This window comes from Durio zibethinus, chromosome 18 (genome assembly GCF_047325235.1).
Source record: "Durio zibethinus cultivar Kanyao isolate XHJ-2024 chromosome 18, ASM4732523v1, whole genome shotgun sequence".
Taxonomy (NCBI): domain Eukaryota; kingdom Viridiplantae; phylum Streptophyta; class Magnoliopsida; order Malvales; family Malvaceae; genus Durio; species Durio zibethinus.
Window position 1 is genome coordinate 3364079 of NC_143179.1, and position 63777 is coordinate 3427855.

Sequence of the window (63777 nt, forward strand, 5' to 3'; positions counted from 1 at the left end):
GCTTTAACCAATAACACTACTTTATTTTTGGTAGATTTATTGTTAAGGAGATTTATTGAAGGCGTTTTTGACAAAAACGACTTAAACAATCCTCTTTAATTTTTTAAGAAAATTATTGAAGGTATTTTTGACAGAAAATACCTTTAATAATCGTCTCTATTTTTTATAAAGAGATTATTTAAGGCATTTTTTACAAAAAAAAATGCCTTCAATAATCAAAAAAATGGAAAGGGATTATTTAATGTGTTTTTAGTCAGAAACACCTTGAATAATCTCTAAAAAAAATGAAAGAGATTATTGAAGGTGTTTTTAACAAAAAATACCTTGAATAATAAAAAAAAATCGAAGGAGATTATTCAAGGCATTTTTTGCTAAAAACACCTTGAATAACCCCATTCAATTTTTGATAATAGAATATTCAAGGGATTTTTTAACCAAAAACATCTTGAATAATCCCAAAAAAAAAGGAAAGAGATTATTGAATATTTTTTTTTATAGAAAATACCTTGAATAATTAAAAAAAATGGAGAGGATTATTCGAGACATTTTTAGCTAGAAATGCCTTGAATAACCTCATTTAATTTTTTGTAAGGGATTATTCAAGTTATTTTTTGACCAAAAATGCCTTGAATAATCTAAAAAAAAATGAAATGAGATTATTGAAGGCATTTTTTGCTAGGAATGCCTTGAATAACCCTATTCAATTTTTGTAAGGGATTATTCAAGATATTTTTGGTAAAAAACGTCTTGAATAATCTCCAAAAAAAATTGGAAGAGATTATTGAATGTATTTTTGGCCAAAATGCTTAAATAATCTAAAAAAAAAAATTAGAGGGATTATTTAAGGTATTTTTAGCAAAAAATACTTTCAATAATCATACTTTCCCACCATTAAATTTTTCTTAAATTTTAAAGTCACGAAACCCCATTTTTTCTTTTATTTTCTCTACTCATTTCTTCCATTTCTACTCATTTTGGGTCACTTTTTTCTCATTTTCTACCTAAGTTTCAATTATTTTATGGTCAATTTTCATTTTCTTTCTTTTTGTTTTTGCAAATTTCAAGTTAGCTTTCTTGCATTTTGGATCAAATCCCTAAACTTTTTGTCTGATTTGTTGGGTCAAATCCCTAAACTTTCTATCTAATTTGTTACATTTATGTCGCCATTTAAGCTCAATTTCAATATTAGCAATTTTTAGTGTTTGGCTGTTCTTTTTCTTTATTTATCAATTTATTTTGTTATTATAATTCTGAGTTTGATTTTATTTGGTTGGTGAGAAAAATTCAAGATAAAACAGAAATTGAACGTTGAATTTAGTTATAAACACAAATGAAATTTTATGTTTAGTTTTTTTTAACATAATTTTTTTAAATTACTAAAAATGGTTACTTGTTAATATGAATTTATTGATTCATTCAAGATATCCTTGGGAAACCATTATGAAATAGTCTATTATGTTTTTTTTTCATCTCATCTTGGCATTTGTTTTGTTTGTTTTTTCATATCATGGTGTTTAATGAAATTACTTAATCTTGCTTGAAATGATTCATTGTGTATGAAAATCGCTAACAATAGAAGATGGTAGTGACTAAGGTGGAAAAAATCTTTCATCAAATAGTAGTGTTTCAAATCTATACAGTCATTATTTCATACATTTTTAAATTTTTGGTTAGTGTACTAAAATGATTTGAATGTTATTACATATATTAAACTTTGTGTTCCATCAATATTTGAATAAATTATGTATTTATAATATTTAGTTTATGAATTAAGTTCATTTTTATTTCTTTTAATATTTTTTATTTAATGATACTAATCAATATTAAAAGAAAATTTAAAAAAAATAAAATTTTTAATTTAACAACGTTTGTACTTAAAAACGCATTTCAATGCCAAAATTTAGTGACGTTATGTTAAATTTAGTAATATTTTTTATTATAAATGCCTTTAAATTTAACAATATTTTATGATAAAAATATCACCAAATTAGCTACGTTTTTCTAAAAATGTCACTATTTTCCTTGACGTAATAATAGGCGGCATTCTTAGTAGCATTTTTGGTAAATGACGTTAATTCTTTAATGATGTTTATAAATGCTCTTAAATGTGAAAAAAAAAAATCATTGAAAGCCTAATCCCTTATAGTGATGGAATGCATTCATGCATTGCATTATAAATTATCAACATATTGAATATTTAGTTATAATTTATGGATCATTCGTGATATTAATCTTTAAAAATATTATTTTGATAAAAATTATTATAAATTTAATTATAATTTAAAAATTAAAAAATATAAAATTATTTAATTTTACACTAATATAAATGAATCATTTCTCTATTTATATTACAATTTTACTAATATATTAAATAAAAACCAAAAAACTCATTTTTTAGACTACCAGCTTAATAAAAGTAAAAATAACAATAAAAATAACTCAAAAAAAAATTGGCGATGAGATCGATGAATCCAATTTACATTTGTCAACATTTGCGACGATAGTCGAAAGAGGAGACAAAAAAAGTTTATTTCATTTAATACCAAAGTAAAGTGCTCTTGTTTTGTATGTGATTCGAGTTTCCAAATCTTTTTTTAATAAAAAACAATTATTTTGACTATTGACTATATATGTGCAAGTAAACAGAGCTGTGGCAGAGAGGCTTAAAAGCATCTTCCCAGAAAGGAAAGATATTTTAAATTACCGTCGGCAAGAGTTTCGTGGACGCTTTACCGGCGAGGCGTTTGGGAGTAACTTTCAAGGATGCAAAATCATCGTTACCGAAAAGTTGCCACGGTGAAGAATGATGATAACAAACTCGAGCGAGTTGACTCAGCTGAAGAAGATAAGAAGAAGAAGCAGAGGTTTAAGAGGAAATTGGTGAAGTACGAAGAGTTACCGAATTATTTGAAAGACAACGAGTTCATTTTGGATCATTACCGATGCGAATGGTCAGTGAAGGACATTTTCTTAAGCGTGTTGTCATGGCACAACGAAACGCTAAATATCTGGACGTAAGTGTCTCGATCGTAATTTCACAATATTTCTTTCTCTGTCTCTTTTTTTATTATATATTTATTTTTTTAGGCATTTGGGAGGGTTTTTAATATTCTTTGGATTAACGGTGATGAGTTCCATGGAGGAGTTGGGATGTGGAGCTTGGATCAGCGGCTTTTCCAGGTAAGGACCAGCTTGTCATTTTGAGTTTTTTTCTGGGTTTCAAGTCTAACAGTTCTTGCTTTCAGAGCTCAAATATTGGGACCATTGAAGATGATGATGATGAAGAATGATGTTAACGCATCCGATCGTATCTTTCCTGTAAGTTCATTTTTTTTTCCTATCATTAATTTTAAAATTTCTTAAAATGGTATTTTTTTTTCCTCTTTTTTGGAATGTGATAAAGAAAGGAAAGAAAATGAACTGAAATAAATTGTGGGGACGTCACGTGACACGGCAGTTTTTGTTTGATATATGGTTAGGTAGGTGGGTTACACGATTCCACATCATATCTTGGTTCTGAAATCCTAGTGGGAGCCACACCATGTGATTTTTTTTTATGTTTTATTTTATTATATCCATGATAATATTTTAACTTTGAAAAATATTATCCAAGATATTTACAGACACATTTTAATTAGAGAGCGTAACGTGTCGCATAAGGGGTTTACGTTCGCCTTTCGATATGATTTTTTAATTTTTTTCTCTCTTTCATCCTGACACAACATAATATAACTCGCACGTGATCCAAATCTATTTGAAATTTATTTAATAATTTTAACTAATATAATATTTATAAAAATATTATTTTTAATTATATATAATATTTTGTTATAGTAATTTTTAAAACAAATATATTAAATAGTAATTTTATTAATATTATATTATATATAAATTAAAAATTAAAAATACATTAAAACAAATCATTTATCTCCAATCTTACTTGGATTTTTTTTAAAAAATTGTTTACTTTTCATTCAATACGATTTAAAAAATTTGATTTTTATTGAATTAGCATATCGAATATAAATTATTTTATTATTTTAATTGTTATAAAATATATTTAAATTTAATAAAATATTTTTAAAAAATATAATTATTTCTTTTAATATTTGAGATTATAAAAATTTAATAATTTATTATGAAAATTAAAAATTTAACACCTTTTCAATTTAACGCCAAAATATAATTTAACTTTTAACAAATGTATATAAATTCCCACAGCATACTTTGACAAAGTATTGAGAAACGTAAATTAGCAATTCATGGCATTCCAAAATATAATTTGATTGCTTCAAGACACGAGAGTTTCAACACCTCACGAATTACTATGCATATCTGTACATATATAATATGAAATCCCCCTGCCATGCACAGGGTCTATATGTTTAATTTGAGTATTTTTAAATTAATCTTATGATAATAAATTTTAAATATAATAATATATTAACGGTATGATAGATTTATTTATGAAAAGTATTATGTATTAAACAAAAACTTGTTATTATATTATATTATTTTAGTAACAAAAATCATTATCGAAAGTTGTTCACATTTATTAAAAGGTTACGTGTGAGTTTATTATATTAGCAACATAATATGAGACAAATATAAGATTTAAAATCATGTTCTCTTGTGACTGTGTTTGTTTGGGATTCAATGATTCTCCTAAGGATGCAAAACTGGGGTAAACGTGCTCGTTTAGATGCTGAGCTTGCAAATTGTGGTGATGGTCTTTTTATAATGCTGCTGATGTTTACTCACATTTTCCCCGTGTTAGTGATATCAATTAGGAAGGTAAATAATATATTAGTACTTATAAAATATATGGTTTCAATTCGAATAAAATTTAAATTCAGTTTGATTATTATCGAGTCAAGTTCGAACAGTTTAATTTATCGATTGAGTTAAATTCGAGTATTTTTATATCTAGCTTGAATTGTTTGCGAATCTAATTGAATTTTTATATTTTAATTATTTTAATTGATAAAATATCTCGAACTCGAGTTCGAGTTATAGTTTCAGCACAAATAATAAAATTTATTTTTACATGTTAATCGAGCCTAATCAAACGAACTCAAATAATTTGAATTTTATCTCGAGTCGAGTTTGAGCTAAAAAAATAAAACTTGATCGAATTTGAGTCGAGTTTCGAGCATTGAATTTTGAGATGAGTTCAAACTCGAGTTTAATACTATATCAGTTCGAATTTGATTGATTATACCTCTAATATTAATATTGATAATATTATTCTTTTATTTAATGACGAGATTTTTAGGTTTTGTCTAAAACTTTTTTTTTTCAGCTGGTCCAAAATATCATATAATATTGACTAAATTAAAAAAAATCATACAATATAATACAACTTTTAAATAAACAATATTTTTTAAAATTTATTTATAATGGAAATTTGTCTCAGTAGTTTATTAGCTGTGTTACTTCTTTCTTTTTTTTTTAATTTTTCTTTCATGTCATTTAAAATCTTCGAAACAGTGCAAGTATATAGATGACACAGTTTATTTTTTCCTCCTTTAATGAGATTATATTTGTACTATCAAATAATAACTACTTATAAAATCAAGTACAACATATCAATCACTTATAAATTGGATCAAACTCATATATAATATATATTATAAAAATAGTTTATGAAAAAAATTATAGTTACTTAGTATGATGACAATAAAGTGAAAAAAAGGAAATTTCAATAAAAATAAGTAACAATTCATAATTAACAATAAGGCTAAAAATGTGATTAATAAAATATCAACAAAATACAAGCTAAAAACTTTTAAACTCAAAAATTAAAAAATTATTAAAATTCTCATGTTGAATAGAATGTAAAAGTAAAGATGGAATTTTTTTATCATTTTCTTAACAAATTTTAGTTAGGTTAAAATAAAAAATTTATATATATTAATATATAGATTGTTAAATTGCAAAAATTGGGTGGGGTCAATTGAACCCATTCAAATGATATATTAATATTTATAAGTTATTCGGATTTGATTCGAATAAAATTCGAATTTGACTCTATTATTATCGAGTCGAGTTCGAGTAATTTAACTTAGCGATCGAGTCGAATTTGAGTATTCTTATATCCGGTTTGATTTGTTTACGAGTTTAATCAAACTTTTATATTTTAATATATTTTAATTGATAACATATCTTGAACTCGAATTGAAGATTGAATACAAATAATCAAATTTTTATCAAATATAAGAATCGAGCTTATTTTTAAATATTAATCAAATCTAATCGAGCGAGTTCGAGTAGTTTAATTTTTATTTCGAGTAAAATTTATGCTAAAAAAATAAAATTAAATCGAGTTCGAATTAATTTTTGAACATCGAATTTAAAATTAAGTTATAACTCAAATTTAATATGATATTGATTAAAACTCGATCATTTATATTTCTTAATACAGGGTGATCATGCCACTGACCAACTACATTGGTTAATTATTGTCCGTCACTTATTTTTTTTTATACTTAAAAATGTGAAAATTTTGAAAGTTGTTAGCTTGACCATCACTTATTTATTACAATAAAAGACAAAAAGAAAAATCCACATCATGCATTTAAACTAGTTTGTTATGAGTTTAGAGAGAGACATGAAAGGGTAGTAGTTGTAAGTAACATTTAAGACCCTGGGTAGTGTCTGAAAATGACAAATGTTAAATATTACTACTTAAATGCAATTTTTTTTAATTGTTCACTAAATCAACTTTAATTTCTCAGTCTTAAATATAATGCCCAATAATCTTAAATTTAACAATTTCATGAAAAATTATTGCATGCTAATGATGATTTTTAAAAAAAAAAATTATATATATTTATTTATTTTTATGCACATGTATGTAATTTATGTAGATATATTATGTGTATATAATTTTTTTTCATAACATTTAACATCTACATTCACGAGCGGTAATTATTTATTAATCATCCTAATCCTAAATAAAGCAAACGTGATCGAAGAATGCCTTACTAGTTATTAGTACCTTATTATTATTATTATTTTTTTTTTATATAGAAACGTGTCCTGATTACATTCAATTTTTTTTTCTTTTATATTTAAGGTTTCGGGTCTCGATATTTATCTTTGTCTTCCATCTATGTTTCAAACACGATTTTTTGACGAAAAATCAAGAGTCCATAACTTAATTTGGTTATCATGACGAACTAGAGGTTAATTAATAATTACAACATTTTTATAAAGGTTATATAAAATTTACCACATTTTTATTAATCTTTGGGTATCATGAAAAAAAAAAAAAAAGTCTTGAGGAAGTTTGTAACTATGTCATGCTATGATGGGATTTTTATTATTCACCGAAATTATTTTATCATTCATATATATTTTATACTTAGATTATCAAAAATTAAACTTTGATTACTTGAATTAAAAAATTAATATTTAATATTTTACCAACAAAACACAAAGTTGTTGGCATTATCATCCATATATAGTTGATATGAATTGTTTCACGATGCCTGATGGGAACCGGCTGCAATTTGGGTGTAAGTTGGTTTGGGATTTTTGTAAAGTAAGCTTGTAGCAAAGTTGGAACAAAAATTATGTTGCTCTTAGGCAGTGTTTAGTGCATAAGATAATTGATGGAATAAGATAATAATTATTTTATTTATATTTGGTTTATATATAAAGAAATAATAGGATTGCAAAGATTATTAATTATTTTTTTAGCATAGGATAATTCAATAATCTCAAAAGAGAGAAGATTATTTTAATTTATGGATTGAATTTACATATCTTATTATATATTTAAAAATTACATCAATAATTTAAATTATATAAATCTTAAAGAAAGATAATTTTAACTAATAAATAAAATTATCCTATCTTAATCATTGTACACATAAAACTTAAAATAGAATAATATTATTTAATTTAATTTAATTTATAATAATATTTTATTTTATTTTATCATAATTTTATATATCAAAAATACCTTAACGTAGTTAAATGGGCATGTCTGGTAATATAGCATGGAATTAGATCTTTCTAATGCACCCACAAGTTTAAAAAAGTACTTTCATTGGCTTCTTGTGTATCTCTGATTTACTAGAATGAAATGATCCTAATTTTCAACCAAAAAGAAAAAAAAAATGGAGAATCTTTGAACTTTGAAGAATGATGAATACCTCTTGGTCGCTTATTTGCTTTGATTTAGTTATCTATTGACAATCTTGGTACTATCACACTGCAAAAGAACTATCTTGTACTAGAAACCATTAACCATACAAGGAAGAGAATAAAGGAACTTTTTGTAGACGGGTTGAAGAAGGATGATTTTGATGCCTGACTCTTGAATTCATAACCTTCTCTTTTGAATTTTCTCTTGTCAATATTTTGTAAGTCACGAGCTCAAAAGGGCTTGAAGCATTTTGGCTAGATGGTTAAGTGCTGCTGGGCCTTTGGTACTCACTGGTCAATTGATGGATTCTTCCATAATTCCATTTGTGTCTGAATATTGCACGCTTGATACACCAAATAACCTGGGCGAATTTGTTTGAAGCATCATGCCTTGGTAAATTTGTTATGTCTTCAACCATTTAAATGACAGTCCAAAAAGATGTGATATTTCTGTGAACAGATAAAATTTTGCATTAAATACTGAAATTTTAATATTTTCTTCACCCTGCTGTGCCATTTCATGCTTATGATTTTGATGGTTACTTGTAGGATTCGCACTTCGGGCACATTCCTCAGCCTTCTCTACATGACTTGCAGAAAGAAGGCTATAACTCTATTCCAAAATGGCCCTGGTTTTTTTATTTGTCAGGTGCTATGGGATGCATGGTTTGCAGCTCCGTCGCACACCTCTTTGCTTGCCACTCCAAACGCTTTAACGTCGTCTTCTGGTGCATAGACTATGCCGGCATCTCCCTAATGATAGTCTGCTCCTGCTTTGTCACCATCTATTATTCCTTCTTCTGCCACCCATATTCACAGCTCTTTTATCTCACATCCATAACAGTGCTTGGAATCCTTGCCATCATCATTATGCTGGTACCTGCTCTCTCAGCACCCCACTTCCGACACTTTCGAGCTGGCTTGTTCCTTACAATGGGTGTCTCAGGGGTGATCGCAGCAGCACATGCAGTCGCCCTGCACTGGGGCCATCCGCATATATTTCTATCCCTTGGATATGATCTTGCTACGGTCTTTCTTTGTATTGCAGGAGCTGTAGTTTATGCTAGCAGAATACCAGAGAGGTGGAACCCTGGTGCATTTGATATTGCCGGGCACAGCCATCAGATTTTTCATGTAATTGTTGTTCTCGCATCACTTGCTCATACTGTTGCCACACTAGTAATTATGGATTTTCGCCAGGAATCAGCAACCTGCGTGTAGCAGGGATTCTACACTTAGGTGGACAACAATGTTAGTAATAAGGGAAATTTCTTTGTTGTTTCTCCTATTGTTGTGCCTAAGTTGTATCACTTCCAAGAACATCATTTTCTTCCGAAAGTGAGCGAAGTTCACGTTGTTGAATTGGTGAAATTCATAAATATATTTGATCGTTCATCATACTGATTTTCTAGATTTGGTTAGTTTCAAGACTTGCATCTTCAGGAACTTGTAGTTGCTGACAAATTTTCACTTAGCATCTTCGGATATAGTCTTCCTTTCTAAATCTTGGTTGAACCTAAGATGAAGTTTTCAAAGAACAAATGAAATGGCTTCGAGGAATACGACAATGCCACTTTTCTCAAGACTTATTTTGTATATGCAAAAGGGAAATGTGGCATTGTCTCCGAGATACAATAAATCATATATTTGATTTACCTTACTCTAGAAAAATCAGACTACTAAAATTTCCTTTGCGAGAAGAAAATATCTTGTTTTGACAAGGTTTCTTGCTACAAAACAATGCTAAGAAACAAGCCATCATTTTGAATGAATGGGAGAAAAAGAGAGAGTTTTACGAGTTTTAATATATTTTGAATTAACATTCGTAATTTTTATTCATAGAAATTTAATCTTAAAATTGTTTTTTTAAAATTATATTTGATGCATATGATGATAAATAGAATGCTATTCATTCTATATTATATTTAGTTTATATATAAAAAAATGGATAAGATTGTAAAGATGATTATCATCCTCTTAGTATAGGATAATTAAATTCTGTCAAAGTGAAAAAAAATATTTTTAATTTATAAGATTAAATTTACATAAAAATTATATCAATAATTTAAATTGTATAAATTTTAAAGAAGTATAATTTTAATAAATAAATAAATTATCTTATTTTAATTTTTATATATATCAAACACAAGATAATATAATATCATTTAATCTAATGCTAATCGTAATATCATCTAATTTTATCTTATCATAATCTTATCATTAAACATACATTGATCGTATTATTTCAATCAAAGATCACTTCTTTTAATCATAAAAATATATTTGTTAATCATTAAAGTTACATTAATTCATTTGCGTGATTACTCTTTTTATTCTAATAAAAATCATATTTTACGTTTAAGAAAATAATAAATTTTCAACTAAAACAATCGACTATTCTTAGAAGACAGTCCTTCTGTATTTTTTATTTTTAGAACGTTCCACAAAGCAAGACAGTTGACTGGGATCTTAGGGCAATCAACTTCTTTCAATTCCAAAATACTCGTAACTTAAAACAATCGTTAGAACAGTTTATTCCAGCCATAGCAGTCGGTTGCTTAGCCTAATTGACTATTCCTTTGTTAAGTTTTGTATCGAGACCTTGGTATCTTTTTTAAATGCATAAGAGTCGACTTCTTTAATATAATCGGTCAACTGCTCCTTAGACAAGAACATGACAATCGATTGGAATCAATCCTATTGACCTAAAACGTTATCTTAAGCTATTAAGTAATTTAATAGATTTCTCTTTTGATTAAGTTTTTACTTAATTATATTATTTTCATATTTTGAAAATATTTCAAAACAGCTCCACTTAAATCTTTATTATTTGTTATGGATTAGGCTCACTTGAACACATACAATTGTCCCACGTGGGTCCCAAGTAACTTCCTTGTAGGAGAATAGTTTTCCAGCTGCTTGCGCACTGATTGGAGTTGCTACTGGAGTAGGCTTGGCAACTTGATCAGTTGAAGTTGGGCTAGCTGGGGCTGATTTTGGGTTTACCTGTTTCTCCACTGCACCAGCTGGTGCTTTTTCGGTTACTTAGCTTTGGACTAAAGCTTGAACTTTTAATGAACTTTTTTGAAGCAGGGGGACTATGTTTGGCTGAAGCAGTAGGCTCCTTGAGGTTTGTTCTCGCAGATGTGAAATTATTGGGCTTTCCATGATATCTTGAGGATTGGGACACATTCATAAAGTTTGTATTCAGTTTGGCTAGACTTGGCCTCCTTGAAGCAGAAGATTTACGAGTTGCAGGTGAACGACCTCTAGGTACAGTCCATCCTTCATCTGTGGTGTCATCCTGTTCTTGGCCAACATTTTTAATCACCATTGGCTGATCTGGTATATGTGAATCAGGTTTTTCATTTGCGGATTCCATGAATTGAGCTTCAGATTTGTTTTCTTTATCACTTGAATTCTCCATAACAGGATATGTTGGTGATGAAATCCCATCATTCTGATATTCATCTGAGACCGTCTCCCAGTTTTGGCTAGCTTTGCCATTAATCTGCTTGTTGAAGGCAAAAATTCAGCTTAGATATGTTGTCAATGAAGATGATAAGCAACCAAAAGGACAGCTAGGGATTAGTTAGGTGACTAACCTTTGCGCGGGCTTTCATTTGGGCATCTCTTGCTTTCATATCTGCGTCTGGGGTTATATAATCCAAAAGGTCTGATGCGCTGATGCAAAATGGGAAACTATTGTAAATAATTCTTACCAACACCTCACACTAAAAGAGAAGAGAAAAGGCGGGTAGAACAGGGTGACTTCACAATTAAATTTATCTCAAATATAGCCTTGGGAATAAATCATATTATCTCAGGAAGTTCATTCATTCCCAAAAGGTTAGTGACAACTAAAGATTAGGCAAACTTTTGAGTGTATAGTTCAAAATTTTGAATTGCCTTGAATTGGACAACGAATGATAAAGTATCTATTGAACAACAAAGATGATATTCAACTGTATATATTCTGCTTGTAGATTATACCTTAAATGGCCTTTGCTGGAGATGGAGGCATCAGGCTTTGGAGTACCATTACGAGCAGCTTCTTGCTGCTCTAGAGCCTTAGACTCAAAGTACTCAAGCCACGCATCTGCATCCTACAAAAGACGTAGTACATAGAACTGAGGACCAATAATCACTAATACAATGAGATTTAATCATAAAAATAACAAACACATCAAACCACCTGTGTACGTAGGTCCTCAGACCCTAGTTTTGCCTGCAATATTTGTAGTGTAGTTTGTTCATGCTGAACACTGAGTAAGCTTCCATCAGAGAGAGAGCAATAGCAATGGCATGGTAACTGGCAGCAGTCTGTAGAAGCCAGAAATACATTAAACATGAACCTTAGCATTTCCAAGTCTACTTTGAGTTGAATTTAGATTGAGATTTTTTGTGGTCAATTAATAGAAAGGAGCTCAAATTAATCATAAAAATCGAATTTTAGATTTCAGTTCCTTCAGTGAATACAATAATCATTCAGTCTTAGCAACTGATTAGTACATCTAATTAAATGATGAACAGAGATTACTTTACCCAGTTGTTAATAAGATTGTTTACCTGTATGTGATCAGCTCCAAGTAGTCTTTGGTTGCATTTGAGAGCCTCATGGAGATATCTAAGAGCAACATGAACATTTCCCAATCCTTCTTCCATCATTGCTACATTAATATAGGTGGCTGCCATATTTGGATGAGATGGCCCACAGGTTAAATGCAAAAGATACAATGCACGATTGATGTACCTAGAGTGAGCAAAACACAAGATTAAGCATGAACTCTAACACAGTATTCATTCAATCATGTTTCTTAAGAATGAAAGTCATCCTACAAAATAATAAAACTTTTGCTTCTCAAGAACCATGTTTCACTGCCCATGCGTACAGCATCAAGTTTAAGTTTTTGGCTAATCAAAGTCAAGTTTTCCTACTAATCTCTACCAACAACACTCCTTCGGACACAAATACCATCACCGGAAAGGCTAATCCTCTTATTTTATTTTTATGAGGTATAAGTTCTATGATCACCATAAACATTGACATTTATGAAGTTTGCAGTTATATAAAAATTGATATTTATGAACTTCATTACATTAACACCTAAACTCTTCAGGACAAAGATAATGTTCTGAGAGAGTCTAAGCCCAATTACATCTCACTTTTTAGTGGGATATAAAATTTGATAAAACATATCATGGTCCAAATGCTTCATGCCGAGGTTATACTAAAAAATCACCTAGTTAACAATTGAGCATGGCCAGTGCGATCAGATTGCAGTTGATAACAATTATCTTACTCAAAGCAGAAATTCTTGATGCTATTGACCAAGTTGTAAGTTTGAACATTTTACCATTATAAGAATTCCAAAGCACTAAACAGAAAAGGAAAAACAGCTATCAGCTTTTAACATAGTCATAACCTAAAAACAACCTATCATGTGGAGAAGTATATGGAAAAAATTCTGCAGTATTGAGATACCATATGGATGTGTATTTTCTTTACAGTAAGTACATAAGCGTAACTCATGGTTTTACACCTCTTGATCAATAGCATGCATTCTTTTGGCATAGAAATCACAAAGTGGATTATCTCACCAGGAAAAGTTCCTTTCTCTTTCCACTAAGGTAGGACTAATTTTAAATCTCAAAGGTATAAACAAAGGGAGCTAAACCAAACAATTTATTTTATTAGAAAGATATAAAAGCATACTTCAAGGCTAATTCTGTATGTTGAAGGCGATAATAGAAGACAGCTAGGTCTCCATAACTTTTCATCGTATCTAGATGATCAAGCCCAAGCTCTTTCATTTATATCCAATGCTTTCTGCTGATAAATGGTTGCCTAAATAATTAACAACGGATCAGTATATTGCAAAACACTGAAAGAATTATTAATGCTGGATAGAGATGACACAGAAGCATGTGCTAGTGTCACGGGTCGAGACTTAAGCTCCGAACCCGCGCGGCTCCGGGACCCGGGAATTCACCCTTCCGGCGTCCCAGATCAGCCTACCTGCCACGGTTCACACCCTTGTGAGGTATTGTCCGCTCTGGCCCCCCTGGCCTCACGGTTTTGTCCTACAAAAGGCGCCTCACAAGGCGGAGATGGTGTGAACCCCTTTATACCCCAGTGACCCTCCTATTATGTTCGATGTGGGATTCAGGACTCCCCCTTAGGTCCGTGACATTCTCCCGCACCCAACCTCGTGACGCCCTCGTCACGGGGCCGGCCACCCTGCCTACCTCCCTCGAGGCGCTCGGCGTGGATCGAACGGTTTAAGGCTGGCTTTGATACCACTTGTCACGGGTCGAGACTTAAGCTCCGAACCCGCACGGCTCCTGGACCCGGGCATTCACCCTTCCGGCGTCCCAGATCAGCCTTCCACCACGATTCACCCCCTTGTGAGGTATTGTCCGCTCTGGCCCCCCTGACCTCACGGTTTTGTCCTACAAAAGGTGCCTCACAAGACGGAAGTGGTGTGAACCTTTTTATACCTCAGGGACCCTCCTATTATGTTCGATGTGGGATTCAGGACTCTTCCTTAGGTCCGTGACATTCTCCCGCACCCAACCTCGTGACGCCCTCGTCACGGAGGCTGGCCACCCTACCTACCTCCCTCGAGGTGCTTGGCGTGGATCGAACGGTTTAGGGCTGGCTCTGATACCACTTGTCACGGGTCGAGACTGAAGCTCCGAACCCGCGCGGCTCCGGGACCCGGGAATTCACCCTTCCGGCATCCCAGATCAACCTACCTGCCACGGTTCACATCCTTGTGAGGTATTGTTCGCTCTGGCCCCCCTGGCCTCACGGTTTTGTCCTACAAAAGGCGCCTCACAAGGCGGAGATGGTGTGAACCCCTTTATACCCCAGTGACCCTCCTACTAGGTTCGATGTGGGATTCATGACTCTTCCTTAGGTCCGTGACATTCGCTGATCTGGGACGCCGGAAGGGTGAATGCCCGGGTCCTGGAGCCGCGCGGGTTCGGAGCTTAAGTCTCGACCCGTGACAAGTGGTATCAGAGCCAGCCCTAAACCGTTCGATCCACGCCAAGCACCTCGAGGAAGGTAAGCAGGGTGGCCAGCCTCCGTGACGAGGGCATCACGAGGTTGGGTGCGGGAGAATGTCATGGACCTAAGGGGGAGTCCTGAATCCCACATCGAACATAATAGGAGGGTCACTGGGGTATAAAGGGGTTCACACCATCTCCGCCTTGTGAGGTGCCTTTTGTAGGACAAAACCGTGAGGCCAAGGGAGCCAGAGCGGACAATACCTCACAAGGGTGTGAACCGTGGTGGTCAGGCTGATCCGGGACGCCGTAAGGGTGAATGCCCGGGTCCCGGAGCCGCGCGGGTTGGGAGCTTAAGTCTCGACCCGTGACAAGTGATATCAGAGTCAGCCCTAAACCGTTCGATCCACGCCAAGCACCTCGAGGGAGGTAGGCAGGGTGGCCAGCCTCCGTGACGAGGGCGTCACGAGGTTGGGTGCGGGAGAATGTCACGGACCTAAGGAAGAGTCCTGAATCCCACATCGAACATAATAGGAGGGTCCCTGGGGTATAAAAAGGTTCACACCACTTCCGTCTTGTGAGGCGCCTTTTGTAAGACAAAACCGTGAGGTCAGGGGGGCCAGAGCGGACAATACCTTACAAGGGTGTGAACCGTGGTGGAAGGCTGATCTGGGACGCCGGAAGGGTGAATGCCCGGGTCCCGGAGCCGCGCGGGTTCGGAGCTTAAGTCTCGACCCGTGACAAGTGGTATCAGAGCCAGTCCTAAACCGTTCGATCCACGCCAAGCACCTCGAGGAAGGTAGGCAGGGTGACCGGCCTCCGTGACGAGGACGTCACGAGGTTGGGTGCGGGAGAATGTCACGGACCTAAGGAAGAGTCCTGAATCCCACATCGAACATAATAGGAGGGTCACTGGGGTATAAAGGGGTTCACACCATCTCCGCCTTGTGAGGCGCCTTTTGTAGGACAAAACCGTGAGGCCAGGGGGGCCAGAGCGGACAATACCTCATAAGAGTGTGAACCGTGGCAGGTAGGCTGATCTGGGACGCCGGAAGGGTGAATTCCCGGGTCCCGGAGCCGTGCGGGTTCGGAGCTTGAGTCTCGACCCGTGACAAGTGGTATCAGAGCCAGCCCTAAACCGTTCGATCCACGCCAAGCACCTCGAGGGAGGTGCCTTTTGTAGGACAAAACCGTGAGGCCAGGGGGCCAGAGCGGACAATACCTCACAAGGGTGTGAACCGTGATGGAAGGCTGATCTGGGACGCCGGAAGGATGAATGCCCGGGTCCCGTAGCCGCGCGGGTTCGGAGCTTAAGTCTCGACCCGTGACAAGTGGTATCAGAGCCAGCCCTATACCGTTCGATCCACGCCGAGCACCTCAAGTGAGGCAGGCAGGGTGGTCAACCTCCGTGACGAGGGTGTCACGAGGTTGGGTGCGGGAGAATGTCACGGACCTAAGGGGGAGTCCTGAATCCCACATCGAACATAATAGGAAGGTCACTGGGGTATAAAAGGGTTAACACCATCTCCGCCTTGTGAGGTGCCTTTTGTAGGACAAAACCGTGAGGTCAGGGGGGCCAGAGCGGACAATACCTCACAAGGGTGTGAACCGTGACGGAAGGCTGATCTGGGACGCCGGAAGGATGAATGCCCAGGTCCCGGAGCCGCGCGGGTTCGGAGCTTAAGTCTCGACCCGTGACAAGTGGTATCAGAGCCAGCTCTAAACCGTTCAATCCACGCCAAGCACCTCGAGGAAGGTAGGCAGGGTGGCCAGCCTCCGTGACGAGGGCGTCACGAGGTTGGGTGCGGGAGAATGTCACGGACCTAAGGGGGAGTCCTGAATCCCACATCGAACATAATAGGAGGGTCACTGGGGTATAAAGGGGTTCACACCATCTCCGCCTTGTGAGGCGCCTTTTGTAGGACAAAACCGTGAGGCCAGGGGGGGCCAGAGCGGACAATACCTCACAAGGGTGTGAACCGTGGCAGGTAGGCTGATCTGGGACGCCGGAAGGGTGAATTCCCGGGTCCTGGAGCCGCGCGGGTTCGGAGCTTGAGTCTCGACCCGTGACACTAGCACGCACAAATCCTTGATTCAATACTTAAAAAAACAAATAAAGTAAATTTAAAAAAGAAAACACCAAAGGTACCAAAGAGACAAAAAATCCCAAAAATTAAAAGATGATTTTTACTTTATTTTGTTTTATATCTTTTCATCCATAGGTTTCAATAGGGTTCAAAATTCTGAGTCATTTAGGAAGTAATAATGCAATAAATTTGTTCACGTAATGCATGCATAGAAATGTTCACATAATTTAAAGCAAATACCTGACTGAAGTCTCCAGTATGGTAAAGCACAACAGCCAGAAGACTGTATGCTCCAGCAGTCATCCGATGGCAAGGACCACAGACTGACACAAGTTTTGAAAGTGCCCTCAAAATTAAAGTAAAAATAGTGATTCAGATGTCACTTATGTTACTGAAGAATAAAACCATTTACAACAGCATATACAGTGATTCTTTCTCATACCTTAGTGCCATAACTGACTGCATCCTCCAGTTTACCTTTATCCAGGGAAGTCTTAGATGATTCCAATAGCGTACATCCATCTGCTGATGAACATGCAACATGCTGCGATGAAGAAACAATGTCACCAAAGTCCAAAGCAAATCATAATTGTAAGACAATTCACTGCCAGTTTTAAATTTCACTCAGTGGTTTGTTTACCTTGTATACAGGGACCATGCTTATGACATCTGACTTCCTAAAAGGAGATGGAGTATCCACGTCATAATCCCTAGGAACAAACTGAGTCCGACCTGAGAAATTATCATCTCATTTAGAAAATGGGGATGTAGAATCCTCATACCATATCAAGATGATTATAACTTGTGGGACAGTCCATGAAGAATGGCCAACTTTCTCAAATCCTGGCTGCTTTCTGGTTTCCACTGCCACCCAAATCTTTAAAAGGAAAGTTTCCACCCATCTCCATTTTAATTTATCGTCATTAGTGATATCTATGTCACTATTCTCAATTGATGGTGTTCCCAACAATATATTTAAACATGCTGCTATTGATGCAGCCAAGTCACCAGCAGTATCAACTGCTGATATGACAGCATGTAACACGTGTTTGTAGGCTAGAACAACCATTTCATGTATACAGAGTGATTGCACATGAGGCAGTTTGTCAGCAAGCTCAACCTAAAACAATAGGAAGGAGGAAAAGATGGGGAGGAAGAGACCAAGAGGAGGGGTTGTCAAATTTTCATCAGTCTTTTATGGTAGTCATTAATATGTAACAATATAGAAAGCCAAGCTCCCTGTCTTCTCTCCAACTTAAATGAGATTAGATACTCTTCAAAAAGATTTTTCATGCCAAGATATTTGGACAAAATAACACTCAAGACTATAATATCTAGTCAATTCTGCCCCCACTCAAACAAAACTGTTTTTTGTTCATAGTACAAAAGTGACATTAAAGGAAAAAGAATAATGTGATTAAAGAGTGCACGATATATATCCCATGTATATACTATTGCTAGAGGCATTTCGTAGAGTCTGAGAATGTCTTTTAAATGTATTCATTGCCACAACTGGGTTGACAAAAATTACCAATGAAAAGCGAAAACAATTCAAAATTTGACAACATTCAGTAGAAAATTTTATTATTGACATAGTAATAGCTTTGGTCCTTTTAGTGGATATGTTCAACAACTCCAAAAAGGTTAAAACAATTGTGACTCTATCTGTTTCCCTCTTTTTTTTTTTTTTTTTGGGTCTTTTTAGGGTGGATTAATTTAGTTTAAAAGCAATTCAGATTCACTGTTCAAAAGAAATTATATTTTCTTTAAACATATTTTACATGGTGGCCTGATTTTTCTTCAATAATCTGTTCTCTTGATTATCACAATATATAATTTTTTATCATCAAAATATAGAATGACAGAAGAAAAATAATACCCTTACATTAGCTTTAATTATTTTATGGATAATATGAAACTGTTAATATTATTTATTTATTTTTTTTGCTTCTTTATGAAACAGATCATCATTACTGCTTGCTACAGGCACAAAAGTACCTATTACTTGGCTGGACTAGAAGTAATTGGAAAGTTGGATTATAAATATATATACATATATATATATATAAAGGAAAAAAATATTGAGATGAATTATTTACCACACGCCCCAGGGAACACATTTGCAAACCCCTTGCATGCATAAAATCTGTCAAGGTCCTTCCATCAACAGGCGAAAGTTCAAGGGAGTCAAAATCTGCCACCTAAAAGATTAGAATTCACACCAACCAGATATATTAAGCCCAAAATATCTCAGAGAAAAAAGAAACATTTATTGTTAAGGGACTAACCAATTTCGGAAGAGCAGTATCAGCATAGTATTCATGTGCCATTTCAATCAACTCATCAGGCGACTGACATAAGGAAAAATCCTAGAAATATTAATAACTTAAAAACAAAAAAGACCTACAAGCAACAATGTTTTTCTCTCCTTTGAGACAGAGAGAACTGGCTAATAAATAAGAATGTTACAGGTTTAGGGAAAGGGAATACGTAAATAAGTTCAAAGAGCCCATGGATGGATCAAATTTTAGCACAGTCATTCTTCTGGGAAAGTAGCAAGTAACCTTAAGGCAAAGGCCAGTTTCTGATTCTTTTAGTCGCAAATATGCTGCTTCAGGAAGAAGTTTCTTCCACATCATTTCCATTTCCCTGCCTTGCTTCTCCAGTTCCTTCTGATTACTGACTTCTGATTTCTTGTTCATATCAAGGTTGTTACCAGGTGAAACCTCCTTACTCAGTTCAGTTTTACCACCTTTGATATCTGTTTTCTTTTTAATCTCCTTTAGCAATGCACCTTGCTTTCCGAGACCCTCCACAGCAAGATCAGGCTTAACATCTTCATTTTTCTTAGACTTGGTTTTCCCAGAGGCCTGATTTTGAAGATGTTCACCCAGCTTGCTCCGAGCTCCCATCTGATAGACCTGGAGTTACTAGAGGGTTGATTCTGTAGCTTCTGCAAGCTATCCTCCAACACTTTCCTCACTGGAGCCCTAGCAGAACGCAAGTTCTCAAAATCTACAGTCTGTGATCGCTGAGCTGACGCAGGTGTGGTAGACTTGTGTAATAGCATCCTTAAGCTGAAAGGTATTTGTAACTGTGGAAAAACTAAAAAATAAAATTGTGTGAAAAACTAAAAGTAAAACTAAATGTATATTGAAAAACTAGTCATTAAGAATTATATAAGAACCTTAGGTTTATAAACAACTAAATAGGGGTTAAACTAGGAAACTAAATCTTCCTAAAAACTAATCCTATAATTTAGGGATTGTCTATCCTAATTTTTTTTGTCCTTAATTATAAGGATACAAATACTTAATTCTAGAGATGCAAATATAAATACATAAATTACAAGATTACAAGCAGCTGTAAATAAATGTTTTCCCACACTCCCCCTTAAGCTGGTGAATAGGTGTTTTCTATTCCCAGCTTAGAAATAATTTTTTGAAATGTTGCACCGTTGAGACTTTTAGTCAACACATCTGCAAGTTGCCATTGGTTGATACATAAGATGTACAAATCAACCCACTGTCTAGTTTCTCCTTTATGAAATGCCAGTCTACTTCAATGTGTTTTGTTCTGTCATGTTGCACAAGATTGTGTGCAATGCTTATTGCATACTTGTTATCACAGTAGAGTCTCATTGGTCCACCTCACTTGATCTTCAAATCTTCTAAGATAATCTTTACCCATAGTAGTTCACAAATTCTTTGAGCCATTGCTCTAAACTCTGTTTCAGCACTTGATCTTGCCACCACATTCTGTTTTTTACTCCTCCAAGTCACAAGATTACCACCTAAGAAAGTGCAGTAACCTGAGGTGGATCTTCTATTAGTTATTGAACCTGCATAATCAACATCTGTATATGCTTCTAGAACTAGCCTTGAATTTCTTTTGAATAAGATACCTCTCCCAGGATTGGCCTTCAAATAGTGCAATATACGGTAGACAACCTGTAGGTGCATTTCTTTAGGATTATGCATAAATTGACTTACCACACTCACAGCATATGCTATATCAGGTCTAGTATGTGAAAGATAAATGAATCTTCCAACTAATCTTTGGTACATCTCTTTATCTACAGCAGTATCTTCATTAGCTTCTTCAATTTTATGATTAGGATCTATAGGGGTATTTGCAGGTTTACATGTGAGCTTCCCAGTTTCTTTCAGAAGATCCATCACATATTTCTGTTGTGAGATGAAAATACCATGCCATGAGTGAGCTACTTCAATTCCTAGGAAGTACTTCAATCTTCCTAGCTCTTTTATCTCAAATTCTCTAGCCAAACACTGTTTTAGAGATTCTCTCTCTTTTTCATCATCTTCAGTTACAATTATATCATCAACATACACTAATAGAACTGTGACTCTCCCTGAATCAGAGCGCTTGATAAATAATGTGTGATCTCCTTGACTCTGTTTATATCCCATTGCTAGCATCGCTTTGGCAAATCTCCCGAACCAAGCCTTAGGAGACTATTTAAGGCCATATAAAGCCTTTTTCAGCTTGCATACTTTGTTTGCTTCTAGATGACCTTCAAATCCCGGTGGAACCTTTATATATATTTCTTCTTCCAAATCACCATGTAGAAAAGCATTCTTTACATCAAATTGTTGAAGTTGCCAATTGTAATTTGCAGCCGATGATAACAAAATTCTAACTGTATTCATCTTGGCAACTAGAGCAAAAGTTTCCTGATAATCCACTCCATAGGTTTGAGTGTAGCCCTTAGCCACTAACCTGGCTTTATACCTTTCAATAGTACCATCCGCCTTTTATTTTACAGTGAAAACCTATTTACACCCCACTGGATATTTTCCTTTAGGCAACTCTACCAGTTCCCATGTCTTATTTTTCTCTAAGGCCTCCATTTTTATTTTCATCGCTTGCCTCCATTTCTCATTGAATAATGCCTTGGATAATGTAGTTGGAATAGAAATAGTGTTTAGGCTCACAAGAAAAATTTTGTAGGATGATGAGAATTTTTCAAATGACACAAAAATTAGAGATTGGATATAGTGGATGCTTAGTACATTCTCTGGTTCCTTTCCTAATGGCAATAGGTAAATCATAATCACTAGTTATAGTTTTAGGAGATTCATGCTCATTTTGAGAAACAGAGTCAAAAACTGTAGTTACCTCATTTCCAGAGTTAGGATCAAGTTCTTGGACTGGCACTGGTTCAGGATCTGGAACTTTCCTTCTTAAGTATACCTGTAATTCCTTCATAGAATCAAGAACAATATTATCCTTTGTCACATTTTCTGTATTCGGAATGGGTTCAAACTCAAATTCAATGTTTGACTTGGGCTCAGCAGAAACAGGTTTCAACTCAGAAGAATTAATGGGTGAAAATGTTGAAGAAGGGGACAAATCAAGCAAAAAAAAGTCTTTATCCTTATCTTCCATGAATGAAGTCTCTCCCTGAAGATAAGGTTGAGTAAAAAATGATCTATTTTCTCTAAAAGTGACATCTGCAAAAACACAAAATTTTGTGGTAGGAGGATGATAGCATTTATACCCTCTTTGAGTTGATGAATACCCTACAAAGATACACTTAATCGCTCTTGGATCCAACTTTCCCTTGTTATGACTGTGAACATGAACAAATGATGTACAACCAAATATCCTAGGTGTGAGGTTGTTTGTGGTATTCAGGTTGGGATAGAATTGTGACAGTAGTTCCATAGGAGTTTTGAATCCCAAAACCCTTGAAGGTAACCTATTTATAATATGTGTGGTAGTGAGAACAGCTTTCTCCCAGTAAGATTTGGGTATATTTGCTTGAAAAAGGAAGACTCAGGTTATGGCTAGTAAATGGTTGTTTTTCCTCTCTGCCACTCCATTCTGTTATGGAGTATTAACACAAGATGACTCATGGATAATCCCCTCTTTTTGGAAATAGGTGGATAGACTTTGGTTGAAATAGTCTCTTACATTATCAGACCTAAATCTCCTTATTCTCACTCCAAATTTATTTTGGATCATGTTTTGGAAACTTAAAAACATACTATTCACATCTGATTTGGATTTAAGTAAAAAAAACCCAAGAGACCCTGGTACAATCATCTATAAATGAAACAAATCATCTTGCACCAGAAATATTAGGAATTGTAGAGAGACCTCAAATGTCACTATGAATCAAGTAAAAGGGAATAGAACTTTTTTTGTTACTAATTGAAAAAGACACATGTCTGTGCTTTGCAAGTTCACAAACATCACCATGAAAATCTTCGACGTTTAATCCTTTAAACAAAGAAGGAAACATGTTTCTCAAAGTTCCAAAAAAAAGGACATCCAAGATGAAAATGATAAAGCCAGATTTGGTCTTTATTGGAAGATTTTTCAGAAAGAAATGACAAAGGTATACTATTCTTGATATTACTTGTGTTATTTGATGTCTCAAGATAGTATAGTCCATCTTTCTCTTTAGCAAGTCCAATATTCTTCCCCGAACTCTGGTCACGAAATTCACAGTAAGAGGGATAAAAAATCACTTTGCAATTCATATCTTTAGTAAGTTTTTGTATAGATATCAGATTAGTAGACAATCCAAGAACACGAAGAACATTTTTTAGAACAAACGAGGGATTAACTTGAACATCTCCTAATCCTGCCACTGTAGTAAGTGAACCATCTGCAACAACAATTTTCTTATTCTTAGGACACAGGGTATATGTACTAAACTTTTGTGAGGAATGTGTCATGTGGTCTGTGACTCCTGAGTCAATGATCCAAAAACTCATAATAGGCTTAACTAAGACATTTAATTCATGAGAACCAGAAGCTTTACCTAAACTAGAGATCTTACCCAAGGAACATACCACAATGGGCTTTTCAATAGGTTTCTCAGCTTTTCAATCTCTTCTTTGTTGAACTCTCCTTGCTTCTAAGACATCTGTAGTACTCTGATGATTTTTTCAGTTGACGCTTTCTCAAATTGGGTGGTAGTGATATCTTTCTTTGAACTAAAACAAGTGTTAAGGTATAACCAGAAATGACTCTTAGCAACGAAGGCTAAAGAAGGGAAAAATAGAATAGCTATGAAGGCCTTAACAGGGTTCGACAATGAAGGTCTAAACAGGGTTCGACAATGAAGGCCTAAAATAAAAGTCAGTAATGAAGGCTGAAAATTTTGCTTCCCAAGAAGAGCCTAAAGCTCTAATACCATGTGAAAAACCTAAAAAATAAAACTGTGTGAAAAACTAAAAGTAAAACTAAATGTATATTGAAAAACTAATCATTAAGAATTATACAAGAACTTTAGATTTATATACAACTAAATAGGGGTTAAACTAGGAAACTAAATCTTCCTAAAAACTGATCTTATAATTGAGGGATTGTCTATCCTAATTTTTTTTGTCCTTAATTATAGGGATACAAATACTTAATTCTAGAGATGCAAATACAAATACATAGATTACAAGATTACAACCAGCTGTAAATAAATATTTTCTCATAGTAACATATAGACATTAATATCTCACCATCCTATTGTGTAAGCAATGGTCATAAATACCACTGTCACATCCAATTTCGAATAAATCTGATTGTTTCAAAATCAAGTGTGTGCACATTTTCCTTTGTGTATGCATCTGTATGTATGATTCTTTCTGTGAGTTTGTGCAATATTGAGGGATAGTTGGTGCATATAATACATCTTTGTGTATAATGGACATGAGATGAGCTGACCTATTGACATTTAAAGTGTTGGCACCTCCTTCAGGCTGGTCCTCCATGTCAATGTCCTGAGGAATGGGATTCCCCTCCAATTTACCTCTGCTGAACCTTTTACTACAGCTGTGTAGCCACAATGTCTGACAACCACAACACCTAATGTAGAAGTATCCTACAAGACAAAAAATGTAATCAGTCCACTTTCTTATTTCACCATAGTAAACATCCAACAGAAATAGTTCACTCAAATGAACAGTTGCACTCTCATCAGCAGTTATACCTCTATGTAAATTTCTCTGAGCAAGCTCCTCTTGTGACATTCCAAGGACCCAATTCCCATCATTTTACAATCCAATTTCACACTTGCATCAGGAACATCTCGTCACCTCAATAATCAAATCTCCCACTTTTTCTTCATGCAAAACTGAAGCAGAAGGGTCACTCAAAGTATTCTGATTGGTTTCAATGATGTTTCTGATTGCTGCAACTGCTTTAAAAACTGAAAAATCGACAAATAAACTGTGAAGTAAAAAGGCTTTCCTATCTCGCATTTGCCTCTCTTCTGCTGTTTTGCAAGGCATTGCTGCCAAAATTGCAAACTCTTATGCCCATTGCCTATTGTCATGTTTATTATCTTGTCCTTGTCCACCTCCATTTCCTCCCCAATTTTCATCTTCCACTGGAAGTGGGGAAAATCTGATGGGTTATCCACTACTACAGGAGGAACGACCCATGTGTTTGCCCGAAAACCATAAGGAAGGTTGCCAAACTGAATTGGAAATGTAAGGAAAAAAAAAAGAACAAATTGAATTTAAAACCATCTACTCTTATCAATATCAAAATGCAGTAACTCAGACTGAAAATTTACGTACTTTATTGTGCTCGGTGAAAGCTTTCAAAAGAGCTTTATATGTCTGCAAGGAAGATCAGAGTTCCTCAAAATTAATGCATTACGTACCCAAAAAAAATTGCATTTTACAGAAAAAGTAAACATCTTTAAAGAGAATTGTTCGAATCTTAATAGTCCAAGCCCAACGGCCTTTCACATGCACAAAATATAAAAGAAAAGAGCAGGTACAAGAAGAGATGAAATGGAACTTACAGCATCAAAGACCCTGTTAATGTGCTGCAGAAGAGTGAACAGTAAGTGACAGAGAAGAGGGCGCTTTCCCACCTGGTAAAACCCTTTTCGAGAAGCAACTATGGTCATCGGTTTCCCACTACAAACCCGAACCTACATTTTCAGTTGGAGTCCCAAAGAATCAAATTAGCTCTCCCATTTCTGAAAGCAAAAAACAAAAACTTCAAATTAAAGAATCCCACTTACATCAATTTGGAAAAAGTCATCTTCTGTTTTATCCTCCAGGAATGGACGACTTGATCTTCTAATATCTGTAAAAAATGAAAAAACAAGAAAAGATTTTTAACTCAAAAAAAAAAAAAGATTAAAAAGAGAGTTCATGGATACAAAGAAAAGGAAAAAACTTACATTGGATAGGAGGGGTGAGGTGAGAGAAGGAGAAGAAATCGTAGAACTGGCCGAGTCGTGGCGGAGGACACACCGACACTGCCGCCGTCGTCGCGTCGGCTTTTTCCTTCGCCTTCGAATCGTCGGAAGATTCACTCCCATGGCTTGGACCGTTGTCAACAGCGACCGATTCCTTAGAAGCTGGTTCTTTGGGTACGGTTCGACCAGCCGGTTTGGGCGAACTGAAGGAGGTTGTGCAGGCAACAATGTCAAGGAGCCGTCGGATGTGCGCGATCGCTAGATCTTCCGTGTAGTCCTCTGCACCGTATTTTTTTTCTTTAAGTTAGATTTTCTGGGGTAGGATTAGGTGCAATTAAGAATATATCTAAGGAAATAATGACCGCCAGATCGAGAAGTTACCTTCATGAAGGACAGGTGGCAGGGTTTGAGAGAGATGATGTCAACGGAGTCCTTTAGTTGAGGTCCTCGTAGCTGTAGGAGATTTTGCTCACGAGATATCAAACACTTATTCTGTTTATTGGTAACTGATTCCGGATCACTGGATCCGTTAGAAAGTATCTATGGATCCCACGCAATTTCTCTTTTTTTTTTTCCAATATGAAGAAAAGATACAGAGATTAAGAATAAATTTACCACTATATTTTATTTTAAATTTTGGCACTCTATTTTAATTTTATTGAAATTTATTATTAGATCTTGATTTTAGATGATTTTAAGACAAAATCTAAGAAAAAGAATATTCTTTAAATATTAATTTTTTAAAAATTAACAGTCATAAATTAATTGATAAAAATATTAAAAATAAAAAATTGACATAAAATTTTTATTTTATAAAATATTAAAGTTTAGTTTTTTATTTTTTATGAATTTTTTATTCTTTTACACTGCTGATGACTGATGGCATTGAATAGAAGTGAAGTGATACTCTAAGATCAAATTTGACTATTGGATATCAAATTTGATATATCACTTCCTTAAGTATCATTTTTTAAGACCTTTTTTCCATGTTGGTATTTTTCTTCTTAGTCATATATATATATATATATATATATATATATATATATATTTATAAAGTATGGGTGCTAGCTGATGTCATCACTGGGTATTAGTGACATGGACAACTAGAAAAATTTTAAGCTTAAATTTTTGATAAAATAGAAATTATGTGTCATTTAAAAATATTTTCATCATTAAATTTATTATTATTAGTTATTGAAAATGAATATTTTGAAGGAATTTTTTGCTAGATTATCCTAAAACCATCCAAAATTAAAGTTTCAATGCAAATTCATTCAAAAATCAAAGTTTAGTAGTAAAATTAAATCAAATTAAATAGAATATTAAAATTCGATATTAAGATGGAGTATAATGACAAAATTACCCTTTATCCCAAAAATAAATTTATAAGGTAAAACTGTACCCTAAAAAAAAATAAAATGTTGTAGCAATTAATTACAAGTATAAAAATAATTATATATCACATTTAGTGAAACTTCATTGTCAGGATTAGTAGAGTGATACTAATCTTAAAATATAGTAAAAAATAAAAATTAAAAAATAAATATGTGATAGCTTTTTAATTCCACTTTTAGAATTAAAAATTCTATTGTTAGTATATCAATAATGAACTCTAAACATAATTATCAAAATCATATCAAATATTAAACTGTTCAATATTTTGAGTCACTGAATTAATGGTTCAATCAGGTTAATTATTGGTTTAATAAAAAATACAAATATTTTAAAAGTTTAAAATTCAATACATTCAACTCAAGTTATAGTTTAATAATTCAACCATAAAACTATAAATTTTAAGGTATATCATAAATTACAAAATTTTAAAATATAAAATTCATAAAACAATAATTACTAATTAGAAATGAAATTACTTAACATTTTATTAAAATCGTATTTTATATTTAAATAGTTAGAAATAATATTTATATTTTAATAAATATAATAAATAATAACTAATAAATAATTATAAATAACTATTATTTATATTTATTAAAATATAAATATTATTTATTAATATATAATAATTAATCTTTATGTAATAAAAAAGAAATATCTATATATAAAATTAATAAAAAGGAAATATTTATATTTATATGAAAATTAGTAAAGGAAATTAAAATCATTTTTTATATTTTTTATATGAATGTATATTTTTTTTATTAATTTTACATATATATTTTTTTATTAATTATTTTTTATTATGATCGAATAATTAGTCATTTTTATTAACATTTTATTTTTTATTAAATTTTATATATTATTAATTTTGTAATTATTTTAATTATGGTATCAATTGATAAAATTTTTTGTTAGATCATTTTTTTTTTTGAAAATTGCTTATTTTTACACATTTGTAAATTTTTTTTTTGCAATATCATTATCTACATGTCTCAAAATATGCCAACATATTATTAATATAAAGAAACAATAGCTTTGATAATAAAAAATAAGAGTTCTTATTTAGATAAATAGTAGTAAAATGGTTTAATTAGATTATTTTAAATAATTGAAGGGTTTTTTTTTTTTTTTCATATTTTACCTAAATTTATTGGTTAATATTGAATCAATTCGATTAAAAAAAATTGCCTGATTTACTGATTTATTATGTAAACAACTGGATCATAATGATTTAAAGCGATTTAATTGCAAAATTAATCTAATTACAAAACCAAACCAGTTTCAACACTGATTCACCAATTTAACCAGTCAGATCAACGGTCCAATCTAGTTCTAATAACTATGACTCTAAGTATAAATCTATACTAGTATTTAAATAAATCCATAAGCCTATATATATTTGCTTATGCAAGATGAAGAATAGTAATTATTCTACTATCTTAAATTGTTGCAAAATAAAATAAAAAAACCATTAAAAATTTATCAAGCGGTATTGCTAAAGTATTTGCTAACATTTACTCGGCATTATAAGAACACAAGAAAAGACAAAAATATAAATTATTCTTTGAAGTCTTCTTCTATTTTGTTTTAAAATAATTTTAAGAAATGTGTTTTTATAAGAATTTCAGCATTTATCTAAGTGAATAGTTTTGAACACAAAAATTTTACATAATAAAAAATTATACCCATACATTTATAAATTTATACTTGATGTATTATTATATACTCTCAATAAATCATATGATATTATTTATTAATAAATAAATATAAATTTTTACAAATTTTTAAAATAAATACACAAAAACTTATTTAAAAAAAAAAAAAATTCATTAATGACATGACGTTATATTATTCATTAACGATATATAAAATATATATCGATACCCTAAAAGTGCATGAAATATAAACATCAATATTTATACCTCGTGAGATAAGGAGATGTTGGTCAGAGGACATGTCTCGACGTGGACCCCTATGAGCTTTCTCACATCCAAGATTCAGTCTATAGGCCCATTTGCATTAATGTCAAGGAGAAAAAAAAAGAAGAAGCCAATGGCCGATTGAAGGATTGAAGATACCTTGGGAGTGAGTTGGGATTCTTGAGGTCTTTCGATGGTAATTTCGATGACAGTCGGCAAAACTGTTAGAGAAAATGGAACAAATAAAAAAGCAAACGGATTGAAGATAAGGTTTCCGTTTTGATATTGAGATTTTGAACCAAACATTTCTGAATTGATAGGACTTGTCGAAGCATCAAATACCAATAAAACAAACATATATATATATATATATATATATATATAGAGGTATGATTATCCGACGAAGGTTTTGCTGATTTTTTTGGTAAGTTTTAGAGGTTATTTTCTTGGGTTTTCCTTTATTTTCTTGGCAACCAAATGGAAGTAGACATATGGGAGAAGAAATGCAAAGAACTAGAGAGTTAAAGAGAGAAAAAGAGTACACCTTTCTCTCCTTTCTTCTTCTTCTCGCCCTTGGCTTTGTGTTGTTTGGTCTTGCCTGTTTTGGGAGCCATTGTGCACCAAAAGTGTAGGGTTGGTTATAAACATGGAATTGTTTAACTACTTCAATTGGTAATTATTCTGTGACGATAATAACTATGACCCAAATTGAATTTATCGACTAAATTTCCCTGCATGCAATTTTTGAGAGAAATTTCCGTCCAAAAAATGGGGAAGGGTTTGACTTGACAGTTGACAGCAACACAGATTAAAAAAAAAAAGCAAAAGAAAAGAGAAGAAACTGCTGGCAGTAGCTCAAGCAAAAGGCAATAGTGCTGCAATTAAACTAGAGCATTGAAATGAGAAAATGAGATATTCTGGTTGTGATTATTTTATTTTATTTTTTGAATTGAATTGAATTATGAGTTTTAAGTTACTTAAAGGTGCTGGAAAGGAGATTTTACATGGTGAAGAATTGAGAGGGAATTGTGAAAGAGAGAAAATTACAAAGGAGAGTCGTGTTGTTAATGTTTGGGGAGAGAAAGGGAGAGAAAGAGAGGTGGATAGGACAAGGGTAAAGCCCAAGTCCTTTCTTGTACAGAAGCGAGCCAGAATGTAAGGCTACCGGTGGGAGAGGCTGAGAGAGGAGAGTTTTGTTAATGTTTGGGAAGAGAGAAAGAGAGAGAGAAAGAGAGGCATTAGACAGGATAATGTAAGCCTAAAGCCCAAGTCCTTTCTTATGCACAAGCAAATGAAAATGCATGGCTAGCAATTTCAGGCCTCTCATTTTTCTCCCCATTCCTTGACATCTCATCATCTCTCTCTCTTTCTGTCTCCTGTTGTTTTATTTATGACTGTTTTCTTCCTTTCTTCTTTCTTAGCGCTATGATACAATGTCAATAAGCAAACATATGTTTCTATTTCAGAATTTACGTGCTATTAGTTTTGATCATTGAAGAATTTAAGCATTTAACCAAAAGCAAGGCTTCAAAGTGACATTTTATCAAACATATAAAGAACATGAAAACGAAGATAATATCTCAAAGCACCGATTCTGAGCAATTGGGCACTACTAATACAAGAAACTTCTTACCCGCAAATAAAACTTATGCAAAACCAAGTGTCTTGATAAAATTACCCCACTTTTGTCGCCGACTGGGGTACTGGTTGAAGAGCTTCAAATCCTTGCTAGACAATTTAAATCCTTTCAAATGATGCATACAAAAAGAACAGGGAATGAAGCTGCACATCAGCTTGCAAGACTCGGGCTACAAATCCATGACGAATTATATTGTATTGAGGACTACCCAGAATGTATCCATGATACTGTTAACTGCTGAGGTGTTTTCTAACGAATGAAACTGAAGTTTTTTCTTCTTAAAAAAAAAGAAGAATACATACATTTATACTTTTTCCTTTTAATTTTGAACATATATTTGCACTCCCTCCCATATATTACAATTTTCAAAATTATTAAAATAATATTTTTTTCAAATATTTATCATCCTGCTCATTTAAATAAATCAAAGCAATTATTTTTATGGATTACATCACTCCACCATGAAAATTTTAACAAAAATATGAAATATTTCATAATGATCAATATTCTTATTATAATAAAATAAAAATTTATCTATACTAATTATAAAATGTTTGATAAAGAGAATTCAAGCCGGTGCTGTGAATAGAGAATCATAGTATATGTTCTTAATTTTTTTTTTTTGCTACATCATGAAGACAAAATTTTAATATAAATAAAAAAAAAGAAAGAGATTTAACTCAAAATTAAAATTTTGATATCCTTTTAAACATCTTTAACCACTAAATCAAAAACTCAATAACTAATTTTTCCCTACACCGAATAGCAAAAGCCTCTCTTTCAATCAGTGTCAACAATTTTGGAAACGACTATCATTTTGTGTACCTTTCAAATCACGAAGTTATTAGAATAATTTCTGCAATATAAACAAACTTAGACAGCGTATATATGTTTGGAAAGAATTCAAAAGTCTTTTTCTAACACAACAGTTCAAGTCTCAGCAGGCTCCTTGGAAAAAGAAAATATAAGAAAGATACACAAAGGAACAACGACGATGGCAGCAATCTTCAACAGGTCCTCAACCTCTTTTGAAATCACCCCAATCCTTGACCAATCCCCACTGTACCTGAAAGATTTTATAATTTTAGTTATGATACGTTGATAAAGATACGGTATGAAATTTAAAAAAATATAAAAATAATCTAATTTAAAGTTTTAATAAAAAAATATATTTCATATTTATTGTGTTAATATGAATTATAAAATAATAATTTTAATATTTTATATGTATTTGATATAAAATAAATAGTTTATGGATACAAAAATTACTAAATATATTCTAAAGTGAAGCATGACGAAGTGATTGGGTTGCAAATTTTTGCATATATAAAAGATCGATGGGTTGACAAACCCAAAGAGAAAAGCCAGAAAGAAGATTGAGATGATCAAAAACAGTGAAAGAAGGGAGAAGAAGAAAAAGTGTAACCCTTACCCAGCATCTATAAATCCAAGCCCAAATACAGCAACCACAGACCTTGCAAGAATTGTGTTGGAAACCCTCAATGGAAAATTGGTTTGCTGCTGCAGCTGGCTTCCTGAACTTTCAGGCACACCTTTCTTTTTAGTCATTTTGCTTATAAATCTTGTGTCATTTCTCCTCACAAGAAGATGAGAGTTGTTTCCCTTGAAATTGAAGATAAAGCTTTTCTGTATGACCAACAACATTTTCCTTTATCTCTCTCTCAAAAAATTTAAAAAAAAAATCATTTTCCTCTCATGTATCTCTGTCCAATAAAAATTCCCATTACCCTTATCCATAAAAACTTCTCTTACAAGGTCATGTATGTAATTTCACAAAATTTCAGACAATGACATTTCAAACTAGGAAAACTTTATAGACAACCACTTTTTTTTACGTTTACAATCAAAAGCTAAACATACCCATATTTTAGAAAAAAAAAAAATTAACTAAAGCCAATTGAATCACAAGATCATTTACATTCAAACACTTAGCAGCAAATCTTACTAGTTTTCTCTCACATTTCACAAATCCACTAAACCCTAACAGCAACTCACGTCAAAATTTATGATCTTTTTAAATAAAAATAAGGTTGTGAGAGACTCACGTGTTACATAATATAAGAAGTTTAAGTGATGATTATGTGATTTTTTTTTCTAATTTAGAGTAGATGTGTTTTCTATTAAAAATAATTATTCCTAGAAGTTTCATAATGGAATATGCTTCATTTAAAGTCTCTCTTCCATAATTTCATCTGTAAATTGTATAAAAAAAAATTACAACCTTAAATTGGAAAACTTAACGATAAAATTAACGATAAAATTAACATCTTCAAAACTCCCTGATTGATTGGATCATGTATTCTTTATAAAAAAAAAAAAGAAAAAGAAATCCACCACGATGCGATTTAGCTCCACCGCAGCTAATTCGTGCTTTGGTCATCTCCATCACTTTCTCTTTAACAAAAAATAAAAAATAAAAATCCTATTCTCCATTATCTAGAGCACAAGCAAAAAAACACATCTCCCAGAAATTATATTCTATTTCGTCTCAATGGTAACAAATCCATAGCGGAGCTAGGGTTACTTGATTCAAGATAAGATTGCTTTTTTCCATTCAAAAACCCAGTTAGAGTTTCTTACTTTTCTTCCTCAGTAAACATTTTGTTTGCCCTTTTCAATAAAATCACACCTAGTCAGAGTGTTTGATTTCTGAGAAAATCACACCCAATCACAGCCTATCAGGCATGTTGGTCTTTTTTTTTTTTTTTATGGAGAAACCAATTGAATCCAATATCAATGGTTATTTCTCAAGCAGAATATCTGGATGCTACCATTGACTACTACTGCACAAAATCCATTTGAAGGAAGGAAAGAGATCAAGGATGAGTTTTGGGAGAAAGATAAGAGTTTGAAGAGGTTTGCTGGGTAGCAATGATAATGAGAATTATGGTAATATTCATCATGAAGGTGGTGGTGATAATTTGGGTTCTGACCAACTAGATGTTGGAAATATTTGGTTTCAACCAAGTTTTCTTGGATAAATATTCCTTAAGTTCCTTTCCTTAAGTTCCTTAAAAAATAAAAATTATAAAAAATAATCTTAAAACATAAAAGGTAAGAATTTTAAATGTTAAAAAAATAATTTGGGGACATCTAAAAAAAATTAGGAAGGAGAATTTGAAACTAAACAGAAATTTTTTTGGTGAAAAAATAAAATAATAAAAACTCGTACTAAAAAATCGTATAGTTTTGGAATAAACAAACTACGGCCACAAGCGCCTATGTTCCGCTGCTCCATGACATTCCATGAAGACGCAGCGTCTAGGACTGAACTTTTCTTCCCATCTATCCAAATCCACTTCCCTCCCACAAACATACATAACCTTAGCTTCAAGAAAACAGCACATTAATCCATGGCTTCTTCTCTAAATTTAACGACCATGTCTTTTAATTTACCCTTTTGCCATTCTTATCCCTCCTCCTTCACTCGAATCCCTCGTGGCTCAGTCCAACTCCCCCGCTTCAACAAGGTGGGCAAAGGCTTGAAACTCAGTTCCATTCATAGCATTTCTGGGTTCCCTTCATTTGCTTCCCATAAGCTTTCCACTATTAACCCTGCCCCCCAAAGAGGCCAATCTTTCACTGTCTTTGCTGCTAAAGTCTACAAAATGAAAACCCACAAGGTACTTCTCTCTTTCCTCTCTTTGATTCCTAAGAAAACAAAGGAAAGATTCAAATCTAGAAGCATTAGCTTTTCGTTGTTATATCAACCGATATTGTTTGAATTTGCTTGCTATATCGAGTTAAACTTGAGCCAAAAGATTCCACCTTTTTAGCTGTAGTTTTTAGAACTCAGAAGAAGTTACAAATTTTATGAGCAAATTCGGTTCTTTGCTACTATTCATCCAAAAAACTTGAAAATTTTTCTTAGCAATCAAAAAGCACTGCTTAAAAACCGCCTATGGTTGTGCTTTTCTAATGCATTTCATTTTGTCTTATGATTTATTAGGCTTCTGCAAAGCGATTCCGGGTGACAGGAAGGGGGAAAATAGTTAGGAGGAGAGCTGGGAAGCAGCATTTGTTGGCTAAGAAGAACACCAAGCGTAAATTGCGCCTCTCCAAAATGGTCAGTTTCTTTGTTCCGCTCTCTCCGATGTTTTGCCTCAGCTTGTGCCTTGTTCTTATTAAATCTCTGATCTTTTAGGCAGTCTGAAAAAGTGAGTGCTATTTGCTCCAAATTCATGCTGCCTTTTGGTTCTTAGTTAGGACTAGAGAAGCAAATTGATCCTTTAATTGCATATACCAACTTGGGGAAATGAATTTGTAGGTTATATTGTTAATTACTGAATTCGAAGCTCCTTATTATGAATCGTTTCTTGTGCTAAAGAAATAAAATTTAAGCCTGCAATGTGTATTTGTGCGTTTTGATGTGGGGTGGAATGCAAGAAGGCAAATTAGACATTGAAAAGAGAATAATTATATTGTTTTTATTTTTGTACTTCTGAAAGTCTTAGAATGAGGTTCATTTTCAAAATTATATCCTAAATTTTGGTGGATTCCCCTCCTTTTCTGTGCTCCTTCGTTTCCCCAACGTGAATGGGAATTTAGTCCTGTGATTCAGTCTCTTGGCACTAGTGCAGTTTCCTGAGTGTAGTTGGGTTTGGTAGATGACTCTGCCTTGGCATGTCAGGATTTTCAATCACACTGGCTTCAAATTGCTTTCATTTCTTTCTAAGATCCAGAGAGAGAAAAAATGTCCTGAAGGAGCAGCTGTTTTGTTGCTTGTTATATCATCACTTTCTTTTCTTTTAAGAAGAGTTGTGTGCGGCTACCCCATTTAGGCTATTTATTGTCCTCTATATATAGGTATGTATGATATCTTGTTCTGAGAAAAGGATCAGGTGTTTCTTAGAGAGTATCTATATTAGCTGCTCTTAGAGTGAAATAATGAACCCACGTTCTTATGGGGTGTGCTAAAATCAGGTTGGTTGTTAGGAGGTTTTGATGGGCGGAATCATAACTTTGTTACCCATTGTTTGGTGAGTGTGGCAGGATGGGATGCAGATTAGACTTTTGTTTTTTTTCTGATCGGTTACCAGTGTGTGAAAGTTCCATAATGATTTTAAAAAGTGAGCAAAGGGTATTTGAAAGTAACATGCACCACCACCAATGAAAATGGTTTGCTTAAATGCTCAGTTAATAACATGATTTGTGTTTCTTTGTAGGAACTTATATAAAGATATTGGAGCTGGAGATGTTGGAAAACATACTTTAAATTGAATGTCCTCTTTATTTATTTACTTTATTTGAAGGTGAAATGTTAGTTATTTGTTGTTATCCGTTGTTTGTTGAGTGTGTTGGATGAGAGGCAGATTGCTATTTTGTTTTTCTGATAAGTTGACTGTGAGAAATTTCCAAGTTAAACTTAAAGGGCTAGGGTATCCACAAAATTAAAATTTATTGCAAGTAACCTCTCCATAATCATAAGCAATATAATGTTTTGTCTAAATGCTCAATTAATTGATTGAAACATGATTGGTTGTGTCTTCACTGGAACAGATACAAATATCTAGGCTGGAGATGTTGGAACGTATCGTAAATTGAATGTCTTTCTTTCTTTCTTTCTTTTCTTCCCCCGGAAATTTAAGCATAACCATATTTAGTACAATACCCAAGCATATGCTGAAAATCAGTTCATACAGAAATGTACTAGAATTGTATTTGACATTGTGAGAATTTACTCGTAAACTACACTTAAACCAAGAGGCATACCTTAAATGCCCGGTTTAACCTCATGGACTTACTTACTGATTAGTGTTCATGCTTCAAGATGCCTTGATACATATGAGGAATTGATCCATTGCCTTGTTTGGTTTAAACAGACCATTTAAGTTGCTGAGATAATTTGAAATGAAAACATTTTTATTTTAATGGATAAGTTTAAATGGTTAGGTCTCTATTTCAGTATGAAACTTGTTCTTATAGAGTAGTTCTGTCAATTTCTGTCTACAGCATGCAGTTAGCCGGAGTGACTATGACAACGTGATTGGTGCCTTGCCGTATCTCAAAGTAAATAGGAATGCTAAGTAAAGAGCGTCTTCAAGTTTCATGTAAGGACTTATTTATCTTGTTTTCTTGTAGTTTCAAAAGTATGGCAGAGAAAAATCTGTTGATGGTTTTAATCTCCAATACCTTAAGTGGCCGTTGATCAATTCTAAGTTGAAATTTATTTTTTCAATCACTTAGGCACTCATTTGACTCTAGTTTATGACATAGCATATTACTTTATATGCATTGAATGCCTATGCCCTGAATGGTGGGTGCTTTGGGGGTTAAAAAAAAAAGGCTTAGACCATATAAAGTGGCATAAGAATCTGCAACCATTTCTATTCAAAGCAAAAGAGATAGAGGAATTCATGAGATCTCTTGTATCTGCTTTTGTCATGACCTCATGAATTTACGTTAGTGTTGTGTGAGGTCTACCTTTTCATTGGTATTTGTTTTAACCACAATTCATTTGGTAAATCAGAGTTGATTTCTGGAGTGTAATCAGCAGTCATTGCAACTCAACTTTGGTGTATAGAATTAAGGATAGATGATTGAAGAAACTAAATTTAGCAATCTGAGTGGTTGAAAAACAATAGCTTCTGCATTCTCCCTTGATAGGGAAAAACAATAAAGAAAGAAAATGAAAAGTATTTTCTGTGAGCTTAAAAAGAAAAAAAAAGGTGAATTTTGGTCAGCTTTATAGATCCTTAAACTCTGATTTTCCTAAAACAAAATTTTGTAACACTTTAAAAATTCTTTTTCAAGAAACTAAAAAAAAAAAAAAAATTCAAATTTAGCCCAATTAAATTATTTAAAATGATTTGTATTCGTTTATTACGAACCAGTGAAAGTATAATAATTGTAATTAAATTGTATTGAGATTTAGCAATAATTTTCAATAAATCACGTAAAATTACTATCTAATAGGGTATGGTAAATTGGTAAAATTTAATTTCGTAGAAACTAAAAGGATTAGAGGTGACAAAACGAAAATCCATGTGAAAATCTGCATGAAAAAATTTAAGTTGGAGCTCATCCAAACTTGAATTGATAAAAAGCCAAACTAGAAATTGCTTGAAATCTCACAAAATTCAAGTCCAAAATTTCTTTACTGATTAAAACCTTCAATAACTTGAAACTGATATTTTTATGAAATTATAAGTACAACTACAATAATAATCAATTAATAAAATATGACATTCATATATAAAAATTCTCTAAACAATTAAATAAATCAATTAAAACATAATTAGATAAATCTAACATAAGGTTAGAATCAAACTCATGCATAATGAAATATGACTACTAATTTTATTCTAATTTGAACTCAAGTTGAATCTAAAACAATTTGAATTCAAAGACACAAATTTAAAATGATTTGGACTTGATATTATCAAATTCATTTCTTGAATAACTATTGAAATAAAAAGATGGCTCGAATTTGAAATGATTCGATGTGAACCCCCATATTTATCACCTAGAGGTGTCAAATAGGTTGGGCGCACAAAGCACAATACAATTTGGCATGGTGTGTGCCGTACTTGACACAGCTCGTTGTTCAGCAATTGGGCTGGTCAAGTGCGACACAAGGTTAAAGGATTTTAGGTTCTTGGGTTGCATGACATTATCTATTAAGGGTTAGTATCAGCAGGCGTCAAGTTGATTAGTATGACACCACATATAAATCCAAATGAATTTTATTCATATTTTTAATCTAGTGATGAAATTATACTTACTTTTGATATTTTATTGATAATTTATAAACATAAATTATATTAAATAAGTCTACTTATGAAGTATTTAAATTATTGTTAGATGAATTTATAATCCTTTCATTTTGAATATAAAAATATATGATACCTCACCTTGTATAAAAGAAAACTTTTTATGACAGCTATACTACTATTAAATTAAAACTCATTAAAAAATAAACTATTAAAAGTAAAAAAATTGCCACTTGATATAATAGTAGCAAAAATAGCTAAGATATCTTTGGTAAGACCAAAATGAGAATGGATACACTATCGAAATGTGCATATTACTTAAAGATTGGTTAGGTGAAAAAGTTTGAGTATAAGACAAAATATATTATATAAGAAAATTATCAAATAATGAAAATAAAAAATAGAATCAAAGTCTTGTGTCTTATAATTTTTTTTATGTGTTTTGAAATACTAGTATTGTAAATTTCAATATCTTTATTTAGTATATTTTATTATCACTCCTCGTAGATATAGGCATTTTGTCAAACTACATAAATTATGTATCATTTTTATTTCATTTTATTTTTATTTATCTTACATGTTATTTTTAATAATAGTTAATAAATGAAAAAAATACAAAATTGAAAAAAATATTAATGAATCGTGTTTAGTATGGTTTAGAACAAAAAATAGTATTGTTTCTAACTCAACACGACTTATAAAAATTATGAATCATGTGTCCACCTTTAGCTTTTATGAATTATATCAATATATGTAAACACCTAATTTTGTTCGAATTATTTAAAATAGGCCTTGTTTTGTATCCGTTCAGACATCTCAAATAAATTGGTTATTTAGTCTTGAATAAGCTCGATTGTAGGGTCAAATTTTGTCCAATTCAATTATGCCAGAAGTCCAAAATCTAAGTTAATTGAATTTGAGAGCCTAAAATCTAATTCAAATTTTGTTTGGTTCAATCCTATTTGATTTGGGCTTGAAGCCCAAGGTTCAGACCAATTCGATTTGAGGACCCAAAATCTAACTTTCAATTTGAGGCCCATAATTAGAATTAATTATTTAATTTAATTCAAAAATTAAAGAAAAAATAATACAAAAAGACAGAAATTGGTGTCGTGCATTAGCACAGCCTCTCCTACCTCTGCACTAGCCACCTTGCTAGCTGATTTCCTCTGCACCAACCACCCTGCTAGCAAAAAAAGCTATCAAGCTAATTTTAATCCTTGAAGTTAAGGATTTGATCTCACCATTACTCTTCACATTGAGGTGGTCTTATAAAAAAAAAAAAGGATTTATAGCTGAAAAAGAATAAAAAAAATCCAACCTTTTGTTCTATTTAAAGAGGCCATAATTGAAACATATACAACCTTCACTACAGCTACTCCACGACACATACCGGCTTCTCCATAGCACAACTTCCGCCATCAACCCCCATAACTACCAATAAAACCACCAACACAGCATCTCTGACACTCCACTTTCATTTCCTAAATAACCTCTTATCATTGAGACCCTTCACACCATCAGACCTCAATCAATGGCCATTTCGACCAAAACCAATGCCATCCTTCCTTCCCATTGCTAGAGTTGAAAAACTAGAAAACCCATCCCCAAACTAGGACCTACAAGCACCACTAACAACCTCCATAACAAACCTATTAGGCCAAACACCCATCAAAACCAAAAAAAAAAAAAAAATTCCATCATTTTTCTTTTCAAAAATTACACAAAAAAAATCAAACACACTATAGTCCTTATCAATTGGTGATGAACCTAGTAGAAAAAATATTTAAAAAAAAGAGGTAGTGTTCGGTTGAAGAGAAGTCGATGGTGCTGTGAGGCGGCTTGGGTTTCAAAAACTTGAAAAAGGAGAATGAGAGGGAGAAAGAAAAAAAAAGAAGAATGAGGAGAAGAAAAAAAGGAAAAAAAGAAAAAAAGAGATAAAGGAAAGATTAGGTGTTGGCTAAGAGAGTTAGCAGGGAGAAAAGGAAAAAAAATAAAAGAGAAAAGAAAAGGGAAAAAAAGATGAAGAAAAATTTTTTTTTGACGTTTAAGAAAATGAAAAAATGAGAAAAAAAGAAAGATGAAAGAATAGTACTTAACGTCAGATATTTTAATAAGGTATTTTTAGTCAAGCAAGGCTGACGTCTACTTAGAGATAAAGAATCATGGGTTTATAGATTGCTAAGTGTCAAATTTTTTAAAATGAGAATTTCATTGATTCCAATCTAGAGAGAGACCTATCTCTCACTTGATGAAGCATTTGGTTGACATGATTGGATCTGCAAGCAAAATTAAAAATGAAAGTGGAGAAATGAAAACTGGATTAAAATTTGAAAGGACAAGTGGCTTCAAATAACATGCTTATTACACCAAATAGCTAGGCTCAAAGACTTATGGATGAAGATGTCAAAGAAGCTAACTTAATTGATACACAATCACATGGGTGGAAAAATGAGTTACTGGACCGTTTATTCATTATTGATGAAACGAACTTGATATGCTCCATTCCTTTAAGTGCAAATAACCACGTTGATATCTTAACTTAGAGTTTTGAAAAAGATGGTAGGTTCTTAATTCGAAGTGTATATCATATGATGGTCTCTAACCAATGCTTGAATGATGGAAACTAGGTGCAAGAGAAAAATGTGCAAGCAAAAGATGAAAGATAGACCTAAAAAAATTTATGAAAAGCAAGGATCCCTAGCAAGATAAAGATATTTGGGTGAAAACTTAATAATGGTTTCCTACCAAGTTATAACACATTGTGGAAACGAGGAATCGATATACAAAGCACATGCCTAAAATGCTGCCAACAAAAGGAAACAATAGTTCATGTACTATGGGAATGCCTAAGCATAAAAACTGGAAATGTGGAATTGGTGTAATAGTTTAAGACAGCGCTAGAAAGGTCATGGGAGCTACTACCTACAGAATGGATCATGCACAAGAACCAAGCATGTTCAAAGTTCTAGCAGTCACAAAAGCTATAGAGATAGTAGTGTATATGAGGTTGGATAACCTCATCCTGGGAAGTGATGCTTTGTATGTAATAAATGGAATCTGATAAAAAAAAGAAGATTTTTTTGGAATGGATAATGTTTTAGCATGTATTAGAAACAAAAGGAAGTCTTTTTTTTTTTTTTTTTTTTTGTGAGTGGAACATATGTCATAACATATCGAGATCGTTAAAGGAAAATATTTTAAAATAAAAAAATATAGAAAGTCACCATCAATATTTTTTGTTTTGTGTGATTGGTCATCTGAAAAGTTTATTCTTTTAATAAAACAATAAAACAAATTTAAAGTTTATAAAAAAAATAATTTTTTATTTACAAAAATAAAGTTGGGTTCAAAAGTTCTGTTACGCGTAGAGAAAGATTAGCATCACCACTACACCCTTTCAAATACAGTACCAATTAATCATACGTTATCTTTGGTTTTAGATAAAAAAATGATTTTAATTTGAAATTTAATAATAATTCCCTTCACTTATGAAAAAAAAAATAATTTTATTAAAATTCTTTATTTATGAATACAAAAAAAATCTTTAAGTTAAGAAATGCCTTAAAATTCTTCAACGTCTAAGCAGAATTTATAGATAACTTAGCACAACATTCCTCAAAATGAAAATAATATTCTTTATAGATGATAAATATTGATGAATATCCAACATTTAGGCAGAGTACCAAGAATTATTTTCCTTAGAATGTTGATTTAGTTTTATTTAAAAATCTATTTTTTGAATAATACTTTTCATAAACACATTCTATGCAAAAAAAAAAAAAAATTGATAATGCGTTAATTAATTAAGAAACAATAGTAAGAGGTATAAACATGCAAAATGAATGCAATCAATAATAAATAGATGCGTATATGTCAATTGATGATATGTATGATGATAAAATACAAATTTGAAATCGGTTTCTTAAATATAATGAGATCACCTAAACTCCCCAACCTATAGGTAGAGTTTAGGTGTGACTATTTATATTTAAGATCTCATTTATTTTATTTTATTTATGTTATGTAATGTCATTATTATTAGATTAAGGAATTACATGAAAAGCTTGGTGAAATGAAATTTTTTAAATACCCTATCCTCTAGGCGACATTCGAAAACAAATTATTTTATATGAGATTTTCATGTGAATCCTTAGAATTTTATAATGGTTTTAGGTTTCGGCAATTTAGGGTTTTGGCAAGTTTTCAAAGTTTAAGGTTCTGTTTTAGGGTTTAGGCAATTTAGGTGTGTTGGATTTATGGTTTGGCTAGCTTTTAGAGTTTAATATTTTTTTTTAGTGTTTAGGGTTTTTTAGAGTTTTAGGATTTTAAGGTTTTAGAGTTTTTAGGGGTTTTAGGTTTTTTAGAGTTTAGGGTTTAAGTTTTTTAGGATTTAGGTCTCGGGGTTTTAGGTTTTTAGGATTTTAGAGATTTTTTTATGAGAAAAATGAAAATTGTCGATAACCTGAACTTTCTCAATCATCCCTTACATTTAGGCAGATTTTTAAAGTAAGTTCGATTTTCATAATTCTCTTTTTCCTTAATAGTTTTATACTAATGCAGCGTAAAGTAAATAAATTATATGAATAAAAGCTAAAAATTAGAACAACCAATTTAACCAATTTTATGCATATTTTATTCCTATTTATTTTTTTTATCATTTCCTTTTTAAAACAAAAATTAAAAATGAAAGAAATTTTATTTATAATTTTTGGTTTGTGAAATAATTTTTTTAATTTTTAATTCTTCAACATCTAGTTGGAATTAAAATTTTAAAACACAATTTTGAATTCTTCCAACATCTAGACAATGTCTCTAAAACCATTTTTTTAAATTATTATTTTTTATTTAAAAAAAAATCACTTCAATGAAAATTATTTTTAAATTGTAAAATTATTACTATTATTTATTAAGAATTTATTACCATTTTTCATTTTTTTTCAACTTCATTAATCCATAAAAGACCTATTGTCAAAAAAATATAAAACATAAGGAAAGTAAATATGTTTAATAAAATAACAAGATGAAAAAGTGTAGAGGATGTACCAAATGGGGCTTTCGGCTTTCGGCTTTCTTTGGGTTTGAACCCAAAATCAACCAAATATCAAAATGGTCTAAATATATTGAGCTTTTTAAAGATTGATGTAGGTTGCCTTTAGTAGCAAGTAGGCTGGGTCTAGTGTAAAATAGGTATGGATCAAGTCTCCAATGACGGTCTAGGCCAGTTGGGTTTCGGGTTGGATTTGACCCGATCAACCTTTTCTTCATTTTTTTTAATAAGAAGCTACAAGCATAAAATCAAGCATTAGCTAAAACAAAGTTGCAACTATGACTTGAAATATTGTCAACAATTTTATCAAAATCCCTAATGAAAGAACCTCTCAATAGTTGTCAATATTAAATACTAGATCAAAAAGTCTAAAAATAAACTTGAAAAAACAAAAACAAAGCTTGAATCCAAATAAGCTTATCTAGCTTGAAACCCTAGCTTGGTGCAGTGCAAATGCCTCTATTTCTTTATATTCAAAAAAAGCTTCCCTATCTCTTCAAAAAAAAAAAAAAAAAAAACAAAACCAATTTCTAGCTTCAAATTTTGATAGGCATACCGTTGCCCTTTTTTGCTACCGGTAATCGAATAGCCTCACTTTATTTTACTTTTTTTTGTTTTTCTCTTTTTCGCTGTGCCTACTTTGCCCTATTTTGTCGAAGCTCGAGCCTTTACTCAGCTGTCAGTCATCAGCGTTGCCATCAACACTATCATATTTTTTCTATTTTTTTTATGCTAAATGGGTTCTTCAAAGTGATGATTGTGATGTTGAATTTTTTATGTGATTTTTTATTTTTGATTTGGGAATATGTTTAGTCAAATTGAGGGGTTAGGGCTGTGATTTTTTTTTACTTTGGTGTATGATGGCTTAATTGATTTTTTTTTAAAAATTTTCTGTTGTAGTTTTTATGGAGGAAGGAACTATAGTAGTGGGTGTTTTTGGTTTTTTTTGCTTTTCAATTTTTGTGTGTTTTTGCTAATAATTTCAGTGGGAATGGGTTTTATGATAAATAGTGGTTTGCTGTTAATTTCAAGTGAAATGGGGTATGAAGGCTGTGGCCCAAGGAGGGCCAAATGGTCTTCTAGTTTTTTGGGCTGTGATTTCAACTATTGGAGACTTTGGTGGTGTTTTCGATTTTGTAGGATAGTTTTGATGATGGTGATAATCAATTTGATCATGGTGGTCTTTGATGAAAAACTTGGTGAAAAAGCTAGCTTTCAGCTGGGTGTTGAAGGTTCATTTTCTTGGATAGTTGAATGATTTTTAATTATTTGTGCCATCTCTATTAGACTCTAATGCTAGCTTTGGATTATTGCTCATTGCACCAATGACATTACTGCATTTCGGGCAGTGTAATGTTGATTTTGGAAGACCATTCATACTAATTTTAGGAGGCTAAAAAAGTGATGAGAATTTGATAAGAGTGGGTTAAAGGTGAATTAAGGCAGAATGCAAGGGAAAAATAGAAAGCTAAAAAAGCCAATTTTTTGACTAGTTGACCCTATCATTTGAGTTTTTTAGTCTTTGATTTTTTTTATGTGTTTTTGTAATTTTTAATTAATTAAGATAACCGAATTAATCATAAAAACAATTAATTTGATATTTAAATTCAAATATTAGATTTTGGGCTTCCATTGGGCTTTTGAATTCAATCTTGGACTTTGGGCCTATATGGCCTAATTTCAAATTGATCGAAACTAAATATAATTGGGCTTTGGTTTAAAAAAAGGATCCAAAAACGAATAATCTAGACCAAAATTCGAATGAATCCAATTAAAAAACTTAAACTGGCTTAAATCAAAATATTTAAATTATACATGTGAATCAAACAAGTTCAAATTAACCGAACAAAATTAGGTGTTTACAACATTTCAAAAGGGTAGCTAATGTAGCTGCTCATAGGCTAGCTAAATTTACGTTGCAAATTAGTAGTTATGAGATATGGATAAGGGAATGCCCTGTAAACATCTTAGGAATTATTGGCACTGCTCCCTAATTATTTTAGTAATATATTTTTATTTTAAAAAAATAGAGATGAAGGAATAAAAAAAAAGAGAAGAGAAAAAGAAAAGAAAAAAAATGGGGCTAGTTTGATGTTCAGTTGGGATCGACAAAAAAAAGGATAGGAAAAAAATAAAATGAAAAAGAAGAATGGAGGAAAGAAAAGAGAAAAAAAAAAAGAAATGAAGCTGCTGTGTTTGAGGGAAAGAGGAAGGGAAAAAAAAAGATTAAGAAGAATGAGAAGTGAAAGAAAAAGAAAGAGAGAAAGGTCAAAGAGTTTTTTATTTTAAAATCAAATTAAAAAAAAAAAAACAAGCGACCTGACCTAACTTGCCAAGTCCATTTGCCACGAGCCGTTTGCTATAGCCCAACCTACAATCTAGCCAAACTTATTTTACTAGTCCATTGATGTATTTGTTGCACTTTGGTGTATATAGTTCGTTTTTTTTTTTTTTTTTTATAAGCATAAATATACATGTCAAAATGCAAGAACAAATCTTTTGAGGTGAAATATTTTTTATTAAAACTTAAAATTTCAAGGTTGAAATTGTATTTATTTGTAAATAAAAATCACTATTATTAATATTTTGAAGAATATGGATGTGATAGTATTTTTAAGTGAAAATATGATTTTGGAATCCTTATCTAGATATTAGAGAAAATTCAAATTATAGTTTTTCTAAGGAACATTATTTTCATTTTGTTTACCAAAATTAACTATAAAATATTCTTAAGTAAAGGATTAATTTTATTAAATTCTATTTAAATATTGATTAAAGAGATTTTTCTAACACAAAAATAATGATAAATAAAATTTCTTTTATAACTAAATATTTTTTAAATAAATAAAATATATAAAAAGAGATAAAGTTAAGCGGGATCAAATTGTTCATTTGTATTTTAATTGGTATTTGCATTATCCATTGGCTTCATGTTACATCACTTACATTTTTTTTTAATTTCCACAAATATAAATTAACAAATGGTGATTTTGAAAAATTGTTGTAAATAAAAAAACTAATATTCTTAAATAAAAATAATTTTTGATACCCTACCTAGATATTTGAGGGCTTTTTCATAATTACTTTTTATAAAAGAATATTAAGCTAGATCTTAAGGATTATAATGAGAATCTAAGAGGAAAATTTTTTAAAAAATTCTATGTAGATATTGGAGAATTTAGTGAAATTTTTTGAAACAAAAAAATTTCATTTTATTCCTAAATAAAATATTTTTTTTAAAAAAAGAGATTTTTGCAAATATAAAAAATTAAGAGGATTATTGTAAATATTAAAATTAAGACATTTTTATTAAAACAAAAAGATAATATATGATCAGTTTGTACTATTTTTAAAATGGGTATTGTGATAGTGTTAATCATTCTCCATGTATAATTGAATTTTTAGACCCAAATTTATTTTAGTAGATCAAACAAAAAATTATTTTTTTAATAAGTTTTAATTAATTTTAAAATTTTATTGGAAATACAATTTTTTTAAGGTCAAACACATTTAGCCAAAAAAAGATCAATGACGATTTTTTTTATTTTAAAAATTTTAAAATTTTCATTTGATCATCTCTAAAATCATTATGATAGTACTATTTGTTAAACAATACTATTGAATTGCAAGATCCATTTGACTCAAAATGTACTTTTGATTAAGGGTTAAAACGATTTGGATTGAATTTGATTAAATTTGATTTTTTCAGATATTACATAATATTATGAATTTTTAAAATTTAATTTGAATTTGAACTAATCTTTCATACAATCCAATATGAACCAACCAAATTTTATCGTTTCGATTTGATTTATTGGTTTTGAAATTAATTTTTTATATTATTTAAATATATTTTTATATAAAATAATTATTTTTATTTTATAAAATTTTAAAATATATAAAAACTAATAAAAATATATAATTTAACTTAATTTTTTTCACTTTCTGATCCAAACTTAATATATATATTTAATATCTAAATTTAATTCGAATCAAATAAAAAATAAATTCAAATTAAATTAAATACTATAATTTTAAATTAATTTTTTATTTTCTCGATTTTTTCTTAATCTTGCTTTTTACCCACAAGCAACACCAAACACTTCTTGCTTTGACCCTAAAATGCCTTTGCACGGCAATTTTGCAATACCCAAATGCATTTTTAGTATGAAACAATAAAAATGTCCATTCGTATTTATTTGAACGATAGAATTATTTTTTATTCAAATACTTTAAATTTAAAATAAAAATATATAGAGTAAAAATATAACTATTTAAAATCTAATTTGAGGGAATTTTAATTTCTTAAAAATTATATTTCTGTGTACATTTTAAATTAAATTTTGACATAATTTATTTACTATACATCTTAATAATTTTTTAATCTTTTTAAGATTATATTCTTTTTAGATGTTTTAATTCTTCATAATATTTTTTACAATAATACCAAATATTAGAAATCTCCAATTGCATTTTTCCCAACAATTGGTCACGATATTTTTCAAACATACATATATTTTTTTCAAACCGCGACATCAATGTCAAATAATGGTATGGTTGTTGGCGGCGCGGCATGGCCGTTGGTCGTGTCAAATGTGCGTGAGAATGAGACTGGGTCCATCCAACTTGGACGCTGTCCCTATAATATCTGTAACGTCGTTTGGAACTTTCTCTAAACTTGCTTCCGTTAAGCCACATTGTCGTATCTGCTCAATGATTGGGTTACTCATTTAAATTTAAATTTTTTTTAAATATATAATAAAATTAAACAAAAATATTAAATTTATTAAACAAATTTAAATAAAAATAAGATCCAACTAAGAAACAAATTGAGCTTTAGTTTCAACATTTAGGGTGCGAATTTAATTTGACTCGATTTAAAATTATTATGTAAATATTAAAATTATTAAATTATCATTATTTTAAAATTTAATAAAAGAAAAAAAAAACAAAAGTATGATACTTTTTAGAAAAAAAATTATATAAACTATCCTAAGATATACCATTTAATAATTTGGACGTATATAGGCAACAATTAAGATTCAAATTATCAAATTGTATTGAATTTAGACAAATATGTAAAATGCTGATATTATATCTAAATTTAATTTAAATTTGGTCCAACTTATGTCACCCATAATAGAAACTTCTTATGGTTAATTAAAGTTCTATTTCAAAAAGTATTTCATTAACTTTTAAGTTTATTTTGGGTTTTAAATCATATCATCCATTTTTGTTTTTTACAAATATTTTTTTTATAGTGGACATTATTTATAGTAAGATATTTGTGTATTAAATGTCATAATTATCCATAAATTTTTAGTTTAATGATTAAAGACGTTTAAAGGGATATCAAAAATTTAATTTCAAATAATTTTATTATTTTTCTTATTGGTATTAAAATTTTACTCATGTAATAAAAAATATTATAATTGATAATTATTAATATTATAAATCTCAATACATTGAAAAAAAATTATCTAATGTACTAATTTAAAAAGTATCTTTTTACTTAACAAAACACTTATTTAAAAAATTTAAACTTATAAAATTAATTTTTAAAGCAAATGTATTAATTGGGTTTTTTTTCTCTTTGTACAGTATCTTAATCAAGCTACCAGATATTCGTTAACATTTTTCAAGAAAAAAAAAAATCCTGGTATTAGCCGTTTTGTCCTAGCCATCCAATGAAAGTGTACGTGTCAACATCAAAAATATATGCTAGAAGCTATTGCCGGATCTCTCGCCACTTGTCAGACAGCACCACACCACCGCCGTCATTTAACGAAACCCTAACTGCTGTAGGCCCTATATATTATCCATTACCGTGTATACGTGTCTGCCAGCACATTCTCCTCTTTTCTCACTTGCCCAAAATAACCTCCACTCCAACCCAATAGTTAGGGGTGATAAGAATAAAAAAATTAAAAATAGATTAGAAATCATAATATTTATATTAAATTTAGATTTAAAAAAGTAAAAAATTGAAAAAATAAAATTATATATTTTTATTAATTTTTTATATTTTAAATTTTTATAAAATAAAATAATTATTTTATACTTAAATTTATTTAAATATATTAAAAATTATATTATTTTAATATATAAAGAATAAAAATTTAAAATTTAAAAAACAATAAATCAAATTAAATTATAAAAAAATTAATTTAAATTAAAATATTAAATTTTATAATTTTATACATTATTCAAAAATTAAATTAAATCTCATCAACGGATTGATATCACCGCTACCAATAATTGCCGCAAATCAAGGATATTAAAGTAATCTCAGTACTTTATCGCGAGCGAGATGGTTCGAATAACGCGGGATCTCGCACGTGCTCGCCGTCAAAAAAAGCCGCTCTTTCCCTCTGTCCCTCTCTCTTCTTTTAACACTATTAATTTGATTTCCTAAAATAATTTACTAGGGTTTTCAGAATCTCCGGAATTTGCTCTTTCCGTCATTTCTGAGAGAGAAAAATTAAGATTGGATTTTCCGCCATTTTTTGGGATTGGGATTGGGAAAATCGGGGTTTCGCTTTGATTGGATGATGCAGTTGATGAGATCGGGAAATCTTAGGTCGGAGTCCGAAAGGACGGCGTGCGGGGATAAGCTGCCGGTGAAATTGGAGATCGTCGAGGACTCTTTAGAGGAAGAACATGGCCCTCTTAATAAACGATCCAAACCTTCTTCAAATGTTCAACAGGTAGTTTGTTTTTCAATTTTATTTCCCTTTGTTTTTGTAGTGAAATAAAACATTTACTTTTTTTGGAGAAAGATCTCAACTATTTTGTGAAAGAGAAGAGCTTTGTATGGTTTTAAATTTTAAAAATTTTGTTTCTGGGTTTCTTTAATTTTTCTTTTGAATTATTTTGATGATTTTTTTTATCAGTCGAACTCCGATACCAATGCTTTCCCTATCCCGCCATCGCAATACAATCCGTTGGATGAGCCGAGCCCACTTGGTTTGAGGCTACGGAAGAGTCCTTCACTTTTGGATTTGATCCAAATGCGCCTCTCTCAATCCCAAAGCAGTGGCTCAGCTGTCCAAGCCGAAAACTTGAGCTCTGAAGTCAAAAAGGAGGCTAAAGCTGCTGCGTCTGCTGATAAGCTTAAAGCCTCAAATTTTCCAGCTTCCATTCTTCGAATCGGCCATTGGGAGGTGACGTTTTAATAAGTTTAATTTATTGTTTTAAAAAATGCAATTATTTTGGTGGTCAAGTAGCTGAAGAATTGTTTACTTGGTGATTTGTAGTATAAGTCGAGGTATGAAGGTGATTTAGTGGCCAAGTGTTATTTTGCAAAGCATAAGCTTGTTTGGGAGGTATTGGACGGTGGGCTTAAGAGTAAGATAGAAATACAGTGGTCAGATATTATGGCTCTGAAGGCAAATTGTCCTGATAATGGACCGGGGACTTTGAATGTTGTGGTAAACTTTCTTGTGTTTTGTAGGATCTTCGCTGTCTCTCTCTCTCTTATTTTCCTGCAATCTAAATATTTATGACTTTTGGTTGTTTCTTTGGTGATGCAGCTGGCTAGACAGCCCCTTTTCTTCCGAGAGACTAATCCGCAGCCTAGAAAACACACCTTGTGGCAGGCAACTTCAGATTTTACTGATGGTCAAGCTAGCATCAATAGGTAAAAGTATTATGGATGTAATTCTTATTTGTGGAAGTACGTGTACAAGCTGAATTGTTTGCATATAGTTATGCAGCTAATATACTAATGGAAAATTTTTATTGTGGCTTTTTAGGCAACATTTTCTACAGTGTCCCCAAGAATCGTTAAACAAACATTTTGAAAAACTCATCCAGTGTGACATGCGTCTGAACTGTTTAAGCAGACAGCCAGAGATAATTTTGGATTCACCATACTTTGAATCACGGACTTCGGTGTTTGAGGATTGTGATGAACCGAAAGGGCATGATTTTGGCCAGGGTGAGACTGGTAAAAGGTCCACTAGTTCTGTCTTCCAGAATATAGCATCACCAGCTGCAGCTCAGTCTTCGTCCTTGGAGATTGAGAAAGGGGATTCTGCTGGTATAACCTCAGAAAATATGTCCAGGGAAGCTCTGTCCCCCAGTTCAGGTAAGCATTTAGGAGCTTGGGGTTTGTTTTTAATGGTCTGATGGATAAAGTTTTTTAAGTTATATTTCATCGTTTTGCATTCTCTTTTATTTGCTCTTTTGAAGTCCAATGTCTATACAGCATAGTATGTGATTTCTTAGGAATTTGAATACAGTTGATATGAAGTATGCTTTTTAATTGTTGATAATAATATTAAACAGGATTGAAGGTTTTTTTAATGGTGGTGATGGTGCTGATAAAGCATCAGTGTAAAGAACACATGAACCTATTTTTTTATTTCTATGTCTGCTGTATTCTGTATACATTCTTTTTTATTTCTTCCGTGTCTGATGGATTCAGTATGTGTATTGATACTGTTTTCTTTTTCCTGGGCTTAGACTTATAGCGAGTAGAAAGATGTTTTCTTCATTGTGAAATAGTATTATATAACTTTTTGTAAGTATGGCATTCTTACTTTTTTTTCTTTCTGCTTCTCTAATTAGTTTCTAATTTTACATTAGTGATGGACTCTCATGCCATTGAAGGAAGTGGAGTTTGTGAAGCTGTGGATTCAAAGGGGCCAAGGAATTGGGACCAGATAAAAGTGCCTGGACTTCACCCATCTATGTCCATGAGTGATCTTATGAACCATATCGGACACCGTCTTTCGGAACAGATGACCTCTGAAAATCCATCCTCTGAACATAGACCGGACTGCCAGGAAAAGCTGGAGGAGATTGCACAGTACCTTCTCAGTGACACTCAATTTACAACAACTTCTGATGAGAAATCCCTCATGTCAAGGGTCAATTCTCTCTGCTGTCTTTTGCAAAAGGACACTACAACAGGCACAAACTCACAGGCAAATGGAGAAAATTACGATGGACCTGACAATGGAAAAGATGTTCAGCTAAGCAAAACTCATGAGTCTGAGTTTAATATTACAGCTAAGAGTTTAGAAGGGGATACAAAGGAAGTCTCTAGTAGCAAGCAGGCTCCAGGCATGTCAAGAAAAGACTCATTTGGCGAGTTGCTACTTCATCTTCCCCGAATTACATCTCTCCCCAAGTTCTTGTTTAACATTTCAGAAGATGATGGAGAGAGTCAAGCTAGATAAGATAGTTTTATTGTTTATCAACTGTTTAAAAATGATAAAATATCAAGTGACTTTCCCAATCTCCCATGTTAGCTGGCAATCTGATGGTTGTCTATCATATCAGGTGGGATGATTGGACAATGGGATTTATGAGGATTTGGAAAATGCTTTTGATGAAGAATTCTAGTAAAACCCATGTAAAATTCTTAGGTGTTTTAGCAAAATTATTTGATGTAATATCTCAAGCAGATTGTTGGTTCTATTTTATTTTGAAAGTAAAATTGTAATTGATCTGTGCAAGTTCTCTGTTCTTATCATACACAGTGCAAATTTATCAAATTGCTTTTAGCGCTTGGTCGTAAGGTGGATATTTTTAACATGAAGGGATTTGGGCTAGTTTGGTGCGGTTGGTTGCCTTGGATGTTGTTGAATCCTGTTGATGGATGTTTCGTATTTCTAATTTTGGCGGCCAACCGTTTGAAGATTATATAAGCATATATGACAAATATTGAATTAAACAGTTTACTTTAATTCACGTAATTATTTTATTAAAAAAATTAATCATTTATTATGCATCAGTGATAATTAAATAATAAATATTTATATTAATAAAATCATATATATAATGTGTAATAAAATGATTGTTATTTTTTAATAATATGATATTGTGAATGAAAATAGCATACATTGATGTAAAATAGCTGTTTCACACTAATTTTTTTTAATTGTGTTTAAAGATTCCGATCAATATGCAGAAACGGGGAAAAAAAATTTCCCAACTGCTTAGACGAGTTATGTAATTAATTATAGTGTTAAGACTTGGTTTTCATAGAGCAGCTGGAAAACCTTGTAGCCACCCGACTGTACTCTGTTGGGGAAAATGGAAAAGCAAACAGAAAAGAAAAACATGGGTGAAGGATCAAGTTACTTCAACTACGAAGATTGAAGTGTCATGTCCTGCTACGACATAATTTAAGCATCCTATTTCTATGAATGCTTGCCAAGATTTTGAGCGAATGTCTTTAAGCATTGTTAGCAATACAAACTTGTTTTAGCGAGACAGCAGGTAACAATTCACATGTAGTCTTTTCAATGCATAAATAAATTCATGGTTCAGGATGTTCAAGCACTTACATTTACCATTTGATTTGCACTCCTATCCATTTCTCCAAAATATTTGCATGGAACTACGAGGTGTGGAGGACCTGTGGACTGCTTTTTAGGATGTGACATGTTTGTGAATAGGCAATGACCATATTAAAGAAAAGCCAAGCTCCGGAAGCATCTTCTGATCATGACTGGGGTCCGGGGAGGGGAATAAATACGTTGAAAGCTATGCATGTGGGAACCTAATTATGTTGATGTACAGAGGAAAGTGAACAAGCAGATTCTCTTCAAATTTGTCACTGAAAGAAAACACCTAGTAACCTTTCCCTCCGCAATCTTCTTGATATTCTTATTCTGACAACGCAAGGGATAAAATATTGCCAACAGCCACGTGTGGATTGTCAGTAAAGTGTTGGATTCTTAACTTTAGTGATCTAAATTTAAATTTTGATAACTCAAGAATAAAAAAATATAAAAGTAAAAAAATGGGAATAAAGAAAAATGAAATTGGGATTTCAGTCAACCATATATCAATTTCATAAACTGCTGCTAAAGTAAGCTCAGTAATCCTTGCAAGGATATAAATGTGTACTTGAAGCTTGTGAAGTTAGATTTTCTATTCCAATTTGCATAAAAATCATGGTTGAGGAAGTTGAAATAGTTCCCATTTGTGATTTGATTTCCTTTCTCCTTTCCTACGCTAGTAAAACAGCAAAAGAATTAATCTAGGAGTACAAAAAATGAGAATTTCAAGAGAAAGAAACAATAAAGAGTCTCTAAGACAATACTGGCACATATCATGCAAGGAGGATCTCTTGACATCTCCTCAGATTTGGAGAATAGTAAGCACAGGCTATGAAAGACATGACCACATGAAAGAACAGCGTTCTCTGCAGGATTAAGACGCTCTATATCTGGATCATGTTCCGTTCAGTTGCAAGATCGCCATTACATAACATACGGCTATTCTCAAGTGGCACAATGCGCTGATCATAACCTGCAAATTTGGAAGGAAATTGATATGATAAAGGTTGATTTTTCTCTTTTTTGTCTCTCCTTTTGCGGTCATTCTAAAAAAAAATCTAAATTGGTGAATCTTACATTGAATAGCAGATTACAGAAAACATCAAGGTAATATATTTAACTCTACTGGCCTTTACTTTTCACACCTTTTAACATACTTGGCTGGAAGTTTCTTCCGTCTCCCTAATATTTTTGTTATGACCTATGTTCCTAGATATTTCCCATATAAGTTCTGTCACTTCAAGCAATATACCATATATCTCAGTTATCTGTTTTTAGCGCTATTTCTATAATGTGCTACTTGAACAGTGGTAAGCCAAATTATTCCAAGAAACTTACATTTCAGGATCTCTCCCTGGGATTTTCTGGCAATGTGTATGCAATTATACAGGTAACAAGAACAAGTAAATTATAAGACTAAACTGAAAGTGCAATGTTCTACGCAGATTACCATCCATATGCAAGTGTTGGATGAGTGTGAAAAGATATTAGTATCAGATAAGAATAGAAAAAACCGGAAAGAATCTGTGGACATACCTTCCCACAGTCTATGATCTTCGCAGATATGTTGCTCTTTTCTTGTTTTGGCTGGGATTGTTTCCTTTTCATGTGCAACCAGCTTAGAAGGCAGAGTTCTACCTGTTCCACTCCTACTCACCAGCCCAGCAGAGCCTTTGGAAGGTTCGGTTTTTTCCCTTTTCTGTGGAATTCTACTAGTAGTCTCACTCTTCTTAAACCATGGTGCAGAGTCGTTAGGAGATTGGGTCGTTTTCTTTTTATGCATGCTATAGTTCCAATATTATTGACCAATCCTGCAGGATCTTTGGGAGGTTGGGCTGTTTCCTTTTTCTGCATAACATGCTTTGATGCCAGAGTTCTTCTAGTTCCAATATTCTACCTGTTCCACTCCTACTCACCAGCCCAGCAGAGCCTTTGGAAGGTTCGGTTTTTTCCCTTTTCTGTGGAATTCTAGTAGTAGTTTCACTCTTCTTAAACCATGGTGCAGAGTCGTTAGGAGATTGGGTCGTTTTCTTTTTATGTATGCTATAGTTCCAATATTATTGACCAATCCTGCAGGATCTTTGGGAGGGTGGGCTGTTTCCTTTTTCTGCATAACATGCTTTGATGCCAGAGTTCTTCTAGTTCCAATATTCTTCACCAACCCTGCGAGGTTGGGCTGTTTCCTTTTTGTGCATAACATGCTTCGATGCCAGAATTGTACTGGTTTCACCATTCTCGACCAAATCTGGAGGATTTTCGGGAGGTTGAATTGTTTCCTTTTTCTTCATAAAATGCATTGATGCCGGAATTCTACTAATTGCACTCTTTTTGGCAAATCCTGTGGGATCTTTGAGAGGTTGGGCTGTTTGCTTAGCTGTAAGCTGCTTTGATTCCGGAATTGTACTAGTTCCACTCCTCTTGAGCAAAACTTGTGGGATCTTTGGGAGGTCGTGTTATTTGTTCTTTCAGCTTAGACTGCCTACAAACTGGAATTACCTTGATTTCACTCGTTTTAACCAATGGTGCTGAATTTATGTTCATCATTATCTCATTAGATTTATACTTTTGAGTATGACCTGGTTTACAACAGGTGTAATATATTAGCTTTACTTTCAACCTGAAAACGCCAAATATGGTTTCTTTATGTATCTGACATGTAAGAAATCAATTCTGCCAACAGAATAATAAGGAAATAACCCATACGGTATACACAATAGGCATGAGAAGGATAAAATTAGACCTGCATCCTTTCTATTTTTGTTGTGTCAAATACATGTAAAACAATATAAATTATTATGTCGAATTCACATATAATTCGTTATATATATATATATATATATATTCACAATATATATATGTACTAGTATTTGGGAGGTGCATAACGCATGTATAATTTTTATATCTAAAAATTTATTTCAATAAATAATTTTTATACTATAATAATAATAATAATAATAATAATAATAATTTTATTTAATTTTTATTTTGATAACCTTTTATAAAATTTTAGTAACCATTGATATAATTTTGATAATTTTTTATAAAATTTTAGTAACCACTTTATTTAATTGTAGTAATCTTTGAATAACTTATGATATACTTTTAGTAATTATTAATAAAATTTGTGTTATCATATATTTAATGATGGATTCCAATAGGAAAGGGGGGTTCAATTTTAATATAAGACTATTTTTTTTTTATATAATAACATTATTATTTCATTTAAATTTAGAATTTTTGTTCACTAAATTTTTTTATTGAATAGGCTTATGGTAAGTTTATTCTAGTTTCCCAAAATTAAATTTCTAACTCTATTTTTGCAAGTAACTAAGATTCAATTCTTGACAACTTCAAATTTAAAGAAAAAAATTTATCAATGATTGATAATTAAGTTATCATTAATTTACTATTATGTTATCAACGATTTTAACTAATCTATCAATGATATATTGCTACATTATCAATGATTTATTATTAAATTAATGAATAATTTACTAATAATTTATGAATAATTTACTACTAAATTATGATTGATTTACTACTAAATTATTAATAATTTACTACTAAGTTACTAATGATTTGTTATAAAATTATAACTGATTTACTATTAATTAATCGATGATTTACTATAAAGTTATCAATATGAACTAATTTGCTACTAAATTCTCGCTTATTTACAATTAAATTATTAGTGACTTACTACTAAATTATCAATAATTTACATCTAAATTATCAATTATTTACTATTATGTTATTATACATTTACTACTATATTATCATTGATTTACTATTTAGTTTTCGATTATTTACTACAAAATTATTATGAATTTAGTACTAAATTAACCATGATTTGTTATCAAGTTATCATTAATTTATATTAAATTATTTATTATTTACTATTAAGTTATAATTGATTAACTATTAATTTATTGATGTATTAAGTTATATTGATTTATTTTTAAATTTCAAACAATTAACTATTAAATTATCATTGATTTACTGTTAATTTATTTATGATTTACTATTAAATTTATCAATTAATTACTATTAAATTAAAACTAATTTACTATTAAGTTATCATCGATTTATTATTAAGTTATTAATTATTAACAAAATAAGTTTTCACTTATTTTTTGTTAACTTATTTTTAATTTATTAATATGTTGTTTTGTATTTACAACTATGAAACATGAAATTTAAAAGTCTACTAATAATATACGAGATAATTTTTTTTGTGTAATAATATTATTGTTTTATTCAAGTTTATAATTTTTTCATTAAATTTTTGTTGAATGTGTTTATGGAAGGTTTATCCTAATTGTTAAAATGAAAGTTTTGACTTCATTTCTATTAGTACCCAGAGTTTAATTCTTGGTAACTTTAAATATAATAAAAGTTATTAATGATTGATAATTAAATTATTAGTTATTTACTATTAAAGTATCAACCATATACTACTAATTTATAAATGATTTGCCATTAAATTATGAATGATTTACCAATCATTATTGGTGATTTACTATTAAGTTATTGATGATTTATTATAAAGTTATAACTAATTTATTATTAATTTATTGATAATTTACAATAAAATTATCAATGATTAACTAATTATTACTAAATTATCTATGATTTACAACTAAATCATTAATAATTTACTATTAAATCATTAGTGATTTACTACTAAGTTATCAATTTACTATCAAATTATCAATGATTTACTATTATTTTTATATATTTATTATGTTATCTTTGATTTACTACTTAAATTTTAATTATTTATCACAAAATTATCACTAATTTACCACTAAATTATCTATTATCCACTATCAAGTTAGTACTGTTTTATATTAAATTATGCATAATTTACTTTTAAATTATGCATAATTTACTTTTAAATTATCAATGATTAACTATTATGTTATCGATGATTTACTACTAAGTTATACTAATTTACTTTTAAGTTTTTAATAAATAACTACTAAATTATCAATTATTTACTACTAATTTATAATTGATTTGTTATTAAATTATTTAATATTTACTACTATCAATTAATTACTATGAAACTGAAACTAATTTACTATTAAGTTATCATTGATTTATTATAAAGTGATCAATAATTAACTACTAAGTTATCACTTATTTTTTGTTAACTTATCTTTGATTTAGTACTCTATTGTTATGCATTTATAATTATATTATAATTAATTTACCATTAAAGTGCTATGCATTTATTATTGTATTACAATACATTTAGTATTAACTTATTACTAATTTACTACTAAATTATCGATAATTACTACTAACTTATATTGATTATATTTAAGTCTTCAATGATTAATTACTAAGTTATTAACTATTCATTATTTTGTTATCATTGATTTTTATATATTAAAAAATATAATCATAATATTTGCTAGATGATGTAATTAATAAGGTAAAAAAAAAAGAAAGAAGAAAAAGTTCAATATACTGATACATGTAATAATAAGTAATGCAAATATTAAAATTAAATTAAATAAATATTACAATATACAATAAATATTAAGTCAAAATTTCTAAGATATTTTTCAAATTTTTTAGTTCATGATAAAATAGTACATATTATGAAAAGTTTTATTAATGATTTGATTGAATTATTAGTGTATATGTTTTAATTCCTGTTAGCAAAGTACAATTGCATATAAAAATTTTTTTTGAAGTGTTCTGTCACAAATGAAAATAATAAACTTTGTTTTATGTTTTTATCTATAAGTATATAGTTTTGGGTAACAATTTTATTGTATATGTATAAAAGTAATAGGAATAAATTACTAAATAAAAATTGTAAAATTAAGAAACCACAATTTTTAAAAAATATTAAATTCACAATAATTACTTTTGTATTATCCATAAAAATTTCCTTCTACTAAACAAAAGTATGATATATTTTTAGTTATTGCTTTATTGTTATTACCATCATTCAAAATAATTTTTTTGATATTTTTATGCCAATCAAATTTTCCATTTGGACAATAAAAAATATTGTAAAGTGTCCTAATAACTCAAATAATATTTAACTTTATACTATCTTTCTAAATTAGCATAAACTATAATATCTCCTTCAAATGAAATATTTGAATTGTTTCCCTTAACTCATATAACAGAAATTTGATCAACAAATAAACAATTATAAACTCATTGATCTAGAATAATATTTTTGCAATACAAATTTCAAAATTCTAAAAAAAAAAGATTTATTCTTTAATTTTTGCAAGGTTTGAACATAAGGATTTTCTTTTAAAATTATTATTAGTATTTCTATCATTTTTGCACTTAAATTTTTATTGTGTTGTATTCTCATTCTATTTTGAAATTTATTATTGGTGTTATAAAAGTAGAGTTATAATAACATAGATTAATAAACTCAAACTTAAAACAATTCAAAATTCAAATTAAGTATAAATAAAATTTTTATTGATTTTAATTTTAATTTAATTAAAAATAATATAATACGCGTAATTATAAAAATAAACTAACTTAATTCGATTTCAATTTATTTTAAATGTCAATAATTTAATAGTTATTTAAAATCTGAAATGATTGAACGTAACTAAAATCTAAATCAAAATCTAATATTTTTTATTTATCTTTTGTTACAATTTAAAAGTTCTTTATTTGAACTTTTTTTTTCATCTTCAATGTATTATTTTTATTGTTTTTGTAGTCGAATTAGTTAATTAATTTTTAAAATTTTTTTAAAATAAAATTACTATTATAAGTAATTGAATATACATTTTTTTTATTTGAATTTAATACAAATTTACTATCCATGATTATTTAACATTTTACGAGATAGGATATTTATACTTTCACAAAATTTTTTTTTTTTGCAGCTTATAATGTTTTGTGGCTATAATATTTTTGTGTCAATGATATTCTGGTATGAGACTTTACCATTGCAAACCTTGAAGCAACTTGAAATATTAAGTTAGACTTTGTGGTTGTTTTAAACTGGAAATATTGATTTTCAAATACTTGATTTGAGGTTTTGGAGGTAAGTATTTTTGTGTTATCAGACCTTTTATGTGTTTTGCATATTGGTTGTTATTTATAATTTTTGAAATTGTTATAAAAAGGTTATAGTTTTTTGTTTTTGTTTTTAGATGAATATATCTTTATTGTAATTATCTTTCATGAATTAGCATTGATAATTTTTGAACTCACATCAATGTGCAATATATTATTAACAAGTGGTTGGTTTAACAATGTGCAATATATCTTTCATATTAGTATTACATATAAATGCAATATATTATTAACAAGTGGTTAGTTTAATCAGTTAAAGTTCATCCTTTTCAACGAAGATATCTTGAGTTTGACTCCTATCGGTGGTCACCTATTAAGTCATCTCGAATGCATAATCTATAATCATTTATCTTAAGCTGTTAGGTATGACATATTTTACTCTGACTTGATGAACTGAACAATATATTTACTCTAAATTTTTTTCTTACTAAAAAAATATAGTATATTGCAGTTATTGTGAAAAAGCCACGTGTTGGCTTTTTTTTATTCTTTCTTTGACAAGTGTCAACTTTTTTTATTTTTCTTTAATTTATATATATATCATTAAAGTTTTTTATATTTTTATCAGTGGATCCCAATTTTTTTTGTAAGATTATTTTGTTAATTTTTCATTTTTAAAATTTTTTTATACCTTTTTTACTTATATATATTTAAAATTTTAACCTTTTTTTATCAATTGGCCTTTTTTTTGTGGGACTTATTTTTTTTAGATTTTTTTTTTAGTTTTAAAAAAGACTCAACAAATTTTTTATATTTTATTTTTTTTATCCACTTGATACCAAGAGTATACCACATGTTTTTTTTTTTTTTTTTTTTTAGTTTTCAACTTTTATTCTTTTCTATTTTTATATTTAATAAATAATTTTTAACATTTCATTTTTTATGGGATTACTCGTTATCAAGAATATGTCAAGTATCAAGCCAATTCATTCTTTTTTTTCTCTTTTACATTTTTCCTTTTCTAAATAATATTTTAATTTATTTTTAATTTTGTCAATGTTAGGTTCATTTGATATTATTATTAAAAGTATATATTTTTTCATTCTTTTTTCTTTTTTTAATTTTATGATTTTTCACAAACAATATTAATGGATTTGTTAACGCTAAATTCGGATTTATTTTTCTAGATTCTTTCTTTTTGAAGTTTTTTGTACTTTTTATAAAAATTCATTTATATATATTTTCTTTTTTTTATTAAACTTAATAAATACTTTTAAAATTATAAAAAATGTATTTTTTATAGATTTTTTTGTGTGTAAAACTCACTTATACCAAACTTTTTTTTTTTGCTTTTCCCTTTTACTTTTGAAAAATATTTAATAAATTTTTTTATTTTAAATTTTTTTGTGTGAAACTCACCTATTACTAAGGTATACCACCTTTTTTTTTTTACTTTTTTTTTTACATATTTAATAAATAGTTTTTTAGATTTTAAATTTTTTAGACCCATTTGATGTTAAGGATATACCTGTGTCCAAATATTTTATTCACTTTATTTTTTTATTTTTTCTTTTATAATATTTTAAAATATTTTAAAATTTTTAACATGTGGCGTGTCTTATATTATTATTAAAAATATATATTTTTCTTTTTCTAAAACCTCAGCTCTTTCCTTTTTTTTTAATTTTTATTTTTTAAAATTCATGATATAATTTATGCAAGACTCATCATTGCAAATACTACATGACAACTCAATTTTTGTGCTTTTTATTTTTTTTTACTTTTCATCTTTTCTATTTTCTATTTTTTTTTAGTTTTTTCTTCATTCTTTTATTTTTTTATCTAGATCAATTTAAAAAAAAAAAAATCAACGGATGTGTTCATGTGGTAGCATATTTCTCTTTTTTTGCCTTTTGCCTTTTGTCTTTTTTTTTTTTTTTTAATCAGCAAATATTGCAAAAATAATGATAAATCAATTTCTTAAGAACAAAGTGAATAGAGGTATGGATGGCAAAATAACTCATATTCGATGGTTTCAATTCGTTCGGATCGTTTTTTAATATTTTGATTAAATAAATTTTTTTTAAAAAATTGAAGTAAGGTTATATGTAAATATTTTTTATTATTTACTTAATTATATATATGTATTATATTAATAAAATAATTATTTAATATCTTAATTTAGTAAATTCATAAGACATCTCTATTTAGCTTTTTTATGGTTTTGTCATGTTTTTAGTTTTTTTTAAAAATGTTATACTCTTTTTAATTAAATAAATTTTATAAAAAATAA

The 63777-nt window shown here is 30.8% G+C and overlaps 4 protein-coding genes and 1 pseudogene across 8 annotated transcripts; 3 read left to right on the forward strand and 2 right to left on the reverse strand.

Moving 5' to 3' along the window:
- Window positions 1-2463: 2463 nt before the first annotated feature.
- On the forward strand, window positions 2464-9552 carry LOC111300270 (heptahelical transmembrane protein 2-like). Its single transcript, XM_022895904.2, has 4 exons — window positions 2464-3014; window positions 3088-3180; window positions 3246-3318; window positions 8704-9552. Exons 1-4 carry the CDS (start codon window positions 2764-2766, stop codon window positions 9373-9375), a joined length of 1089 nt encoding a protein of 362 aa, XP_022751639.2. The 5' UTR covers window positions 2464-2763; the 3' UTR covers window positions 9376-9552.
- Window positions 9553-10950: 1398 nt separating this feature from the next.
- On the reverse strand, window positions 10951-31005 carry LOC111298967 (protein REDUCED CHLOROPLAST COVERAGE 2-like; annotated as a pseudogene). The gene is made up of 22 exons (XR_016329611.1): window positions 30301-31005; window positions 29760-29977; window positions 26827-26892; window positions 26422-26725; window positions 26260-26324; window positions 26035-26166; window positions 25805-25846; window positions 25157-25701; window positions 24948-25104; window positions 19820-20332; window positions 19544-19606; window positions 19355-19456; window positions 18049-18375; window positions 17896-17980; window positions 17699-17799; window positions 17496-17601; window positions 13871-14002; window positions 12724-12907; window positions 12350-12477; window positions 12148-12260; window positions 11760-11838; window positions 10951-11665 (listed from the first exon to the last, which is right to left on the reverse strand). The product of XR_016329611.1 is annotated as a protein REDUCED CHLOROPLAST COVERAGE 2-like (transcript).
- Window positions 31006-32228: 1223 nt separating this feature from the next.
- Window positions 32229-33121, reverse strand: LOC111300271 (DNA-directed RNA polymerase subunit beta). Its single transcript, XM_022895905.2, has 2 exons — window positions 32828-33121; window positions 32229-32461 (listed from the first exon to the last, which is right to left on the reverse strand). The coding sequence occupies exons 1-2, from the start codon at window positions 33058-33060 to the stop codon at window positions 32326-32328; spliced, it is 369 nt and encodes a 122-aa protein (XP_022751640.1). The 5' UTR covers window positions 33061-33121; the 3' UTR covers window positions 32229-32325.
- A 1481-nt stretch (window positions 33122-34602) lies between these two features.
- Window positions 34603-37594, forward strand: LOC111300272 (large ribosomal subunit protein bL35c-like). 2 transcript variants are annotated; one of them, XM_022895906.2, is made up of 3 exons: window positions 34603-35039; window positions 35366-35482; window positions 37369-37594. In XM_022895906.2, exons 1-3 carry the CDS (start codon window positions 34770-34772, stop codon window positions 37444-37446), a joined length of 465 nt encoding a protein of 154 aa, XP_022751641.2. In that variant the 5' UTR covers window positions 34603-34769; the 3' UTR covers window positions 37447-37594. The 2 variants fall into 2 exon arrangements, with proteins under 2 accessions (XP_022751641.2, XP_089603122.1); XM_089746996.1 differs by lacking the exon at window positions 37369-37594 and adding an exon at window positions 36582-36792 and having other exon boundaries at window positions 34640-35039.
- A 13010-nt stretch (window positions 37595-50604) lies between these two features.
- Window positions 50605-53642, forward strand: LOC111298968 (uncharacterized). Of its 3 annotated transcripts, none has more exons than XM_022893754.2 (6): window positions 50605-50885; window positions 51072-51341; window positions 51435-51608; window positions 51711-51817; window positions 51933-52267; window positions 52750-53642. In XM_022893754.2, the coding sequence occupies exons 1-6, from the start codon at window positions 50727-50729 to the stop codon at window positions 53361-53363; spliced, it is 1659 nt and encodes a 552-aa protein (XP_022749489.2). In that variant the 5' UTR covers window positions 50605-50726; the 3' UTR covers window positions 53364-53642. The 3 variants fall into 3 exon arrangements, with proteins under 3 accessions (XP_022749489.2, XP_022749490.2, XP_089603123.1); XM_022893755.2 differs by having other exon boundaries at window positions 52768-53642; XM_089746997.1 differs by having other exon boundaries at window positions 52792-53642.
- The last annotated feature ends 10135 nt before the right edge of the window (window positions 53643-63777 follow it).

Coding starts and splice junctions, on each gene's coding strand:
- LOC111300270 (XM_022895904.2), top strand. CDS start 2,764: ATGCAAAATCATCGTTACCGAAAAGTTGCCACGGTGAAGAATGATGAT. Junction 3,015..3,087: donor GAAACGCTAAATATCTGGAC/GTAAGTGTCTCG, acceptor TTATTTTTTTAG/GCATTTGGGAGGGTTTTTAA. Junction 3,181..3,245: donor TGGATCAGCGGCTTTTCCAG/GTAAGGACCAGC, acceptor TCTTGCTTTCAG/AGCTCAAATATTGGGACCAT.
- LOC111300271 (XM_022895905.2), bottom strand. CDS start 33,060: ATGTTGTTGGTCATACAGAAAAGCTTTATCTTCAATTTCAAGGGAAAC. Junction 32,462..32,827: donor CTTGGATTTATAGATGCTGG/GTAAGGGTTACA, acceptor AAAATCTTTCAG/GTACAGTGGGGATTGGTCAA.
- LOC111300272 (XM_022895906.2), top strand. CDS start 34,770: ATGGCTTCTTCTCTAAATTTAACGACCATGTCTTTTAATTTACCCTTT. Junction 35,040..35,365: donor ACAAAATGAAAACCCACAAG/GTACTTCTCTCT, acceptor ATGATTTATTAG/GCTTCTGCAAAGCGATTCCG. Junction 35,483..37,368: donor AATTGCGCCTCTCCAAAATG/GTCAGTTTCTTT, acceptor TTCTGTCTACAG/CATGCAGTTAGCCGGAGTGA.
- LOC111298968 (XM_022893754.2), top strand. CDS start 50,727: ATGATGCAGTTGATGAGATCGGGAAATCTTAGGTCGGAGTCCGAAAGG. Junction 50,886..51,071: donor CTTCTTCAAATGTTCAACAG/GTAGTTTGTTTT, acceptor TTTTTTTATCAG/TCGAACTCCGATACCAATGC. Junction 51,609..51,710: donor CGGGGACTTTGAATGTTGTG/GTAAACTTTCTT, acceptor TTGGTGATGCAG/CTGGCTAGACAGCCCCTTTT.